This window comes from Gavia stellata, unplaced genomic scaffold (assembly GCF_030936135.1).
Source record: "Gavia stellata isolate bGavSte3 unplaced genomic scaffold, bGavSte3.hap2 HAP2_SCAFFOLD_83, whole genome shotgun sequence".
Classification (NCBI taxonomy): domain Eukaryota; kingdom Metazoa; phylum Chordata; class Aves; order Gaviiformes; family Gaviidae; genus Gavia; species Gavia stellata.
In genome coordinates this window covers 78,998-151,086 of record NW_026777314.1, presented here as the reverse complement: position 1 = coordinate 151,086, position 72,089 = coordinate 78,998, and the positions used below count along the sequence as shown (strand labels likewise).

The 72,089-nt window shown below is 40.1% G+C and overlaps 1 protein-coding gene and 1 pseudogene across 1 annotated transcript in view; both read right to left on the bottom strand.

Annotated features, from left to right (window-relative positions):
• The window catches only part of LOC132321898 (exportin-2-like), a 24,257-nt gene extending 10,468 nt beyond the window's left edge, over positions 1-13,789 (bottom strand). The window contains exons 1-12 of the mRNA XM_059835276.1: positions 13,785-13,789; positions 10,811-10,906; positions 10,334-10,476; positions 7,646-7,747; positions 7,045-7,190; positions 6,637-6,727; positions 6,258-6,365; positions 5,244-5,336; positions 3,757-3,924; positions 3,362-3,491; positions 2,578-2,643; positions 520-722 (exon numbers count right to left, since the gene is read on the bottom strand). Coding sequence (XP_059691259.1) covers positions 520-722; positions 2,578-2,643; positions 3,362-3,491; positions 3,757-3,924; positions 5,244-5,336; positions 6,258-6,365; positions 6,637-6,727; positions 7,045-7,190; positions 7,646-7,747; positions 10,334-10,476; positions 10,811-10,895 — 1,335 coding nt within the window. The 5' untranslated portion in view covers positions 10,896-10,906; positions 13,785-13,789. The remainder of the gene's footprint in view (positions 1-519; positions 723-2,577; positions 2,644-3,361; positions 3,492-3,756; positions 3,925-5,243; positions 5,337-6,257; positions 6,366-6,636; positions 6,728-7,044; positions 7,191-7,645; positions 7,748-10,333; positions 10,477-10,810; positions 10,907-13,784) is intronic.
• A 3,384-nt stretch (positions 13,790-17,173) lies between these two features.
• LOC132321902 (brefeldin A-inhibited guanine nucleotide-exchange protein 2-like) lies at positions 17,174-54,031 on the bottom strand (annotated as a pseudogene).
• Between the last annotated feature and the right edge of the window lie 18,058 nt (positions 54,032-72,089).

Here is a 72,089-nt window from a genome sequence, read left to right as displayed (position 1 = left end):
AAACAAGTAATGAGATCCATGTCCAGCCATCTTTAGCATTCACATGCTATTTCCAAATCATAAACACTCAGGTAACAGGAAACATTGGGAAATACAATGACAAGAACGGTAAGAGTCACTTAGATTCCTTCTAGTCTGCTTAACGCTTCTGATTGTCTTCTGTAAAGCCAAATTTGGCCTTCCATGGCTTACAAACTCTGGCTCAGTACCATTTAAAAGCTCAGAGGTTCTAGACCCACTTTTATTTCTTTGTATGGCTGCTTCACACATGCTACTAAGGCCTGCCAAATGGTCACACGTGGCTGTTGACTTTGCCCAATCTATTTGAAGATCAGATACCACCAAATTACCAACCGTGATAGGGTTATGTAATGGACAACTTTTAACCTCATCAACGCTAAACTACTACAAATACAGTTACTCCCATTCTGAAGCAGCATGAAATGAACTGCATCGATCTTTATATAAACTATAATATTAGAATGCGTATGGATTAAAATGAATAGAATGTAAAAGTACCTTCTGTGTTTGAGCTTTGGATGCCAAAGACGTAACAAGGTAAATAGCTGCATCTTTGTGCTTCCAGTTAACAGATGGATTCTTTGCATATTCTTGCAGCACAGAATTAACATATCCAGAAAAAATCCCTGTCACAGGCCCTTCAAAAAATTTGCACAAGCCTCTGACTAGATCACAAGCTGCTCTGCGCCTGGTGTCAATATCTGCATGAGAACCAAAGATTCTTTGGATATGAGAAAGTATACAGCTTTTCATATTAATAAACATAGTAATAAACGTACTAATGAATACAGCTTCTCAAGTTGCAGCCACACCTTATGTTAATTATTGCAATCCTCCACACCGATGTGCAAGAACACATTTAAGTCTTTTACTTACTCTCATAATATCGACTATTTGTACAACCAAAAGAGGAATAGACACCTAGCAATACTGCATACATACTCACAGATTTTTTTGCCCTCTAAAGAAAGTTTCAGTAAGCATGGAGGGGGAGGCTTTTTACTATGTTGACAATTATGCACCCAAATCTGGCTGGGATGGAGTTAATTTTCTTCATAGCAGCCCATATGGTGCTGTGTTTTGTACTGGCGACTAAAACTGTTGGTAACACCCCAGTGTTTTGGCTGTTGCTGAAGAGTGCTTGCACAGTGTCAAGGCTTTCTCTTTTTTCTTCCCAGCAAGTAGGCTGGGGGTGGGGGAGAAGTTGGGAGGGGACACAACCTGGATAGCTGATCCAAACTGACCAAAGGGATATTCCATGCCATGTAATGTCATGCTTGGCAATAAAAACAGAGGGGAGAGGGTTTTTTGGGAAGGTAGCCATTGCTCAGGGACAGGCTGGGCATCAGTGTACTTGTGGGAGGTGGTGAGTCATTGATGACTTCCCCCCCCCCCCCCCCTTTTTTTTTCCTTCCTCTTTCTTTCACTTAAACTGTCTTTATCCCTATCCATGAGTCTTCTCACTTTTACTCTTCCTCATCCCATTGCAGCAGGGTAGGGAGCAACCAAGCTGCTGTGTGGTGTTTAGCTGCTGGCCCACCACACCGAATCAGTACGAAAAAAAAATTCTGTAAAAATTCCTTGTTACAAGAAAGGGAAAAAAAAAGTCAGCTGGCCTTTAATACAATATACTAACAGAAGTGACAGAAGGAAAATAAAGCAAGTCAATTTAAATGCAATAGAGTACATTTCTAAAGTAATCTCTGAAGAACACAAATACTTCTTGCCTCAATTCTCTTAAAAGAGAAGTAGCTAACAAATAAAAGCTTCACAAATACCTAAAATGCAGCCATGGATAAGAATGATAAAAAGTTTGCTTGAAAAATGTTCAAAAACATTTTCCTCCAATTTTTGTCCTCCACTGCAAGCATACTGTAATTTCTTAAATCTATTATGAAGTGTCATTAATCTGAAAGTGTCAGTCAATAAACTGCTAACAGCACAGAACAGCATATACAGAATTGTCATACAGATCTAGATTTGGTTCATTTGTGCTCTGAGCTGGCTGAAGACCAGACAGCTACAATCAGAAAATCAAGCAGCTCTGTTAGCACAGCACTGTGTTTTCAGGATGGTTACTGTATTGGTTTGAACACAGTGCCAGCATACAAGGGCTGGCTGGTGTCCAGCTGGCTTGATCACAGATTTGTATGCAACGCCGGTCAGAATTTCAGTTTAAACATGATAGACTACTAAATACAGGCACAGTCTCTCCATGTTATTTAAAACTCTACACATAGGAACTAAATACACAAGTGTGGCCACTATTCAGCATTGACTTACAGGCTATATTTGCTGAAATGAGAATGTGTGCAGTGCAGGAGACATACCAATCCAATTAAGGAAAAAACCCTACAAAAACATTGTTCAAAACAAAAAGAGACTGTGATGGGCACATCATGACAGTAAACTTGATCAAAAACCAGATAAAATCTCTTGGGGGAGGAAAAACCTTCCCAATTTAAAAAATAAGTTATAAAAGCTTCAGTAAATTGCTTCAGCTCTTTAGAGCTATATTTAGAGACCAAGTATTCTTAGCATAAATCTGTGGATTACCAGATCCTTCCAAATCCCTTCTTATATATTCTTCCGAATTATCTTCAAATGCTTCTTCATCAGCCGCTGAAAATATAAAATCCATAGAAGTTTAAATACTGAGGTCTCTGGTTTTTATGGTTAAAAAGTTGTATTATTATCAACTTGCTATTTTTTCCAAGTACTTTTCTATAACATTAATAAAAATTAATCAGAAATATCCAGCCAGACTAGCCTGTTTAGCTTGCTGCTGCCCCACAAATTAGTCTTTCATATTCATGAGCTGATGTATTCCTGATTTTAAAAAAAGAAAGAAAAAAAAGATAGGACATGTTCCACTCTAAGTGTATTTAAAGAGGCTTCCAGAGTCATAGACTTAAGAGAGAGAAGCTTATTATCACTGCAATACATCTTCACTGCATTTTAGATACTAGGATCAATATGAGCCCATGAAAGCTCGGAGAAATAGACATTACAGTTTAGTAGGCCTGATATCCATGCGTATTTAGACTCCTTGAATTATTCCGATATTCACTTTAAGCATGGGAAGTTATTGGTAGCACATGAACTAGACTTCCTATACTTCTCAATTTGAGATCCCAGTAAGACAGAAAAATTATTAGATATATTAATACAATTCTACAAAGCCCACAGGACAGCAATCTCTTCCGGGAACTTGGTTTTGAATCTAGTACTAAAGTACACAAGAGGTAATCCTCAATTCTCAGTCCTGCAAAGCCACATATCATTATAATTACAGTTAGATTTTATTGTGTCTTTGAAAACTTAAGTCTCAAAAAGTTACCTCTAAACTCCATATTGGGAACAATAACCTTTTCACAAATGCTTGTCAATGTATTCTGGTCTTCAAACAGATGCTTGTAATGTGGTCTCTCACAAACTGAGGCCAGAAACTGGACTGCACTACTAACCAGCTAGAACAACATAAACAGAACACATACAGTTTTAGCATGACTGTCCAATTTATAATTCATTATTAAACTTGACAAGATCAGTTTATAACAACTTACCAAGTCATATTTCACTTCCTGGCCTGTTGTGACTAACAGATTCCAGATTGCTGTTACAAAGCGTGGCAGGTAGGGCTGGAATTCTTCATCATATTTTTGAGCATATAAAGCAGCATTATCGCAAATTTGTGATTTCAAGACTTGACAAGATCAGTTTATAACAACTTACCAAGTCATATTTCACTTCCTGGCCTGTTGTGACTAACAGATTCCAGATTGCTGTTACAAAGCGTGGCAGGTAGGGCTGGAATTCTTCATCATATTTTTGAGCATATAAAGCAGCATTATCGCAAATTTGTGATTTCAAGAGCTCCAGTAATCCGGCTTCCTCTTCATCCTCACATAAAACAAAACTAAGAACTTAAACATCCAAACTTCAACACTACTTAAATATTAAAAGTATCAGCATATTTGAAGGAAATAGTTACACTATTAATTTACCATGTTCTAAACAGAAAGAAATCCCTCTCACGTCCCTAGAATTACTGTATTTTGCTGATTTGTACTGGAACTGCACTGCAAGTTATAAATCATACCTACATTTCAAATTAAAGCACCATGCACTTTAAATCATTTCGATCTGACAAAGTTTGACATGAAGTTAATTTACAAATGTCATAGGAAAAAGACAAGACAAGGTGTTGAAAAAAATATGCTTAGAAGACCTCATATCTTGCTACTTTAAATCGGGATAGTTGTAAAAGTAGTTCCCTCCCCTTCCCCATACCAGCACAGATGCTTGGGAAGCCACAAAGCAAAGTGAATTGGGAAATTAAGCTGGAATTAAAAACAAAACAGAAAAACAACAACCAAAAACCACCACCCAGTTCCATCTCCGCCACCCCCCCCCAGTCCCCACCTTTCAGTTTTAACGCATATCACTTCCTGACTCAGTTCAGCACACAGCTGCATGAATGTCTGTGCTGGGCTACGGCCCACAGACACAAGAGAAGAGAAAAGAACAGCAAAGCTTCTTTTAGCAGCAGCGTTAGCCTAAAACAACTGTGAAACTATAGCACAGGATACAGTTCATATGCCTCCCTATGTATTGTAAAGAAATTTATATAGTTGCTTTGGCTCCATCATGCGGCAAACTATTGTACTGTATCCGGAAGACAGCATTTAAAACGCAGAAAGCATGCACAAAATTGATTTGAGCTTTGATGACTTGGTGTTATTTTTCACCTGTGAAACTACGAATTCTTATAATTAGACAAAGACAGCAAATGCTAAACTAAAGCACTTAGGGATGTCATGCCTTCTATGTTCAACTGGTTTAAGTTCTTTAAGATACCCTGTTTTCTAAAACATAGTGCGTGAACTAGCTGAAAGGTATAGAAAACCCGAGCACTGTGATTCTAATGATCAGGTTACTTCAGCAGATGTCCTCGAAAGAATCTACTCATTGGTGATTATCTGTAATTTGTTTTCTGTGCACAGCTGGGTATACCCGTATCTGAGATACAACTTCAAGAACCGGACATCAAATTTCTTAGACCATGGGGCAACTTCTCTTAAACCCCATTTCCTTACAGTCATTCTATTCCTTTGTTTACCCAACAAAGGAAACATTGCATTGTTCAGAGTTAGACCTAAGTTCTCAATCAACTCTCTCCACTACACAGAGGCAAACCAGGAGATTTACACAGTACTCACATCAGTCTGCAAAAGTTTATTATCTAAAGTTAAAAGACTATGAAAATTTGTCATCCACGTTTCCATGTTATCTTCAAAAAACTCGGGAAGATCCTGTGAAGGAAAAGCATAAATCTACATTTTAATTTCTGACTGCACTGTTTAGATAACATACCTACATCGTAAGTAGTATGTATCCACCTTATAATCTACTGAGGGACAACAAAGTATGGAAAACAATCTTCAAAATGAAACACTACCCCCTCTTCCTCCCCAGTGAAAACCCTCCAGACAGAGGCTTTGGAATACACTATTTCCAAATAAACTAGTTACTTACACTCTATACAGCCTACAGTTTTATAAAGAAGGAATCTTATTGCTTCTTACCCTCAGAGCAAGAGAGCACATGCCTCCCTTTTAACTCCAGCTTGCTCTTTTGCCCAATATGGAGTAACAGCCCAAGCAATCAAGGCATGATCATCACACTTCACAGACTTCTGTTCATGTTGAGACACTAAATACATGTCGCCTCAGTATCTTTTTACCATTTTTCATATAGTGCATTAATTTAATCATGTTAGAAATCTAGATCTGATTTCAAAACTAAAAACCCCACACTGCTACCAGAATAACTTGCTACCATAGTGCTATAGAACTACTAGTTTTGACTGACTTTTATCTACATGACTGAGTTAATGTCAGCACAGACATATTTATAAAGGAGCACGGTGAGTACAAACTCAGGCATTTGACTCGTGTCTTTCACAGCTCATACTCAGACAGCTACCCATACAATACCTCCTTGCTATGACAAGAGCTTAGACTCCCTTGAACTGTTGCTTAGATAGGGCCAAGCTAACATGTTAATTAACCCCATCCTTACTGTGCCTTTACTCCAGCATTGATGCAGACTGTCAACTTTTATTTTTGCAATAAAGCATGGCCTTAAAGGCTGCCTCAAATGAATCCTATAAATAAAAGCATAATAGCTTTGTGAGATCAAAGTGAAACTATTAGAAGAACAAGGAGATTCACCTGAAAATTTAAACTGTAGAACAGCTTCGCAATTAGAATGAGAGAAGAAAAGAGAACCTTCAAAGCACTAGCATCATTTGCATGTGTGCTGCAAAGTTCAATAGTTGCCTAGAAAAAGACAGAAGATTCAGTCAAGTAACACACACACAAACCGCATTAACAAGAGGTATTGAAAAGTGTCATGTAACTTTTTTTTAAACCAGAAAATACAGTTCCTTTTCCTCCCCTTATCGATCCTGTCAGGTCTCACTTCATTACTTTAGTTTGAATCTCATTAACAGTTTCAAAGCAACTATTCTTAAGTTTTTGTTTTGCAGGCATTCACAACAAGCAATTCAGAATGCTAAGCTTGTTTTCGAAATGATTAGAAAAGAAATACCTTAAAGAGATTGGTCAAGGGCAAAGCAAAGGCATCAAGGACAAGTTTGATCTCTGTCCATAATTCATTTGACTTAAATTCATGGCGGTACCTGCCAAGTGAAAGAGAAATACATGAAAAATAGAATACAGTCTTCACATTTATTACCAAATTAACTTGCATACAATTATTTTTTGTGCTGAACCTTGAAACAAATACTGTCAAGTAAACAAGAACTAAACGACCTGGTTCAATACCATGCAAGGTGTACAATTTGACAACCACTTAAATTCTTATTAAAAAGTCAGTAAGCATAAGTAGGAACCACAACTGCAGACTTTGTAAATCTAAAAAATTAAGTCTAACAGTAAAAATTTCGAGTTGAACAGAAATTTACAATCCATATACTAAGTCCCTTATTTCCAATACCTTTTAAATAAAGAGTGAGCAGTGCGAAGGACGCCATTAATGACATGAAAATCTCCACTTTGAAAGCGATTCACCATTTCTGTCAGTAAGTCTGGCCATTTCTGAGGAAAGTCTTCCCGACCAATAATACTAATAGCATCACTTAACTGGAAAGGAAACATAACCATTACATGATATAATAGCAGGCTCCTCATTACAAAAACCACAGTAGTCATGACAGATATTGCAAATATTTAAAGAAAAATGCTTATTATTCTTGTCAGATTAAAAAAAATCCTTGGGTTAAATATCTACTAGTTTTCACCACAAATAAATGAATCTCACTTTAAATCCAACGTATAAATAAGTCTCACTTTCTGGAAGTACTATATTTAACTGCCTAATGCTAGAACTTAGCTATAACATTATACAGTAATTGCCTTTTAAAAAATAGAAATTAAAATTAAAGTAGGCAAAAGTAGCTGTGACAATATATTCCAAGCTACTTGGATTGGGATGGCCTCCTTGGTAAAGAAACTGACTCTGCCAATAACCAGAGCCTCTAGACACACTTAAGATACTCCAGAAATCTCATGGACATAACCAGGAATTGACATATTACCTGCTTTTGAATTTGTTCTGGGCTGCTAAGCATCAAGGGCACTATGTTGGCTTTAATGGCTATCCTGTCTGATTCACATATTTTGTTCGGTTCATCCTCAACCTAAGATTAAAACAATAGTTAAGTCATGGGCATATCAGTATACTCTAGGCAACAAGTGAATATCAGCATTTCAGAAACCAATCGCTTATGCTGGTTTACAGTTAAAGAAACTAAGAAGATCCGTTAAAGATATTGCCTACAATGAATCTGTAACAGTAGTACCTGAAAAAAGCTGAAAGAAATTACATCTTTCTGTAAAACCTTGAACTAGTTTTCTCCTTCTCGAATGGTGAATTTTCAAACCAGCAATTCAGCCATAATAAGGGTGGATGCATATGCCAATAACATATCTAAGTTTAATCAATAGTCTCCTCTTCCACCACACCAAACCACATCTCTGCCCTCACTTCCGCCAACCTCAAAGGTTTACTTTGTGCAAGCTGCCTCAAGCCATACTTTCTAGAAACTACATGAAAATGGGTGCAGGTTACACCAGCAAAACCATAAGACTGAATTTAAGAGTTATCTAATCAGTTCAAAGTATCAATCAGTTCAAGGTCCAGTCAGTCAATAGTGCCAAGTGGTAGTAAATTACAAAATTTCTACTAAACAAATAAAATAATAAAGAGGCTTGTCACCAACCAGTGACAGCAGTGATAGTCACACTATCTGTGATGACAGCACCGAAGTCAGAAACCTAGAAATTATCCAGCAATTAAAAGAGGTAGCCACCTCCAGAGATTCATTCAATGATCTTAAGATGCTTAAACCAGGTGGCACTACCACCCTCCTCTTTACCTCCCTTTCACCATCCTCCCATAAACGTAAAAGAAAGTTTAGTAATTTCAAAATTTCAAGAGTTATGTTTAGCTATGAACAAGCAGTTACAAAAATAAGCACAAAGAACTTGCTTTTCCACTTCTATCACATTGCACTGAATCAGAAGAATGTACAGAATCACTATATATACACATGAAAAACCACAAAAAGGTGGTGACCTTTAAAACCTGAGCTTTATAAGTTTATATGATGTGAAAGGCAGCAATAACTGTACTAGGCAAGCTCCAAGTAGGGAGGCAGGGCTCACTGCTATGCATTTAGATAGATGAGGACAAAGATGGTGGAGAGATCAGCAACAACAAATCCTTCTATGGAGTTATTTTTGAGATTTTTTCAAAGAAACGAGACCTTTTTACAAGATGTGAGAGGCAGCACATAGGTTAGTATTCTGTAGATACTTCAAAAATTAATTAAAAAAAAGCAAACCCTTCCGTCTCTCCAGAAGGGCCCTGTATATCTAGCTCTCCAGGCTCTACCAAATCGAAGTCCTTGAGTAGGCAAAACCCTCTTACTTCCACTGAGCTTTGTATCAGTCAAGTCCAAGGCTGGTAAATTAAACCATGTGATCTAGGTAAGCTAGCCTTAGGGCTGTATTTTCTGTTGATACAGCTGCTCTTGAAATGAAAGCTCCAATTTTGGGCAAAACAATGTGCTTGAAGCCACACAGCAATCGTAACAGTCCTCTGGATGCACTTACTGCATAGCATCTCCACCTACTCCAAAACAAAATCTCATGCTGAATTACCTCCACAATCCATAAAAAGGAAGACACTTACAAATTTTTCCATAACAGAACATTATTTCTACTTACAATATACTATAGATAAAGATGCAATTTGCGAGAAATGACAGAGAATACAATATTACAGAAACAAAGTTCTAGAAATTTCATGCCAGACTGAATGCACTGATCTTACCAAACATAACAGATCTAGAACTGCTATAGCTTCTTAATATTAGTATGGGGGGGAGGGGAGAAATAAAATGCAAATTTGTAAATAGGTACCAGCTAAGATGCAATGATGAAATACTTACCAGTTTCCCTGTAGTAAAGCAACATCATACATTTGATATTTTTCAGATACAAACAGTGCTTTCAGCGAGACAAAAGTGTAAACAGTATCAATTAAAACCTCTCATTGGTGAAGGAGTTGAGCTCTCAAATGTAATACTTTCTACCATAAATTAAAATTTATGAATGCTGAAAGCCCTGAATCAAAAATGTTTCTGACCTCTTCAAAACAAAGGATAAAACACAATTAAACAAGAATATTTCTATCTGATGTCTGCAAATACTTCCAAGTGTTAAACTGGTAAGGCCACTAAAATAAACTGTCCCACACTGTTCTATGCCCCAGAAGCATTTACATGAAAGAGAAGCGAGTATCATCACTTTCAGCTGCAGTGCTGGCTTGAAATGTTTCTAACATGATGACAATAGATGCAGGCCAAATTGGCCAGCTCGTGTGTATAGATACTTCACCATCATTTCAGTTTAAGTAATATTACTGTCAGTTAAATGAGCTTTATATATTTCGCTTCTGCAAAATGTGCATATAATATTAGAGAAAACTATTTGTTCATCATTTTATCACCCAGCTCTAGTGCTTTTTAAGGAAATGGACTCCAATGGTCCAGGTTTTAGTCCCTCACCAGTAAATTATGCCTTGTGTTTGTTCTCCGAATGATCTACTTTCTTTCACAGAGTACAGACATACACACATTCTCCAATATTACTGTAGAATATCTTATTGTACCTTAAAAGGATCATTAACTCTTAGCACAACTACGCACTAGGATACCTACAATTCTCCAGTTCCTTTTAATATAATTCTTGAACGTTACAGATGCACAAACTTTGATGACATTTTCCTGTGATTTCTCCAGCAGTGTTAAGAGTAACAACGGATAATTCTGGCTTCCTTCAACTGACTCAAGAAACTTTTCCGCTGTAAGAGAATATACTAAGGTTAGCAAAAGCTGAACTGATTTTTCTAATGGGAGTCTTATGATTCCTCAAGTATCTATTTTATTGTGAACGGCAGCACTGTTTTAAATAACAACAATTAAAAAAAAATCAGGAATACAGGAAAATAACATTACAAAAAGCAAACAAAATAAATTGATATTTATATCCATCCTTCATTAGGTTTTTGTTTTAAAAGGTCACTGAGAACTTCTGCAAAGAGGTTATTGCATAAACATCCACTGAAGTTTGCTATACACAGACAGAAGAGCCAAAAAGAAACTAAGCTTTTTTGGTCACTCATGAGAATCACTTACCAGGACGCCTTATGGCAGGATCTGGATCTAGTGTTTTCTTTAGATACTCAGTTAAAGTCTGTAAATTGGCATCACTCAGCTCCATTTTGGCAGAACCTAAAACCCACAAGTAGTTTTGTTATAAATACAGATCAGAAAATCTATCCTATAAGCTACACATATATAAAAAGAGATTCCACAGAAGACACACAGCTCTTTTTGACTATACCTCATAAAGCATGGTCCTATCTTATAGGTCTCACACAATAAAACAACAGCTAGTGTGCACCAAGCACAAAACAGAAAACATTCCATTTCTTCAACTACGTGCAACTGTTACTGTCTAGTTTATTGAAACTAAACGCCTAAAACCGGATCACTCATCCAGCAAACCATGAACTAGGTACAGCCAAAAGATGATCTCTTGCCCTTTCAGGACAACAGGAGTTTGTTTTTGCTTTTGAGAACATCTGTCAGCCCCAGAAACATTTTCCTAATTGAAAAAGCTGAATACTCTTGTCCTACATAATTGTAAATAGAACAATTCAAAGTGTATTGGAGAGTCAAGGCTCGTTTAAAAATAAATACTCATTATCAAAGAAAACTCTCAACAGAAAATTAGTTTTTCATAAAGAGACAAAAGACTGTGCAAAGCCAGAGGGTTCGTCCACCCTGTAAAATTAACTTAGATTAGGGTGGGAGTTAATTTAAACTGCAATACTTATTACAGAATAACTCTGTGCAATAAGTCTAAATCACTCCTCTCTAGTAATCCTCCCACATGCATTCTCATGTTTACCACAGTGCTATATTAACTTCATAGCTTTGATTGGAATAATTAAAATTACAGTAACACTAAAACAGCAACAAGACATGCTTTAGTGGACATGTTGTTGCTCAGGGTATCATCATCAATTCTGCCCATCTTTCTTACTACAGAAGTAATGAGGAAGCAAAGACTTCCATTTTTTCTCTGGAGTTTCTAATTAGTAATACATACTGAAATTACTCTGTCCCACTTTGGATTTGTTTTATGTTGAGTATCAGTGCAATATAGTTTCTGTTTAAGCACGCTTGCAAAGGCAGTGAGTTTTAATGTAAGTAAAAAGTAAAATTTTTACTTTAACTATGGCATCTATATCATTAAAAGATTAATTGAGATACCAACATATTTTGCAAGAAATAAAAATCCACTTAAAGAGTCCTGCCTCCCATGTTTCACCCCCCTTCCCTTTTGGGGGTTTACTTGTCTCTAGTCTTGTTCACCAATTCACATCAACCAAGAAAATCCCAATAAAGTGCAGCATAAACAAACAGCACAACTAATAGCTGGCTCATCTGTTCTACAAAATGGCCTCACACATCATTACTATGATGTTGCAACCGATATTTAAATTCTTCATAATTAAAAAAATGTAAGTTATCTGCTCCAGGGAAGTTTGTAAGGCTGAGGTGCAAACCCATGCAGAAATCATTTATGAAGGCTAAACTTGACTCAAGCGGGAAACCAAACTGAAAGAGGAGATTGACAATCCTGAATGGCCTTTTACAAATACCTCACATACGTATGTAATGTAGGGGCCCATAGAGAAAATATATACCTCAAGCTGACTGTGAGTTTACTTCGAAGGCCAAACGTGAAGATTTGAATCCATTACTCAATCCCTTACACAAAAGGATAAATATTTTCACCTGCTCACTGTTTACTCTTATTTCCTTCCCTTCCTCCAGCTGTTTTTTTGTTGTTTTCCACTATAAAAAAAATAGTGGTACTTGCTAGAGTGATATGATGCTTTTTGCTATGTTGCGACATATGCCTCCTGAAAATTAGAATATTTTCAGACCACCTCTCCAGAAGAAAGCCCGTAAAATGTGCTTAACTCATTAACTACTTTAGTTAAATTAATGACAGACCACTTATGGAAAAAAAAAAAATCCCAAAGCATCTGTCCTCCGAGTCTTACACCATGAAGAACTTCAGAGAACTCTGTTCCTGCGTTCACTCACCACAGCACTTACAAACACCATCTACGCGCCTAAGGATGTTTATGGTCTGGACTTTATGGGAAAGATTATCTTCACACCAAACTGCTGCGGAGGATCTTTACACTCACTTTCCACTTCACCAAACCGCGGGGGTCGGGAGACAAGCACCCACCGGCCACGGGAGCAGGAGCGAGGACCCACCACGCCCCCCGACAGCCCACTCACGCCGTTTCCCTGCGGACCAAAAGGCGAGGCCACCCGTGACGCGGGGCGGCCGCCCGGGAGCCCTTCAGCAGGGACGGGGAGAGGAGCCCTCCAGGCCCGGCCACGGCCCGGCCACCAGCGGGGCTGTCTCTGCTCTTGCTACCGCGGCGGTGGCCCAGCCCCCTCCCACCGCCTCGACCCAGCACAGGCCGGCGCTTCCCCGGTCCCATCCCCGCCGCGTGCCCGGCCTGGAGCCGCCGGGCGGTTTATCCGAGGGACGGGGACGCTCCGTCCCGCCCGCCGCCGCCAGACTGCCCTCCCCCGCAGCGGCGCTCTCGCTGCCTCATGCGGCGGCGGCCCGGCTCGGCCGCGGCCCCCGCAAGGCGGGCCCAGCGGCAGGCCTGCTTGCCCGCCCCCGCCGGGCCGGGCCAGGGGCAGCGCGGGCTGGCGGCCGCGGCGGGGGAGCCCCGAACAGCACCGACCGCCCTCAGACTAACTTGCTCCCCTCCCCCTCCCCCTCCCCCTCCCCCTCCCCGCCACCTCCAGACTGGCAGCAGCGGAAGCCAACGAGGGGAGCACACTGCTCAGCCCCAGAGGCCGCGGGCCAATCGCGAGCTACGAGAGGCGGGCCGAAGCACCCCAGCAGGGCGATCTGCGCCTCTCGCTGCGCCGCGGGCCCAGCGCTCGGGCCCAGCGCTCGAGCCCAGCGCGGAGCGCAGCGGCAGCCGGCTACGGGCCATGCGGGCCGCCGGGCTGTGGGGCCGCCCCATCGCCAGCATCGCCGCCCGGCGCGGCCCAGCCTCACCTGGCGACTCCCCCCGGCGGTAGCGCCAGCAACGGCGGCTCCGAGCGCTCCGGCTGCGCTTCACATTCAAACCGCGGTGCGAGGGCGCGGCGGCGGCACCGTGACCGCATCACGCAGGGCGGTGACACCGTTCGGCCGCCAGGCCAATCAGCGGCCTCTCCTTGCCCGACGCGCTCCGCTGCGAGCCAATCCTTGCCGCGCTTCCCAGGGGGGGCGGCCGACCAATGGCTCGGCACTTCCCACAACGCCCTGGGGCGCCTCTCGGAGCCGCTGGGGCGCCGCGGAACCGGCTCGGGCCTGAGGGGACTCGGGCTCTGCGGCCCCGGCTGCCCGCGGGGAGGGTGCGCGGCTCCTGAGGGACACGGCGGGCGGAAGCCGGGCCGCGGGTGCGAGGAGGCGGCCCTGGGCCCGGCGGGACGGGGCTGGGCATGGGCTGCGGAGCCCAGAAAGCAGGGGCGGCCGAAGAGCAGGAGCCCCTTTTATTAATTAAGGGGACGTTCCCACGGAGGAAAAGAGCAGGCAGAAGGAGCGAGGAAGGGGCGGAGTGGTGCATTAATAAAAAAAGAAAGCCTAGCAAAACCAAGTAAAGGCCCCATAATCATCATCAGTGATAGAATAGAGCAGGCTGGAGGTTCACAAGCCTTCTAATAAACTAGATGAAAAAAACTACACAACACTTCTTAAAACTTTATTGATTTACCACTTGATTAAAGCATGGAATATTATAACAGTATTATACATTATATCTTCATGTAGAAAACTTTACATAGTTTTTCATATTATATAATTTTGGTATTCTCTCAAAAATGTATACATCCATTGGGCAAGGAATGCTCTTTTAAATTACTGATATTAAATGCACTTCATATGGAGATACTAAAAAAACTTAGGCATTTTAAATATATGGAAACGTACATTTTACACAAAAATAACATTAAAGGTGCTGAACAAACTGAATTTACATATTAAAGGGAGCTGCACTTGTGACAAAAAAAAAACCTTAGTAACTTAGTCTGAAGTACAACTATTTTTAATCTTTCTCATTCTGAATAGTAAGACGGAGCTAAAATTTGGGGGGTATTTGCTTGTATTAGGGGACATCGTTTTAGATTGTTCTGTTTACAGTTTAGAAAGTGAGATATGAGACATGGATAACAAACCACTGTAAAAATAATATTTTCTTGTACTGTAAGACACAATAGAATCCACATGAAAGGGAATTTTTAGGGTTTTCCTCATTAGCATCCTCCCCCTGCCTACCTATTTCCTAGAGGGTTCCAAAATAACAAGTAGTACCAAATATCATGCAGTCTCCATACTTACACCATTACAGGTAAATCAGTTTATAGTTTAATTTGTTGCCTAACACTACTTTAAAAGTCTAAGAGGTTACTTTTTATTACTCCATGTATTGCACAGATGTCTCGATCTCGACCAGGATATGCTGGCACAGAACCTTGTTCTCATCCATAGTTCCACTAAAGCCAATAAAACCACCAGAGGCAGATAAAAGTCTGTGTCAGCAGAGTCAGAACAAGATCGGAACCAGCAGTGACTACTGCGGGAGTTTTGGCTCAGCATTTTTAGCTTCGTTAAGATGTCTATGGGTTATGATCTTTCTGACTGTATAAGGGAAACCAAAACAGCTGATGTGAATACAACCATTTCAGGTATTACACTTAACATACTATTCTTACTGCTTTAACATGTACAACCAATTCCAGAAAATTGACAGGATTAAGGCTGTTATAATCCAATTGCATTCCAGTCCCCTTTCTCCTTCAAGCACTACAGTCTAGGATGTTTTGACGTCACATACCTAATTTCAGCAGTTTATAAATGTATAAATACAATAAAAGCTTTAGTTAAGTAAAAGAACAGTCTCTCAGAACTAAGGCTGAAGGAAAGAACTGATTGAAGGCCCTTATTCTATATGCAGACAGTACAAATGTTGCGCATTACAGTAAAGAAAGCCCACAATGCAACTGTAAAGTAATTTAAGATCTGAAAATTAAGAGACTTGTTTCAAGACATGAGTTGTAAGGCTTTCAAAACTGTAAAATACAGAAGAAGCATGCAACATTAAAAAGTTTGTGTTTTGACTGGAGATAAGGGTATACATTCAATGAGGCAGTGACACATTCAAAAATCTGAAAAAAAAAGTTTCAAATATTTTCTTTAGCACTATCTAGAACCTGAAGAAAAGGAATAGCCTATTCTTACAGATTTAAATAGAATTAAAATAAATACTTCATTTTTACTGTAACTGATGAAGTGACATTACCAAGGAATGAGCAACTATACTAAATGCAACACAAAAGGACATTTTAAATGCAGCAAGTATCAGCATTGCTTATTTTTCAGTCTTTTCTTATTGTAAAATATAGCCATATATTCCTTTCTACTAAATATTAGTGTATAGATTTAATCTAATGGGCATTTAAAGAGCCACAACCAGCATTTATTTTTCTTTGGTTAAAAATAAAAAGTAAAAATAAAAAAGTCAAAGCCTTACCACTACTATTGACTGCAAAACCATTCCCAAACAATGCTCATGTAGAACAAGCCGATATACTGAAAAGCACCATATGAACCCTTTGGAAATAGCTCACAAGAAAAAGAAAGAATCCCAACAGCTCTGAGAGTGGAATATCCCAAGACAACCTCAACTACAGCCACCCTACCAGGAAACTCAACTTAAAAAGCAAAATAAACAGGTTAAACACTTAATACCATTCAAGTAGGTTGTTGGTTTGGTGCTTTTTTTTTTTTTTAATACTGTTGTATTTTAGGTTTGGCTAATATGGATAGCACAGCAGTTAATACAACACCTTTGTTTACATTATTTTAGGAAGTGGAACCTCTCCTCCCATCCTGCCACACTCTTCCAGTTTAGAGAAGTCTTAAAGCTTGAAATTAAAATTAGTTCAAAGGACAGACCTCAGTCCTGCAGTACTTCAGCTGTAAACTGGTATTCTATCATGGAAACAGCTGTCTTTGAAACGCATCAGTTTTGTGAAAGAAAGAAAAAGCTCTAGGGCAAGCAAAGCTGCAGTGTTAAGTCACATTTGCTTCACAGATACCTTCAAAGCACAGAAATGTATTGGTAACTGTTACAGGACATGAATGAACTTAAGTTCAATTTTCTTTTAGATCACAATAGGAACTAATAGTTGGGAACAAAAATCATTTGCACACAAAGACAAATCAGAAGTTGCAGATCTGCAGTAAAAAGAGACAGAACCTGGTATATATTAAGGACAAGAGTTCTTGCTGAACAGACACAATTACTACTAAATACATTATAGTCAAGGGTAAAAAAAGGTGGTTTTATTTGTTGTGAACCTTGCTTTTAACATTACTCTATATGCTCTGTCCATGATCTGGCAATGTATGAAAGTAAATGGAAAGTTTAAAAGTCTTTCTTTTTTTTTTTTAAATGCCTTTAACTCAAGACTAACAAGCTAAATAGAGTAACAGCTATTGCGTGCTCCTGATGTAAAACCTAAAACCTTCCATAAAACCAAAAATAAGTCTCAGAAGATGAAGCACTGGTATTAAAAAAGGCTTTAAAATTTACTTGCTAAACAGGAGGAAAACCCTTTCCCCAAATATTCCGCAGGCTGTCCACTTCAAAAACCATAACACGCTGCCTGGCTTAGTCATGTACACACAAAGAAAAACCCAGAATGATCTTAGGTGGTCATTAGCCACTGCAGTATAGTTTATTATGAACACATGTGCTAACATCACAAGGCTATACAACTATATTCATTATTCCCAAGGGGCATAACTTCTATGGAGGAATCCAGCTGATTTATCAGATTTAGCTGGGATGCAAGACTGAACAATTGATCAAAGGCTAGAAGAGAGACTTGATCATAAGGATGACTAGCATTGAAACAAAGAGACTTTACATCTACTGTATTAACTCTGTAAGCAATAATTTAAATAAAACTGCTGATAGTTTTGTAGGATGGACAGAACAGGATTTTTTTTCCTCCTCCCCAAATGCCATTGTGGTAAGAGTAACTTGCTGCTGTGTTGATACACCAGGGTCCCATTTTTTCCCATCCAATTTAATCCATCTCTGGAACATAGCTTTATGTACAAGCAGGAGTAACCAACCCTACTTAGGGCTACCACGAAGGCAAGTTCATCCCAGTTGTCCGTATCTGCTCCTCTGTTAGGCAGATTTTGAACACAACACCTATACGCAGGAAGAACTTCCGTAGCACAGCTCGAAGCTCAGGAATCAGGTCAAATTGCATTATTTCACACAAATATGGATAATATGTTGAAGCATGTGCCCTAAACTATCAAAGATACAAAAAGAGAATGTTATTCTCTATTACTACAGGAAAGTGCAGAGTTTTTCACATTCATGAGTACACCAACTTGTTAAAACACAAGGTCTCACCTGATCAAAGGCCCCCTTGGATGGCCAAAGGGCCATCAAGCCCAGTGTCTGTTTTCCACAGCAGCCTTAGCAGATGCTCTCAGGAAACCGTACACAGAGCATGCATTTGGCATTACTTCTCTAAAATAGAGTCAGACTATTTTGTGGCTCAGGGATTTCTCAGGCTAGAGGTGGGTATTGGGGCTACCTGTAGAAACACCCGCCTCTAATGTGAATTTGTCCAGTTGCTTCTCCAGTCTCTTTAAAATATCATCCACAATACATAACAAAGCCTTCCACAGCTGAACCAGTGTGTGAAGAAGTACCTCCATTATATGTCTGTTGGGGTTTTCTTCCCCTCCAGTGACTTGCCATCTCCAAAACTCTCATTCACCATCTCTTCCAGTATAAGAATTATCAGTCCTTTCCCTATGTTCATGCTAATAATGACTTTATGCACCCCTCCTTTTTATTTCTTTTCTGGATAAAAGATAACTGAGTAAAAGTCTAACCTACATACAGTTCCATGTATGGGAGCCAGTCTATATCCCTTATCCCTGTTACACTCTCTCAACCCTTTTGCAGCTCCATTACACCCCTTTCGATATGGGGGATCAGAACTGCAAACAGTATTCAAGATGCAAATCTGACACGAATTTACACAACAAGAAACATGTTTTGCTCTCTCTTCCTTTCCTAATAATGCTCAGTATTAGAGGGAACACTTTCACCACAGAACTTTTTTATTATAAAAGATATTGGGATTGTGTACTAAGGAATGGCCAAGTCACCATTTTATCTACAAAGAGTTAAGACTATTCTCACAACACCATAACCCCAGGGACATCACTGAATTGCTGCTACATGGAGAAGCCAAGCCACCACTACTACCAATTTCTTAAAATGTTGGTAAATTGCAATAAAACATCCCAAACTACACAAGAGTGAAGTGAAATTACACACTTTGCAATACAGAAAAAAACCAAACATATACCAGGAAAAAAAATAATACAGTCCTAAACAAGATGAAGCTCAACAGTACTGGAAAGCTTAAAAAAAAGTAAGCAAATTCCAGAAGTTTCTCTGCATGTTCTGATGTAGTGAATATTTGCATTCACCTTTTCCTCTAAAGGGCCGAGATCCTGAGAATTATTTTTTGCCACTCTCAAGGAACCAGAATTCCAATTTTACAGTGGTGAAATTTACCTCTACCATTCTTGTGCAGCTATAATACAGTACAAGCCCATGCTTTATTGCACACTCATTGTGCTTTTATATGAAAGCTCTGCAGCAATTCTATCAGTATTTCTATAGAACTGTGAATTTCATGGATGCAGTCTGATTTTTTACAGTGTGGAATACTTGCAAAAAATGGAGCTGTAATGATTACTGTATTTCAAGCAGAGTACGTGCTATGTGAGTAAGTGAGCCACCTTGCAATACGGATGATAATAAAGACTGAATCCAACAGAAGCAGAAATGAAAAAATACCTGAAAGCAAAGGGACATAACTTCCAGCCTATTCTTACCTTTTCATCACTGATTTTTAGTGTTTTTGTTAAAAGCAAGAGCAGGAGATTAGTCCAAGCTTCTCTGTGGCTTTCTGAGTTCACAGTAATAAAATATGCCAGGGCTTCACTGCATACACTAAAGAGATGACACAGTTCAGACAAATCATAAAGAAAACCCACAAAATATTTTTATAACATGCACTATTTGTCCTCTCATAGTGTATTTTGTTTTCAAGTAAGATGCATTTCCACGGGAAAGTTTTCAATCACATGCAACAACTTTAATTACACAAATTGGTCTCAATGATTTTTCTGTTACAGTAGTAGTTATTACAGATAACTGAACTGAAATAGTTTTCATGTTGTCAACAAAGAACCATGGAGTCAGAAGGGGAAGAGTCTAATTTTCCTCATAAGCATTCTGTAATTCAAGCGTTGTCACCTTCAACCTGCAAACATAATTTCCTGATCCTTATATTGGGACAGTTTAGGCAACAGCAACATGAAAGAGTTCTCCCTCCAAATCTAGACAGCTTTAATAAAGATCTGCAGAGCTCAGCACCACGGATTGAAGAGGGATTACAATTGTATTAATAAATTTTTGGTCCTTGCTGTACACTGTCAACACATGGTACAAACTGTACTACTTACTAGGGCTCTTTTGGGGACGCTATTTTAATTAAAGAAGGAATAGAACCTCCTCTCTTATACACTAAAAAGATTAGTATGTCTATAGATGCTGATAAATCAGAATGCTACTGAAATCCACTGCATTAGTGCCAACAGCAAGTTTAAGAGTTATTTACATTTAATTAGAGATCAATACTCTGAACTTTTATGTACCAACAACTCACTTTTCAAATAAGGGGAACACAATACCTTTTTGTATTTATTTAGCATGATTATCTCTGTTTATTTAAGTTCCAGGTATACAGCAGCTTATACTGCGCTTTGTTTAGATCCTATTGTACCTCTGAATATCATTATGTACTCAGATATGAAAAGTATTCATGCGCCACCACTTTTGTAAAGAAAAGATTATGTCAGGCAAGAAGGTGCTTCATTTATTCCAAGTAGATTGCTTCCTTGTTGCTAAATTAACTTTTAACATGCTTCCTTGTTGCTAAATTAACTTTTAATAAAGAGTGGTATGTATATATATGTGTATCTTCATATAATTTGCGTGCTTTGCTCAGCAACTTAAAACAGAACATTTGTATCCAGGGATGTACCATACTGTCTGAAAACAGAACATACCAGAACCAAGCTGATACTCTTACCTAAGCAGTCGTTGTTGTATAGCATCCCAGGAGTCTCGGCGGTTTTCATCCACATACATTCGAAAGAGTATTCTCAAGCAACAAGCCAAGCTACTGGTCTCTTGTTTTAAGAGACTGGGTTTTGATTTACCCTTGAACCCTAGAAATAAGTTACACATAGGGAGAAAGGGAACATTCACGTTTGAGGTTACTAGCCAAGAGGTAAAGTTTATCAACAATACCTCCACTAGTGAACAGCAATGATTTCTTGTCCAGATAGTATTTCCTCCTCCTTGATTTTGATTGAGACCTAATCTATTCATAAAGATATTTAACTACAGTAGTACCAACTGTGTAGCTCTACTTTAATCAAAAAAGCAGATATTTTAGCAAAGAGAATTATTCAAGTCATCAGGAAGGAGACAAGTAATAAAAGCATGCAACACTGTCAGATTAACTGTAGAGATTATTGCAATGGTATACTTTTGTATCTCAATAGCTAAAGCTATAAACAGAGCTCACTATTTTTACCAAACTAAAAATAAAAGCCTCACCTGCTCTCCATAACACAGTTCGCTGTTCATAATTTGAATTAAAGGCTTTTGAAAATGAATGAGACTCTTGCAGACAATCTAGTAACTTAAAGAGGTGATGTGAAGACATATATTTATACATTCCTTGGTCTTCTGTGTCAATGTGGATATCTGCATCCAATGCATCTCGCTAAAGGAGGAGAGAGAGGGAGAGTGTCGGTAACATACTCTTTTTAGATATGCTTAAGAAACTTTGAAACTTCACAGACCATATACCACTAACTCTAGATTCCATTTCTAGGTGCAAGTGAAATATTAGTGCAGTACAACACAGTAGAATGGTCCTGTCAAATATCAGAGTTGCAGTCTTTTCAGTAGGATAATTTAAAAGAGAGAAGTTATGATCTCTCCTAGTTATCGATAAGAAAAAAAAATAATCAAGAACAAGGGAAGAACCTCCCTTATCAATGCATAAAAAAAGTCATAGCAATACAATATAGAACATTTCCTCTCTCCTAGGAGTTGAATAGGTCTGCTGAATTCTGGAAAAACATCAAAATGAACCACAAAAATACTGCAAGTTTAAATGTTGCATAGTGTAGAAACTCCTCATTTTCGGCTAATGTCAAGTTTCATTAAAATTGGTCCATATTTTTAGCTAATTTCACTACGAATTTAACTACACCATCCCCCAAACACTACCTGAATACACTAGCCCAAACTTCTAGCCTACGGCTTTATTAACATAGCTAAGCAAGAGCTATCTTGCACTATTCCCTAGAATCAGGATTTTCAGGGACAAGGACCTCTCTGAGGCGGGTAATGAGTTAAATCTTGACCATTAACCTTGCTAAAGTTCAACTTCTGCATCTCCTCCTGTGTAAACACCAGAGGCTGAGCAAAGCCTCAACTGTGGCTAAATGAAGACACTCAGGCTAAACAGGACAGAATGCTCTCCCCGAAACAAACAAAGAAAAAACATTCTTGATGAGTATGTATTCATTATAAAACCAATGATAATATATTATATTGATAATAAAAATAATGAAAGAATTAAAAAAAATAATCACAGCTTAAGAGTAATAACACACACATTCAGGGTAGTGCTGAGAGTTAGAAAAAGGAAGAGACTATATACACTCTATTTTGTAAATGCATGTGAGAGCATTCACTAGTCTTTATACTTTACTGCCACAACAAGGTTATAAATAAGTCTGATGGTACCTGAGCTGCAGCCATGTGCTCAGCATCTTCCTTCTTGCTTGTTGCTGGATAGAACACTATATTATCAATGGTCTGTATCAATTCCAGCTGTACCACACATTTTATAAGGAGCCCAGCAAATAGTTTCTGGTCTGATGAGATGGAGTAACACAAGTTTCAGAAACAACTTAGGACAATTCATTTACAACAGGCTAGCAAAACACTACATGACCACTAGCATTTTGATATTTAGTGATGCTGTGAATTATCTTATAAAGAGAAAATTTCTCTGCATGGCATAAAGACAGGTTGTAAAGATGTACTCCAAGTTTAAGTGCCAAAAAAACTTTCTCTGCAGGACTGCAGAAGTGGACTAAGAGAGGCTGTAAAAGTTCATTTAATAAACTTGCATGTTTTCCTTACTTGTATAAGGAACACCTTTCCAGCTCTCATCTGTTGGATTTGAAAACTGACTTTGTCCTCTTTCTGAAGCATTTTTATCCATGCTGCTTAAAGACTGGTGATCTAGGTCTAAATCCTAGAAAAGAAGGCAGAACAATTCTAGTAATCCAAAATACTAACTACCAACCAGCTATCAGTTTTCAGATGACTTCACTAATCTTAGATTCAAAGGTATCCCGCGTCCATTCTTTATATCTTATTTTACAATGACACCAAATACAAGCTAATGTCAATTCCACTATTTGTTGGTCGAGTGTACTTACTACAATAAAATATTCCGAAAGCTGACCTAACACACAACCCTTCAAGTTAGTTTGCTGCACTGAATTAACTCTTACCAAGTGTTTTTCAGCTGAATCTTCCTCCATTCCTGCAGGCCTCCATGTCAGCAAGCTTCACAAAGTAAACAAACAAATGGTAAATATTGTTGCTCTGGTATCAGGTGTTACTATGAGAATTAAATTTATGAACTTACACATGAGGAATAGTAGTTTTGAAGATTTCTAGCATGCAATTGCGTGTCTGGCCCCAGACTTCAGGGCTGAATTTCTGTCCGTTTAGTATTACCAGGTTTTCTAAGCAGTTTGTACCTGATCGAGCCAGCTGCTCATTATCTATGAAAGAAACGTTTCATATTTATCAACTTGTACAATATCAATGAAAAATTAAGCATTCTGTATTACTGCTCCATTGAACGTTTTTACCAATATTGTGAAATGCATGGTATCTTAGCTCAAAGCCTACTTAAAGTATATTACAATATCAAGCTTAGGAACCTGCTGAACAAAAAAGTGTTTAAAAATAGACTTAACGAGATTGAAATCGAAACAGGGAAGACAAAGGACAGGAGAGAAGCAGAAAGGAAGCATACAGTGAAACAAAGGAAGGAAAAGCACCAGTTAGAAACTTAGTTCTTGCAAGGCAGTCCCCCCACATTCCATGCTAACAATATGCACGATTTCTTTTGGTCTCCAACTCTTATGCCTGAGAACACATTCTTTAGAAAGTTGTATCTGAAAGTACTGGGAGGGGTGGGGAGCAGGGAGAGAGACAAAAATCAGAATGCAGAGAGAGATATATATGTGTGTGTGTGTGTGTATATGATTTTTTTTTATATTTGTGTCTGTGTGTAAATAAATGAGGTATTTTATCCATGCAGCCAAATGGAGAAAGGTTGTTGGCAGAAGATTAACACAACTCTTTAAAAGCTTTTGCTCTGTCACAATAGCACAATAAACACATTATAAACACATTAACAGAAGAGCTGCCTAACTGATAAAATAGAATGATGCTCGAATATTTAAGATACTGCATCCATCTATTACATAACATACTGTCCTAATGGTACTTTTTATTCTTCCAAAACTCAGTTAGCTTTCCTTCTTAAGTAATGAGCATTTAAAAAATACATTAATCAAAAGATACAAGTAAATAAGCTACCTTGTTTTACACACCAGTGTAACTGTGCAAGTATGTCAGGAAGAAGGATCTCATTTAAAGCTTCATAAAATTGCGTAAATACATCACAGATTGCATAAAGTGCATGGTTGCATGTAGTGGTCATCCATTCGGATTTCTATGAGAAAAAAATGAAAAGTCTTTGGTTTTATGTGGGGGGTTCTATGATGATAGCATTTGGCTTATGCATGGCTAGTCAACAAAGGACGTGGCCTCTGAGAGGAATAGAATTTAGATAAAACTAAAAAGCCTCACTACTGCAGATGTCAGAAGCATTTAGTTGGCCACATGAATACTGTTCAGAAAACTATACATTTTCACAATGAAGTGTGAATATTCTCCTTGAAAATATTCAGACGGAACAGACAGATAGGTCACTGGATACTATGACAGATTTCATACATACCACAGAATACAACAACGTACCCTTATATTTGGGGCAGTATGGGGTGGAAATACACTGACAAGACAAACAATACAAACTGCTGCCTTGATTGTTTAAGTTCTTAAAAAATAACTCTAATGTTTGCTTGATTTTTGTTTTTACCTCTGTTTGTTGTTCAGGGAGTTTCATATTATCAAAAATTCGAAACACAATTCTGAACAGATCTTGCCACCAGTGCTTTTCAAAGGTATGGCCGTAACTCTTCATTATTTCAAACATCACTGTTAAGCCTCTATAAACAAGCCCAAACAAATAAAGGAAGAGATGTTAAAATGCATATCTGTGATCTCTTCACTAACTGAATAAAGAAAAGATTTGTTACCTCGTTCGAACATCTAATTTGCAACGATTGATGATACAAGAAAGTTCAAATAAAATGGGAAACCATCCTCTGACCCATACTCTGTCCCCAGGAGCAACATTCATGTCATCACTCGTGTATTCTCTTAATACCTTGGAGATGGGCAGGAAGAAAAAACATTAAAAAAAAAGAATATCTCAAAAATCTTTAATTCTGACAGATTTAGATACTACTAGTGGCACAGGCAGACTTGAAAAGTTAGCTTAGTTTCTACCATAACACTCAAATCCTGTAAAATATAATTATAAACCTGAGACATCTGTTTGTGAAAAGACTGGAAAAAAATATGGAAAATAAATACTTAAATCCGTTTTACTTAAGTCCTGCTAACAGCTTTACAAGTTGCAGAGGTTTGGACTTTAGGAAGCAAGTTTAACAGTGACAGGCAACAATTATATAAATATAGGTAATAAGGAAATCTAAGTTGGGTATAAACCAGTTCTACACTTTCCCAGTGTACTGGATACAGCGTGCACATCTTGCAGTGGTAACATGCAGCTGCAATCTAACTCCAGGCTCTTTTCACCAAAGTGATTATTACATTAAGTATTCACACAATAGACTGATGTAAAGAAATACGCATGTTTGTAACCAATTTAACTAGATATAATTAGGGTGACAGAAGTATTGTTTTCCAGGTCATCCTAACACTATAAAAAGAGACGGGCTATTTCATGCCATTATTTCCAATTTGGACTGATGAGACTTAAAATTTTTTAATTAGTCCTAGTTTACTGCTTACATAATACCAAAAGGACTCCTAATTCTGAATAAGCTTTTCATACAAACACTTGCTGCTGGGAGACTGAAGTTTGAGTCTGAAAGCTCTTTCTTAGTTACAAGATTAGTCTCAGTTTAACAGTAGAAGATAGTAGAAGAATACACAAGGGTAAAAATTAAAAGAAAATACCTGTGGTCTCTCTGAAACATATTTTGCACAATACCGAATAAGTCTAATAGCTTCCATGCTGGTGTCCGGAAATGCAACATTACAGGCAAACTCAGAAAGACATTTTACTGCATCCTGAAATGAGTCAATTGCTGCTGGAAAATGCTGCTGGAAAATATTTGCTGTGAAGAGCAAACAAATACACCTCTTAAAATTTACTGATATTGAAATCCATAGATAAACTAGCATTGATCTACAATGTCAGCCATGGTATACCACTACCAAATGGAAAAACATGAAAGGACCAGATCTTCTGGTTCTCCATCTTCCCTTGCATTCTTCCCCATCCCACCCCATCACCCAAATTTGTCAGCATCACATTTTCTCAGGTTGGATAATTACCAATTTTATAACCTAGGATTATTTCATGGCTTCTTATATGGTTCCGTTTTCTCCCACAGCATATGCAAGCCAAAGCTCTTAAAATATTTTGAGAAATAACAGAAGTAGAGCTTAGTGTTACCTTCCCTGCTGCATATGAAGTTACCTAAATTTACCTAAATTATCTTAAGCCTGTAATTATACATATTCTGTAGCAAGAGAGGAAAAAGCAGTTAGATTTCAGACTGAAGGGACAGACTAAATACAAAACAAATCCAACACGTACAAGCTTTTGAACAAACTACAACTCCCAAGACCTATGCCATTCAAGTTAGCAAAAAAAGTTTTGTTACTATTTGCATTTGTTAAAACTGTCCATAGTTTTGCTTCCCCCATGCTACTTAATGGAAAGAGTGCAGTTTCAGGACATTTAAGAATATTGAAGGTCCATTTCAAGACTATTTGAGTTGGTTGTCTTCCTTTGAAAGTGCCAGCAGTATGTTGTTCAAATATACTTTTAGAGCAGGCAGGCTGTATGAACTAAACTCTACAAGCAGTCACATATCAGTATCACAAGCCTTATGATCCTCACTATACGATACTGAATCAGCATGGAAGTTTGTAAAATGTGTTCCTTAATCCAAAACAACTTATTGTGACAGATGGAGCAACGTACAAACTTATTGAATCTATTCCAAACTTGAGGATTTCTACAGCAGGATATCTATATCTAGTTTTTCCTGTCCATAGCAATCAGGAGACTTAACGGTAAGACCTAGCTGCAGAGTTTAAACAGTCTGGCTGCAAGATCTTGTGTTTATTTACCTGGAAATACAAAAGTCTTATTCAGATGGGCCTTTTCAAGACAATCACAGCAGCTAAGATAATTTGGGTACTCACATCTGTTGAGCATTACTTACTAACTGTGTGTGCTGTAGTTTGAAAGGCCAGCTCCACAATATTCCCATCATGCTCTGACGCTGCTTGATGAAAGACTGCAAAGATATTCTTCCAGCCTGAACGAATATTACCAGCCTGAGAGTTCACCATCTGAGCAATACAGCGTATTACCATGTCCCGAATAGTTGGAGATCTTAAAAAAAAAAAAAAAAATCACCAGTGGCACAATTTTACACTGGCATAAAGTAACTGTGCCACTTCCATGTACATGACAATCTAACCCACACCAAGTAACATCTTTAAGTAGGACTAAAGCAAGCTAACAGAAATTTCAGTGCATCACACCTGTTTTTCTTCATAATATGCTCAAAAGGCCTTAGGAAGTCTTTCTGGAAACGAAAGTTGGCTAACTCTCCCTTTTCAAGAAATTTCATTGACAGCTGCCTTAATGAGTCTACTGCAAAGATGGCAACATCTTCATTAGGGTTACATCCAACCTAGAAGAAAAGCATATTTTCAAACCCTTACTCATATAAGTAATACGTTAGCTGGTAACAAATTCATGGTTCAAGTTTCATGTCAGTCCCTTAAAAATCGCTAGCATGTTCTAGTTTTCAGGTATTTAGAAGATAGGGGGTTACTTGCAGAGAGGGCTTTCTCAGTCATTTGATCCAACCAAACAAACCCATGGATTTTGTATGCAACAAGTGCAGAACTATAATAGCCAGCTAGACACTATAAAAAAAATAATAAAAATCTTAGGTTAAAAGACCCCCACCCAAACATGGTCCAGTCTCATAAGGAAAATAACTTTGTTGTTCCAGGACCATCTGTATATATTTTAGAGGAAAACTAACTTAGCATTTGATCAGAAAGATAAGACAATGGCATGAAGAAAAATTTCAAATACAAAATTATATAATGAAGTTATTAAAGATCATTCCCATAAACATTTCCATTTCTATTTATATACTTTAGATTTTTAAATAGGTTTTTCCTTTAGTCACCTGCTATTCATGCATGTTCTGTAACTTGATTTTACAAAATACCTTATTGAAGTGATCTCCAATCACGTGCCAAATCCTTGACCACTGCAGCCTAATGCGATTCATGTTGTAATACGATATCTCCACTATCTTCTGCAGGCTGAACATGCGTGGATGGTGTGGGGAAGCCAGCTCATCCATGGAAACAGCACACAGCCATCGGACAAAGTCAACTGAACATTAAAACACGCTACTGTAAGTTCAGGATGTTACGTTGCAAGAGTTCCTGTAACCCACCAAATGGTCAGCGTACATACCTATTGCATTTCCATCCAGCCTAGTTGATCCTGTAAATATCCTACAGAACAAAGAAGTAAGTTGCAGTTTTAGCTGCGCATCCACAAGAGTCAATCACATCTTCATGCTGTAGGCAAATGTCAACACATGTCCTGGAGGTACTTTACAGTCCCCACACCATGAACTCTGCAACTGTTTCATTCTTACTCCTTGGCAGCAGTTCATGTGCTTCTCCCAGTCTAAGCATTCTCTTCCCTGCTACAAGTCACAGTCTACTATGCTCCTTCCCTACTGCAGGAAACAGGCACAGGCTCACGTTGTTATCCAGAGCAAGTAGTGCTGGAACACTCATTTGGGTGACAGTGTGTTAAATTTCACAGGGAGAATAAAGAGACATTAAGAAAGCTTTGCTGCAGGACTTTACTGGATGCCAGCCACCTGCTTGATCTTTACACAGTTCAAGAACACTGTAAGTCGTGGCCATCAAAACAGCAGAAGGACTATGGATGCACCATTGTCCCTTCTGCCCCTTCAGTTTTTCAGAGTTTTGAGAGGACTTCAGACCACCAGATGGTGGTTCATACAGAACACTGGTAAGTGGAGAATGTTCCCAAAGCTTTTAGACTTTGACGTGTTAATAGACACATTTATGTTACAATAAATACAAGTCTGAATGTATGATTCTACAGACTTGCCCAATAGTTTCAATAATTATAAAGAACTCCCCTTCCAACACATGGTTTATGATAGAAGCATCTCTTTAGACAACACTTTAGAAGGACAGATGAGAAAGATAATGATTTGGACAAGAATGTAGTGACTAATGAATAAAGAGCTGAAGAACAGCAACTAAAGAAATGCTGAAATACTGAAGTTTACAAGACCAAAAGAAAATCGCATCATTTAACAGAATAAGGGCATTTATTCATTTTGGATACCTGTCCTGTTCAGGCTAAATCAAAAGAAAAAAGAGAAAAAAAAGGAGACCCAAATACACGGAATACACACACATAAGTAAAAGACAATTATCAGACAGATTTGTAAAACAAAAATAGCTAAATACTGTAACACCAACCTAATTCTGGTCTTCACTGGCTTACTCCAAAGAAAAGGCAGAAAAACACATGCATACACACAGTGTCCCTTCTCACAATACACTACATTAGTCATACTGCTATTTAATGACAGTCTTTCTTTTGTGAATATTACATGCCTAAAGAGAGAAACTTATTGGGTCCAGAGAAAGCATCTAAGTATCAGCATCTTTCTCACAAGAGAAATAGGCTTCAAGAACAAAAGTCCCTGTCAGAGTCTGCAAATAAAGTGAGGATGGTCAGTAACTTCAAGTCACATTTTCCCTAGAAAGAGATTATATTCTCAGTACCTGTCTACTGCTACCACTACACTCTGCGAACTGGTCTCTCCCACAGACTCTTGAATGCTTGCCATATGGCGTTTATCAGCTCCGCTTCCAACAAGGTTACCTGCAATAAAAGCCATTTAAAACCAGTATTTAGCATCATGAAATCGTGGCTTTATATTAACCTTAACTTTATACAAGTAGGCAAAGAAAAGTGACTACTGCTTCCAATTAGCTTGTAATTTACATGGAGCAGATGGTGCCTTTGCCAGACTGGTACAAAATTAAACATCCAGTAACAAGTATGTTTTTTTTTTTCCTTAGGGCATTGTGTTTTGACCATCATGTTTATTAAGTTAAGATGATTTAATGCTGTTAATAAAAATTGGAAATGATAAAATATTTTTTTAAAATATTAACTCTAAGTCAGATACAAACAGTTAATGCCGGGCACAGTTCAGTTATATTCAACATGATCATTATGTATAGCATGAACTCCAGAGCATGTTCAAATTAGAAGGTTTCCTTGATGGTTTTCCAAAGATTAAGGCAACTTGTCTTGTCCCTCTAATTTACAGCTTAAAATCTAAGGTTTGGTTTTTTTGCACATAATGCAGGAACAATAGGAACTGGAACGGCAAGCCCAACATGCAGAGATAAGAAATTCCATTGGAAAACCAATTATCAATCATTGAAGCCATTTATCTTTAGGAACTAATATATGTTTATGTTTTTACTATTAAAAACAAAGTGTAAAAAGAAAGAACTAATAATACTGGTAACAAAACCATGACTTAGTAAGTACGGTAAAACAGTTTTGACAACAACACGTTCCAGCAAATAAATCTGGAGGAGTTTTGTTAAATAGCTTAACCCAATTAGTAAGTTAGAACATATTTGTTAATTACTAATACATCTTGAAATATACAATTCAATTTTTTTTAGTTTCATTAATCCAATACAGCTTCCCCTGGAATCAAGTAAATATATTTTAATAATTTATAACATTGTGCTTTCTTAGCCATCATACTTCACTTACATGTGCACCTCTGAAGTCCAAGATTATTAATCTTACCTAATCCCAGGCCCATAAACTCCTCCCCTCCAGATGCATAGCCTTTAATGCTTCCTTCCCTTTCACGCCCAGAGCCAGATAAATACCGAGTTTTCACCCCAGTTCCTATAAGTTGTGCTAGTTCCAGCTGGCTAATACATTTCAAGATCTAAAACCAAAAGATGTTTAAACATTGTGTTACTGGATACCATTACATTTTTATTCTTAACATATAAATATATTTAATATTTATAACGTTCCCACGTTCTCTAACCTTTAAAACAACTTTGACAACAATAACAGTTTTGATGTAGCTGAAACATTACTAATACAACTGGAAATACAGTTCAGTGATTCATTCAAGATCACCAGCTGCCACGAATCATTCTAACATGAGAAAAAATAAACAGTACCCAAAAATCTAACTTGGATCTCTAACTACTAGAGGGAACCTTTTTATTACTTCTCACAGCATCAACCTTCAAAACTACAAACAACTGGAGCAGATCTTTTAGAGAGTTCATTGTCCCAGAGAGATGAAAAGACTGGAATATTGCAGCTACCACTTTGAGTAACAATGTTCCAACATAGACAGTGAAAATGCCAAAATTGTGCCTTGCCATCAGCACAAAATTGACTATCTCTTCTTTCTTACTCCCCCACTGCAACGTCCCTTGGACTGGCACAAGCATTTGTGAGGGTATGCTGTAAGCCAGGTCCAAGTAATTTGTCAGTTAGAGTACCTTTTGGCACATATTATCATGTACCCAAAGACTATTGCCAGAGAGCATAATGCAGCAGGAATGCCCCTTTTAGCAACACCACAGATTTAGATCTGATTAAAGAACTCCTGGAAAATATGCTTTCAGAAAATACCCATGATCCTGACAGCCTACGCTTAACTATCGCCCACCAACTTATTTTAGCCCTAATTTTTCATGTGATCGTGGTATAAATGTTGCCAAACACTGCACAGACAAGTCTGGCCCTGTGAGCTAGAATATTTTTGTTTACATGAACAAGAACGCAACAGTTTCTGTGCAGAATTCTCTGAAGTCAAATGAGATTTCAATATGTTTTTAATTCCGTATCAAAAGCACCTACAAAAATTACAATACTGGTTACACAGTGTCTATAGGGTCTGCCAAAAAATGCAGTGCATTATTTTATATATATACATACATACATACACACAGACATAAAAATCTCCACTTGCATCCACATTTTAAACAGGGTTCTGACACATGCTAGAAGCTAAATGCAGTTACTAAAGACTGAAAGTAGCAGAAGAACAAAATCCTGCAAGTTTTCAGAGGATAATGCAGTTGCACTATTTAAACGAATCAAGTTTTTACCTCATGCCAAGAGTTCCCAAGATAGTTGCCATCTGTGTGAGCAACTGTAATAAGTGTCTTAATGGTATCTATGTTCTTCTGTTTCATTTCTGTAATACTGGAACTGGCAGTCAACAAGGAAAAACGAGCAAGGGCCTGTACATAAGCATCTCGTTCAAGCTACAAGACAGAGAAACAAGCATCGTAATGAAGTCCCTGAAGAGCTAGAGAAAGCTACTTGCCCAGCATGCCTACACTATTTTCCTTCCATGTATAGTTGGCACTATTAGAGCACTTTCCAGCTGAAGGAGAGTAGGAGGCATGTTAGGAAACACTCTTATTAGAAGACTCAGCAATAAAAGGAAACCAGAATTGAAGAAAAGCTTGACAATATCAAGATGTTAAACTGAACTAAAGACAAGATGGCAATATTTTATTTTACCATTTCAAGAAAGTAGATGAGATGCTTCATTTTCTAAGTAGTCTGTAATTCTTCACCTCCCTCCCAGAGCCTACACTGCCCTTAGCAAGCCCCATGCTACGTCTTATACAAACCTGCATTCCAAAGATACAGGCTATTCTAATTGCACATCGTATTCCTTCCAAACAAAGGGATGCAACTTCTGTGTCATCACCGTTCTGCAAGCCAACACTGTAAGCTGCCAGCAATGGAGTCCATACAAGCTAAAGAAAGGAAGAAACTAAGTTCAGAAGTCTGTTACGATTTTAGCCCAAAACACTAGGTAACTGAAACCAAATATATCCAAAGAGTCCACCTGTTGCATTACCTAACTCTTCAGAGTAATTTTCCCTTTTTCCATGCTTAAAACTTTTAACAATGAGGAGACAAAGAGAACTTCACACTTACTTTGAACATGGGTCTGACATGATCCAGGTGAGTGGCACTAGTAAAAGGAGCCTTTGCGTGGCTTACGGCCTCCATGAGGGCTTTAGCTGTTTTAGCCATTTGTTCCATCTCCAAGTTGTACAACAACCTCCGCTGCTTCTCATTAGCTACACCTAAGGGGAACACCACACAGTTGCATTGTTTTCTTTTTTATAGGAACATATTCCACATCTTCGCGTTGAGCATCACAAAATATTAAATAAAGGTACTGCAAATGAAATCTAAAGATAAAAATCTTCCAGAACATTAGAATTCAGGAGGCTATCATAGGTTGCAAGCAAGGAACTCCAGCACTAAGACCCACACCCCAACTTAAGACTTTATTCTATACAAAATAACTAATTTAGCCCTTTACTTATGCCACATGTTATGACCTATTCACTGGAAGTCAAAGCAGCATACTCTATTAAGTCACTTTGCCTGTAAAAATGGATGGAAAATCCTTCATGTTCTCAGGCTGACATCCTCAAAACAAAACTAGCCCTCACCAACTTGATAAATTAATAACTTACTGTTTCTTTATCCTTATACTAAAGGTTGCAACTTCAATTTTCAGGCAAATCAATTTTGTTCCTATTTTGATCTAGGAAACTTGCAAATAGCACGGAAAACGCTGAAAACACCCCCACTGTGCTGAAGATTGAGAATTCACTAATTTAATTCAAATTAATACCAGCTATTCTGAGTAAAAGCAGAGTACAGCTGGGGATACTGGTTTCTAGTGTGCACTACACACAGAAGTCCTCATTTGGTCTAAATGAGGATAGGTGACTATAGATCATGACAAACTCTCTGATCTCTCTCTTTTTCAAACATTATCACAAGGACTGTGGCATTTACCAGCCTCTGAACTATGGCATGCTACTTGATAGGGTGACAAAACATAAACCAACCCAAAACAAAAACCCACCTGTTGTTTAGCACATAAACCCAAGAATTTAACTTGAAAAGTAAGTGCCACCTTCAGTTATTCTACTATTTTCCCCCCACACTTCTGTTTCAAAAAATCCAAAATCTAGTTTCCAGTGCTGCTCTGCAATGGTGCCAGATGCACTTACACAGCTATGTTTCCATCACAGAAGTATCAGTATTAAGTAATAACTGAGCCAGTTTCATTCCAAATATCTATATTAGCGATTCTAAATGTAATTCATGAATTGCACAAAGATGTTTTCAAAAAGGGATCTGAACTCCACTATTCCATCCTGAAAGTTACTGCAATAGTTCAAGAGCACTGTGGTCTTTCCAGTTTCTAGTTCCTTCTTACTTGGTTTACTACACTTGGTTGCAATTGCATATTCTTTTGTCTCCTTCATTGCCATTTTCTTTCCTTCTATTTCTTCATAGATTGTGGATAAATACTCTACTGGCAGGTCTTTACTGTCATTGATTCCTCGATTCATTTTAATGTATTGCTCCTTTGTCATTTTATTCTTTACCTGTAAAAAAGAATGGAAGTTGGGTATCAGATTTTGAATGCAAGTTCCAGGGAACTTTGAACTTCTACAAGTTTGGGTTTTTAATTTATACCTGTGGACTGTGCAAGTCTGTAGTCAGCATTATAATAAGAGTACGCCAAAACATAGGCGGTGTCAGCACTAGCAAATAGTGTTTGCCTAAGGGAGGAAAAAAAAACAAAACAGGCTTTTAGAGCCCTAATTCCTCAATCCGTTAGCTCTATTTCTACATGCAAGAAAAATACCCAGAAGGGCTATGCATTCAACTAAAGAGCTAACAGAGCCTGAAATTATTTAGAAGCGCATGAAGCCCCAAGTGTTTTAAAATGCAAAGAAAAAGGGAAAGAGTATAAAAGCATCTTCTTCTCAATGTTGAAAACTAGCAATGACCGGAACTTTCAAGTACATTCCCAAAAAATTATACGTTATCCTTCTTTGGGTAATCCTACAAAAGCTAAAGAACACCTTATTTTTTACTCCCAGGGTTTCATGAAGAATTATACAAAACCAACCCAGTGATGCACCAACAGGACTAAGGAATGGGAATGAATTAAGCCTTAACACCTAGCTAAACTTCACTGCTAGTTAATTGCATTAGAAACAATAGCAACACTGCCTGCTTGATGTCAACTAACATATACATGTTTTGTTCAACATCTAATGGGCAAGCAAAAACACATGTAACATCTTATTAGCTATTTATGCCATGTATGTTTAATTTTAGCAATTGCTACTGCTTATTACTGTTGTTTACACTTGACTGATCTACATTTGTTTAAAAACAGAACAGCTAATACAGAGACAATTTAACATACATTAGGGGCTTCCCTCTTCCAATAATTCCTTCTAGCAAGTATTTGGGATTTAATGAAATGTCAGCATCAGTATACTTTTCATCCAAAGTTTCCATTTTGCCTAGCTGCTGAAGAGGTTCAGCACCAATATTAGCAACGAGATCTGCTTCTCACACAAGCCTGTAGAAGTTCCTGACCTGATATGAGTGTGAGTTGCACCTTGTCCCTAAGGGCCACAAACTACACTGCCATTCTTCAAGCACTTATCCAATACAAGGTTTTGAATTACCGTTGGTTGCATTCAATATATCTAGCAGCAAACTTCTCCATTAATCTATCAATCTTCTGGGCTTCACCTGGCAGACGAAAACCTTCCAGGAATATACGTAGAGCAGAGACAAAGTCTTTTCCACAGAAATCAAGCTGGTCTACATAGGCATACATCACTTCCTTGTTAAACTTGTTGCTTTCCCCCAAGAAATTCCCCTACTTGAGTCTAAAAACACAAGAGACAGTTATTACTGTGTAATCCAACTGCCAGATTTGCAAGACAGTTTATAGTACAAGAATTGCACAGCTGTCACTTTTGTAAGACTGATATACTTCACTGAGCAGGCAGAGCAACCATTAGAAGGATAAGAAACCAGTCTCATTAGAAAATGCCTTTAGTCTGCATATTCTTGCTTCCCTCACTCCCCAAAGCGAGATCTGCATTACTGTAGAGCCAAAGAAAGCTGAATTGTGCCCAATTTCACATGTAGTGGAGAATGCTTTGCCACTGCAGTAACATGATATTCCTTTGCTGGCAAGATACTGTTAATGCAAATAAAACGCATGTTCCCACTTACGGGAAAATCCCTTCAGCACTTTATTGTAAACACAGCTACTTTACTAAAAAGCCTGGGACAGCAAGTAAATGAAAAGTAGCATTGGTATTAAGTACCTTCATTAGAACCCTTGCACTTTCAGTTATCTATTAATGAAATATGAATTAAAGAGAGCGTGCACACAGACATCAGAAGACAGGGGAGAAGATGATAGAGGCAAGAGTATTAATTATCTTATAATACATGTAGTCTTACAGAACAGAGGCGCTCTTCTTGGTGCAAAAATTGTGCAATGTCCTCTGCTGTAGTGCCAAGCATTCCCTGCTCCTGTAGATACTGTATTCCTCTCTTTGGTTTTTTATTAAACCTACTCAGACAAAAACATGGGGAAACTGAGACATACAACTGGAAAATATCATAGCCTATAGAATTTCAGTTTTACAGAGCCCTTCTAAACCAAAGATTCTGTGCTGTAGCTCTATGTCTTTTTTCCAACTAGAAAAGAGTAGAGTCAAAGAACATGCAAAAAATGTTTTAACTATATCACACCATAGGCTACATCTCAAAAGGTACATTCAGTTGCTGATAAGCTTAAAAGTTATTGCTGGAAAAACTCACTTAAAAACTGACCCTTTTGAAATATTAAAAATTAGAGAGTTTCCATGAAACGTTAAAAATTTTGCTGTTAAAGACCTTTTTATAGCATTTACAGACATAACGATCTTCAAATTAATGAAAAAGTAGTAAATGGACAATGATTTAATTCTCCAAAAACTCTATTTCAACAAAAGACAACAAATGGTTTAAGAGCTGTAAGACAACACTAAGCCTGCCTGCTCAAATCAATTTCTCTCTAGGTGTACACACACTTTCCTCTCTTGTGCAGTTGAACCAACACAAAGGAAAGCTGTGAAACCACCCTCCTCTCCATCCAAGATTTTACTGAATTCCTTTTAACTACTACAGCCTCCAGCATTAGCTCTTGAGAACAGCAGGCAAGAGTCTTCAGCATTAAGATCAATTTGTAAGTGTCCCTGCAGGTTTGACTGTGTAAGACCATAACTAACAATATGGTTGTACTCATAGTTTTTTTTACTAGTGAAATTTTCCTGTCATACTGGACTTACAGTTCTATCCCATGTTCAATCATTTCCTTTTGTTGCTTCATGACTTCAAATTGCTCAGGATCATCTGGGACAGCAGTCTGGGTACCAACACTTCCAACTCCTGATGACACAGTGGAGTCCAAGGAACTGACACTACTCCGTCTCCCTCCACTCTCAAGGCATTTACCTTCAGCCATTTCCTGTTCAGATGGTTTATATGAACCTATTTATAAAGAAGGCAGGACTTAAAGTTATCCTGTTCAGTCAAAAGCTTTTAGTTGTAAAATTTTAGTAGAAATTTATGAGTCAATATTCATGTTTTACCATGTATACTTTTTGACAGTCTACACTACATGAAGATGCTGTATCGATGCAATTCTAAAATAATCATTCAAAAGACAGAAGAGCAGCAGAAGCTATGGAGAAATTATTGCACTTCAACTTAGTAACTGCAAGATTTGCCACGTCTTGTTCTATACAAGCCAGCTTTTATACTGTAGACAATGTCCCGGCTAAAGCTCTTAAAAGAGAACCTGGTTATTTGAACCAGACACCTGGAGAGTAGGTTCCTGCAACAACATTAACAATTGTTTGTAAATACGTCATTTGTATTAAAAAAATTGTTATGTAAAAACCTAGCATCAACACTTCCAAATAGCTTCTAAACACTGAATAAATACAAGGACAAACTTATTAAACGAATTAGTCTCTCCATAAGGAAACAACCTTACCCAAGCTAGCCTGATGATTGGGGTTCACATAAAGGTCTTTGCTCCATTCTACCATACATTTTAAAATAGAAACCAAACATTCAAGTCCTTTTTTCCTCAGGCTTAGTTCCTAAAAAAAAAAAAAAACACCAAACACAAAACCAACCAGAAACAAACACCAAAACCACAAACCAATATATGTATATCTACAAGTTTTTAGAAGGAAGGCATTACATCACACCATTCAAATCTTAAAGTTCGTCAGTTTGGGGAAGTCTATTGGTTATACAAAGTTTCTGCCCCTTGACTACTTAGGTTGGATACATCCAGGCCAAGGGCAACCATAACCAGACAGACAACAGAAGACATTCCAGCTGCTTTAAGCAGATTGTCTATTGACAACTGATGAGTACAACCAAGGGGCAATATACACCAAATCCTAAATGCAGCTTTGTTGTATGAATGATTATGACCATCCAGTAAGCCTCTACAGTGTCAGATCTCTCCACAAGCAAGACAAGTGTCTCGCTACCTCAGGTGTACAGTAAACAGTTCTATTCAAAGTCTGAAACAAAGGTCTCCTGGTTTTCACTTCCATTTTCTGGTCAAAGGACCACAGGGGAAAAAAAGAAAACAAAAAACCAACAATCAAGCAAGCATTGATACAATTCTAATCGAAGGTGTGAGGTGCACTCAGCTCTGACACCAACACTGGCACCAAGTTCACTTCAGCCCTGAAAGCCATTAGGCTGGGCTAGAAAAACAGTGCTATAGGCAAGGCCAAATGTCAGAAATACATGCTCTTACTGAAAGCAGTCTATACTTTACTCTCCCTCTAAGGACTGGGAAAGTACAATTTTAAAAATAAAATACTTGTGGTGGAGATAGGGCATAAAAAATTTGCAAAGCAAACACAAGACAAAGGTACTGCTGGTTCATAAGTCCCAGAAGGAAAGCCACTTGAGTAAGGCAGAGGAAAGCTCATTTGATTCTCTCTTCCATGGCAGCCCAACAGAAGAGCCCAGAGCAAGCCTCGTGTCACAACGCAAAAATGCGGCAAAATCACAAAGTAAATTAATCGTACTGCTTCAGCATCCAACTGCAAATGAGCTAACTAATAAAAAGTAAGTAACATCAGTAGGTTACAAACAATATGAATTATCAATAACTATGCAGAGACAGCACCATTTATGAAAAAATAGTACCTTATCTTCAAGGCTGTTTTTCTTACCTGTAAAGGCGTCATTCCCAACTCATGCCCACTTCCTCCCTGTGCGATTTTGGACAAATCATTTACAAGGCGTTCAAATATATTAGCAGCGTTTAAATCACAGTCATAGTTAACATAAATATCCACTACACACTGGGCATCTTGAAAATAAAAGAAAGTGCAAGTATTAGGATTCAGTGCAACAGCATTTTTAAAAAGAATCAGCCAGTTGAAGGAGGCAATGGGGATGAGTCCAGACATTTAACCTAAGCACTATGGGATCAAATTCAATTTTTCACACTTAAACATTGTACGTGGCATTTGTCTTCAGAATCATTTTCATCTGCTGCCAGAGGAAGTGACTGCTTTTCACAATAATGGAAATACCTGCACAAATTCTTGTTAAAGTCTGAATCACCATCCATTTGTGTTCAAAGGAGCTTGAAGAAGTCTCTAGAATATTCAGGAAGATCTCTTTGAAGAACACCTGTAAAATAAATGAGGTAAAGGACCTGATGATCTGAAACTTACTAGAACCATATCAAACGTACAAATTAATTTCTATTCAATAATTTCTCTTGAAGAATATAATCTCATGCATATTAGCATTTGAACACAGTAGAAATATACTAGTTTAGTAAGCAGACAAAACTAAGACATTAAGTTCCAGCTGTCTTTTTATCATTGCAGTATTTTTATTTGATAAGTACAGCATCATCCAAATGATAGATAAAAAGTCTCTCACCTCAATCTGCATCTTTAAATGGGTCTTAAAATTCGAAAGCAGAGTGAGAAAGATGGCAAGCGAGAGCTCAAATACATCAGGAACAGAAGATACTCCATTTTTAGATAATGCTACACAAAGATATTGCTTGATTGCGTTGATGAACATTTCATGTGTCCTGAAAACTGGCCCAGCATTCTGCAGTACTGAGAGAAGAAGCTGGAGAGACACTATCTTAGAACGCAATTCATGGGATCTAGAAAAAAATTCAACATTATTTATATTTTTATTGTATTTCTGAATACATACTTCTATTCAACATGAGCACTATAGCATTTTTTCCATGTCAGGAAGAAATGACTGCTATTCCAATTCATTTCGACACGGGGAGCAGAAGGGGTAGAAATCAGCCTGGAAGTGATTTTGGACAACATCTACCATCTTAACTTGGATATTTTCCAGGAGTATTAACATCTTCGATTAGGATATTAAATGCAACTCGGTGCTACTAAGAAGCATTTTGCCACTCCCCCATCTAAAGCTTCACAAATACTATAGTCAAGGCCACTTCAACCAATAAGATTAATAAGCCCATTACAGAAAAAAAACCCCAAACCCCTCAAGTATTACATTTTTGATAATTTGAAGTAAGTTTTAACCCTAGATTCATCAAGCTAATGAAACAAGGGCCTGACAGGTGAATTTTGAATACCTGCTTTACTCTACAGCAGCTACTTAACTGTCTCCAAAAGCTACCTGAAGAAGACAGTGTAATAAATACAATCTCATTACTTGGGATCTGGTGGTCCATCACCAAGTGGTTTCATGGACAGCTTGCACAATGACCTGAACACAAGGAAAGCACCCTTTTGTAGAACATGGGAAAATTTGGCAGCAGCTTGATGTCCAGATACATCTGTTTCCTTGAGAGCAAGAAAGGCAACATTAGATCCTTAGTGAGACAAAGGAACAGAGTAATTAGGAAGATTCCACAGCTCCTCTGAGAATTAGCTACAGATTAAAAGAACAGTACATTTGGCAAAGTTCAAACTAAACCTGAACAGGACTACAAGTGATCTGGATCTTTTCACACATGTTGACTGACTCCTCCCTTCCTCCCCTACCCTGTATTAAAATACAACTATCATAATAAATTTTAGAACAGTTGTTTTCAATATCTACTTAAATTGCAGTTGCTGCTTTGTTTTCAAACCTGAGCAGGACACATACATTAAAGCTTCTGTCCCTTCCTTCCCCAAAATCCCACTGTATTAGTTGGCACAGTAAAAACATTTCTCCTTTCCTAAATATACATTAGCATCCAGTGAAGTTATTTACCAGATTATCAGTGGAGGAAACAGATTGCCCATCGTCTGGTATCCCATTTGTTTGTACATTTTCGTTACTAGAGCCAGAAAGAGCAATATCTGCAGTCTCTAATGCAGGTAGAGCCTTAACTGTTTCTGTTATCTGCTTTTCTTCAGCCACTAAAGGGGAAAAAGGAAAACCGATTAAAGTCACCCATTGAGCTTTTTTATCCCATGACTTTGTGAAGCTCTACAGTCAAGTGGGACAGAAGCAGCACTGGTAAACTAGAAAGTTTCTCAGCTACCAGCAAAAGAATAATATTGTGAGACAATAAAAACCTGTTCTTACTGCCTTAGTAGGTGTTCTGGACAGATACTTAGTAACTAAAAATAACTCACTCCTGTGATTATAAAAGCATGGAAAAGTTTGGCAATACACATGCATCTGTTTTACTTTAGAAGATTCTGCTACCTTTCACAGCTGACTTGACCACATCTTCCAAGATGCCTTTAACCATTTCCTTTCCTCCATCAGTTGTTTCCTCTAATGAAACACACAAAGAGATAATTTTGATTTTAGTACTTTTGTTTAGGAAGATGATTAAAAGGAGAAACATGACCGAGGCAGAAGGGTTAAAAATGACAGATTTTCTTCAGTAGGTCTCCTCTAAAGCCATTTCCAAGAAGTCATGCAAAAATACTCACTGATGTTATTTCCATTGTTTAAATCAAAGCATTGGTATTTTTAATGCAGTGATTTTGTCATTTGTACTTATCAACTGTTAAAAACTTTTAGTTTTGGAATCTCCTACGTTCCTAATTTAGATACAGTATATGCTTATGATAAGGTCTTCATAATACACATTATTTTTACCACAGGAATTCAATTACCTCAAAGTGATTCTGTCACTCCCCACGTACCATGATTATTCTCTTCCTTTTCTTCCCCTTTACCAACCTAATCAAGTCAAATTCCATTATAATTCTATATACATAAACTTTATATATAGTTTTACTAGAATTCTAGGGAAAACATGAGCCTTTCTTCAACGGTTATAACGGTGCAGACAGAAGCCAAGGATGGCCTGTATACTCTGAATAACTACTGAGAAAATGCAAGCGTGATTTGAGCCAATAACCCCAGTCACTTCTCCCCAAAACAGCCTAAAAGAGAATTTTCCAACAGAAACTTTGTAACTGAAAGCAATAGACACAACCTATTCTTGTTCACCTGATGCTGAAAGAGTCAGATCCTGCTCCAACTTCACGTGTCCATTTTCTGCCCTCTCAGGCTCACCGTTCGTTAACTCCACACTTACAGGAGCACTGGCTTTGCCTTCCTGATAGCTGTGCTTCAGCTGACCCATTTTTGGAGACCTGGTCACCACTTGAATTGCAGGAGATTGGGATTTTTACTGATTTGTTTTTTCTACTTCTCTGGATTCTTGTATCTTAAAAAACCAATATGAAAAAGTTAATCTAAGGCACAAAACATGATAAGCGAAAACAGATTTCTATGATGACTGATGTTCCTTTGTGAATTCACATGTTAACAAGAAAGAAACAGTGAAAATATAATCACTTGGCCAGTCAAATTAAAAAGATGCGCTTCGAGCTTATTTTAAAAGCATCCCATCATTTGTTTATACAAAGCCATTTGGCAGAAACTACAATGTGAAACCTTGTTATGAGCAATAAGCTTCATATTTTATTTTTAATCAGTCAGTATGCTACACTGCAGGATTTGACAGTTTTTTTAAAAATTACAAATCGATATCCAACTACAATGACAGGCCCATAAAAATAATAAAGTTTTCTGTTCATTTGTCAAGCCTAAACATTTGAGATGAGCAAAAGTAATAGTTACATACAGCTCGATTTTCCATCCGTGTAAAAATGACATTTAACATCTGCGTGAGGGTAGCTTTGGCAGTTGTCTGATTAATAAGATTTTTACTGGCCAGATGGATGTTGTAACAGGTTCTAACAGTCTGAAGAATTGTTCCTTCATGAATTTCTATATACGGACATGTTACTGCAGTGAGGAGAGCCTGAAAAAGTCCATAACACAGTAAAAATGAAATCTGAGTAAGTAGGCAGCAATAAACTTCATGCAGATCTTCCATAATAATCAGTGGGTTTGTTATGAAACACATTAGCTGATTATAAGACATCATAAGGAACTTCTAGTTCTTATCATTTCTTTGACATTTCAAATCAAAGAAAGTTTAACAGAACTTCCATTTCTGTTCTCTCCTGAGCTGTTAAAGTGTTTTATCACAACTAGTTTTCCACTAAAGGAGATATTCCACCTCCAAACAAAACAGTTATCATGATATTCTACAGCTTCATTTCTGTGAAAGGGCCAATTGGTCTATACCACCATCAGATTAGATTACTAGAAGGTTCACCAACTTCTAACATCAGCTATGTTAGCCCACTGGGACTATTATGCCTTGTTGAGAAGATACGCTCCAGATCTCTCTGGAAAAACGGACATAAGAGCAGACAGACTAGAGCAGCAGGCCATGATACTGCATCACAGTTACAATGCCTTCAGTTGAAGGCTGATAGCAATTCATTGGCCTAATGAATATGGGCATTACTAGCCTAGAAGATGAACATCGAGCTGTCTGCAAGATAAAGTATCCAGGCCATGGCTCATCCCAGAAAGAAGGACAAACATTTATAAAGTAGTCCCTTATGTTCTGCTTCGCCAAGAAGAAATACATTTCACACACCAATTCCGACGTGGTGACAGCCTCCCTGAATTCAATGACACATCTAACAGCGTGAGAAATGAAGAAACTGGGCCCTAAGTAGTGCTTTGCATAAAATCTTTTTCAGTTACAAAATCAAAGACAGAGAAAGCAAATTAACATTGCACCAGAATGAACCAAATAAAATACCTTAATTATCTGCAGCTGTACTCCTTCATCTGTTTGAGGACCCTGAAAGCAATTGCAAATGGTTTCAACTATTCGGTCAATCAGTCGTTTTCCAGGAGCTCCACTGTCTGGAGCATTGCCAGTGATATGTCCATATGCAATGAGTTTCTAGGTAGAAAGAATGCAGGTTAGACAATTATATGCTATTAAGTAAAAGACAGTTAAGTACAGCATAAAAAGGGGGTTTTAGTCAGCATACCTCACTTAACCAGTTATAACACAAAAATTTAACACCATCAGTAGTCTGCCTACCAAATACTTGGACTGTTCACACATCAGGACAAAACAGATTCAGTAAGTGATAATACAAGCTTTTTCCACCCAGACCACTTCTTCCTATGGTAAGCAGACGAAGTTTTTTAACATCAATCTTTGTACCTATTCACAACAGAAAGGTTCTGTTCTTAAGATGCATTTGTTTTTTCTGTAAGAATCTAAGGAGGAAGAAGGTAGACAGATTCCAGAGTCTGACCTCCCATCACATCAGCACTACAAGAAACAGCATGGTAAATATTCCTTTTGGAGCACCACAGGTGAAACATGTTTACTGAATAATGGAAGCATTCATGACCTTCAATAAAGGCTTGCTTCACTACAGAACAACAGAGACACACTTCTGACTTTGACAAGATGCACTTTCAGCCAAGCCTGATAATAACCCATTTTGCATGGTTTATGCATCTAAGTAGGCATAGTGGGTATCTGCCCAGCTGTATGTACTCAGGACAGTATTACTTCTTCACTCTAAGAATGCCAACAGCACACAAGATTTTTGCAACTGCATGTTTGTCCACTTCACTCTGTCCAAGTTTAAACAGAACACTTACCTGCAAACAATCCAGGGAAGTACTGACAATGCGTGGAGACTTTGACTGGCAGGCCAGTTCAAATGGAAGGAAATACTTACCTGCTTCAATGAAGTTTGCTTTTGGTGGAGCAGCAGTGCCTTCTCTAGGTCAGATAAGAAGAGTTATTATTTTTTCTAAACATGTATATCACAGCAAACTACACTTCCTCCTTTTCTAAATTTAAAGCTGAACAGTACATAGCAGCATACAAATGTAACGCAAGTTTCTCGCACACATACTTTCTTAAAGTTCCATTTTCTTTAAAAATCACGCAAAAAACACTTTACATTTATTTATATTGCATCTGATCTTTTTCATATATTCTTCAACTTAACTCTTCCCTCACTACACTCTAACGCTGTCCCACTACCTGAAACACTGGGAAACTCCTACACAACTTAATGATAGAGCGATCGAAGTTATTCTGAATTAAACAGGGCCCATATGAGGAATACTAAGCAAAGAGAAACACATTTGGGTTCTCATTTTAAATCATAGCACAGTGCTGGAAAATTGTTTTAAAATTTGGATTTAAGTAATATTTCAATTGATATTCTTGATCTAGGTAGTTAAGAGCATATACTATCAAATAGAGGATACCTACTGCTCTTTATGATTTCCTATCAGGCTATATTAAACCCAGTAAAAGGATCTGAAAAACTAGCACCTTTTAGAAGTTCTGCAATTTTTTCATAGTGAAATTCGGAGGCAGTTATGGCTTGAGTACCCATAGCCACAAACATCGTGTAATTGGAACACATGGGCCATATCTTGTTTTTGGCAGAAAGGTGTGTAACTGGGTATTCACAAACTCATTGCCATGATGTATATACATTCTTACATTTCCACTATTAAATTATTCCACTTGCTGTTTTCTGGCATAGTTTACAACAGTTAATAATTTACCTTTGCTTTTCCAGCTCAGTTTTTATTTCATCTGGAAGAAAGAAAAAAAAAAAAAATCAAAGCATTTAACACCCAACATAAACTATCATTAACACAAATAAGGAAAATGTAACAAAGCAAAACTGTTTCAAACCAGAAGTCTTACACTTCAGTATTTGTTATTCCTTTCCTCTAACATCTTCAGCTTCAGAAATTGTAGACAGTTACACCATTTATTGGAAGGCATATCTCTCAACTTCTACATGAAAAAGCTAATTTTTCCAAATATTTTTAACAAAAGATGTCTTTAGAAAACACAGGTATAGTATGCAATTTTTTTTCAAGAGTAGGTCTACATCATAGAGAGCTCAGGTCTGCAGAAGTCTTTAAGCCACTGCATAAGCCGTAAGCTCAATGCATTAGACCTTCCTGTTAACTACAATGATAGTTAGCCGCTTTTGTTAAATGTCACAATATGACATCAGCTGAACAAACAAACTCTCCGAGAGAGAAGGAATCTTAAATGCATGCTGTCATTTTGCCAGCAGAGCTTTTTTTTTTAATTACAATTTTTAGGGAGCTTTTCATAAAAATCAAATACAGGGAAAAAAGTATTTCTTTCATTTCTATTGTATACAGGAGCAAATCCGAAAGATCCTAGTATGGCTTTTTGAGGATTTCTAACATATCACCATGATGCACAACACAGACCAGAACTGCACTACACCAGACACCGCATAAGCACATACTTTGAACACTGACAAAAAAATATCAAAAATAGCACACATAGTAAGGCTGCACAGCTACAACCATGTGGAATCCTGTCCATGCCACCCCATCTCACATGCCTGCAAATTATCATGCCCACAAAACTTGTTTCAATTGCAAAGCTACCAGAAACAGATCCTTCACTCAGTACTTGTTCTCCACAACTCTGGAGGGGCATCATTGTTTGGTATTAGATGTTCAGAGCTCAGATGATTTCAGCCCTGTCTGTGAACCTCCATAATTTCTTCTCTCTCAGAAGCATCAATACACAAAACATACCAATGAACAAGGACTGCAACAAACACATATTACAGTTTTTTGCACAATCCTGTTATTCAATGAATGTTACAAGAATTAATCCTTGCGGAGTATGCCTATTTTGTAACATTACTACCCCTATTTTATTGAGAAAATGGAAGCAAAATGCAGAGGAAACCTGTATAACTACAAGCTGTGAGTGATATCAACTACATCCAGGATGGGGACTTGCTATTCTGTCTGCCATCTCTCTCATTAATGAAAGCCAACACAGGCAGCAGTCACGAAAAAGGCAGTATGACATCCATTAGCAATAAATGATATAACAAGAACTGAAGGAACATTAGCCACCCTATAGTCAACAAAAGAATAGACAACAGAAAAATTGAAGAGTCACAGGCCCACAATGCATCATGGCTCTGCTCAGAAGCCCACCATTTTCTAATCAAGTCCATCATGCAAACAACCATGCCCAGTAGTTGTAAAGGAGAGACAATTTTCACTTTCCAATATTGCACAAGCCAGTGGCAAGGCAACAAGCTGAGCCAAGCGCAAAGCCCCAGTGCCTGAGATTTCAGAATTAGAAGTAACTGCAGCTCTGCAACACTGCAAACCCAGCATCGTCATCCCCTAATACTTCAGGCTTCAGCTGGTAAGGAGAGTCCACAGAATGGAGACTGTTGATAAGAAATAACCACGGGTCCCCATGCCAAACAGATAGACAATGCGAATCTTAACACAGCACCACTTCTTGGATCGCTGTTTTCTTCATTCCAGTATCCAGGATGGCTAGTGAGAAGTTCAAGTCAGCAAAATTTGAATTCAGTCCTCTTGATTTTATTGATTTCCCATCTTTAACACCATATTATGATCCACAGAGCTACTGAGGATAACATATACGAAAGGACCCACCAATTTATCGTGTCCCTATTTAGATCTGTCTTCCTATTAGAGCAGTGTACTCCTGTCACCTACAGGAGCTGGTTACTTAAAACAGAGTTTTCTGGGTAGCTTTACACATTCAGAATGCTTAGTCCTGCCTCCAGGTCTTGGCAGAGAAAGGCATATTTTAGCTACAGCCAGAATCCCAAGTACAGCAGGATGCCACCAAGGTGGTCAGCTATACCACAGTTAATGCTGTATTTCAGAAACCTTGCAGAACTAGGGTTTACAGTTTTTTCTCTTTTTTTTTTTTTTTAACAATTGCAAAAACTCCACACTTTCTGAACTAAGTTTATTTTTTCCAAAGCAGAAAGACTGCCCAAGTTGGCCAAGTGGACCTCCTTGCACTAAAAATGATAATTTGTCTAGTTTGGAAATAAAAGGCTTGCTTAATTTGATAATGTTTTGGTCAGGTCAGACCAGACACCTTTTGAATACTCACAGGTATTTCTATAGCATATGAAATAGAAAGCTATTTTACCTATTAAAAAGTTGCTGCCAATTTTTTTCACCATTGGCAGATCAATAATGTGAATATCATCAGAGATACAGTAAAAAAATCCATATTTGATACATCTAGCTCAGTGAATGTGAGTTTTCTTTAGGGGTTTTCTTGTTTGGACAGTCACCCACTTCCCACTCCTCCTCAGCAGCTGCCACTTCAGAAGTTGTGGCAAAGCCTAACTTTTGTGATCCTTGAGCGGAAACTGAAACCTGTTCAGTGTCCACTAGTCTGGCCAGCTTATTACTCAAAACTTGTCTCAGTTAATCCAGCTCAGTTTTGGCATCCTTATTCCCACTGCACCCAGCCGATGGCAGAAGGAAAATTGAAGGTCATATACACCATCTTCATTCTATCATACTATTTGTGGGAGGTGGACAGCGAGGACCTGTTGGGTGGGGGGGTCCCTTGGAGGGGGGTCTCTTGGACAATTTGACTCTCAGAAATACTCCATACATTTAAAAAAAAAAAATCTAACCAAGGCCTGACCAAGCTCCCCACAATTTTATTATATAAAGGTTTTTCTAAAGCCATATAAAACCATCTGCACCACAACAGTATTTTAATAAATAATGCTGGCCAAAAAGAATAAATGAAAGGACAAAAGCAAGTTACAGGCATGCCTCTGCTACTGATTGCATCAAAATAGTTTGGAAATCTCCACACTTGAAGCACTCATTTGGTGGTCTGACCACCAAAAGTGAGTGAAACAGAAATTGTTGCCTAATTGAAGTCTGTTGCCAAGCCCTGACCAGGCACAGTTAGCTTCCAGAATCCTACTGCCACTGTCACTCTCCTCTTCCAGTCACAGAATTAAGGGGCACAGCTCAATTCCCTTCCACAGCTACAGAACGCAGCCTGAATTTTGGTCAACGTTTGGTTATCACAGCACAACACTGACGCCTCACTTGGTGCTTTCAGTACTAAAGCTAAGGCCAGAATGTGTCGGCACACATCACATCTACTTCAGTCAGAAACACCTTCAACTCTGGGCACTACGTGTGCTGCCCACTCGACACAAGCCTTTCAGCATTCCTACCAGGCAACACAACTGGAACAACAAGCAAGGCCTTGCAACAATTTCTTCCAGAGCTTCTGGCCATAATAAAAGCAGGATGAAGCTCATGCTGAGAGTAACTACCATTCTGTATTAGATGGGTGGTTTGCTTGTATTCAAAACTATATATTAAAATGGAGGAAATAATTGCCTGCCTGCAATTAGATGCAACCTAATGTACAGTCAAGTTTGTCTCAGTGGAAGAAAACTCTTTCCTGTGCAGAAAAATGGCATAGCTTGTGTTAGCACAAGGGCACAAGCAATGTCTTTCCATAGCTTGTCAGAACACCAGACAGCAGTGCCAATACAAACACATGGAACAGCAGCAAAAGCTTCCCTCCCCCCAACCCGGTAAAGTCTACTGCATTGCCTAATTCCAGGCTGCCTTAAACTTAAATCAAAAAAAAAAAAAACCCAACACCCCGCATTTATTGATTCTATCGATCTATAAAGAACCCTTTAGAAAAGGCTGCCACAATGAAGCCAGATTAGCTCCTCTTTGACCCAGTGTTCTCAAAACATGCTAGCCAAAAGGCTACTGAACTCAGAAACACAGGCTCATTTTAGACGTGACATTTATACTCAGAGACTTCTTAAAACGCACAACTAGCTTCTTAAGTGAAGGCATGGTTTAAGAGATTATTATTTTTAAACTCATTAACAAGCTAACTAAACAAATTATGCTGTTTACAAACTTCAAAGATATGCACGTGGAGGTGCCTAGGCAAGCAAAGAAGGTCACATAACCAGGCAGGCTGCACAGTATATCATTAAAAACAATCCTAATAGTTTATGTGAGAGACCCAGGTGCACAATTAGCATTAGACCAATATGAACTGCTGTGATACACACTGTCTGTGTTCCACTGTAAATTTTTCAGGACAGAGATTATTTCAGTAGATTTACTAAGAACCATGTATACACAGAGCTCAATGCAAATGCTTATTAAGCAACTATTTTTATACAATACACTCGCTGTCTGTTGAAAACAACTTTTCTTAAAAACACAGTTTTCTAAAGCAGAGCAGAACAGCTTCTCTGTTTAAAAACCTCCATTTCTTCCACTCTCTCCTGGGGCTTACTGGCACTAAGAGTACAGGATACAACCGTTACACCTACCGATGAAGCAAGAGACTGAATGAAGGAATCTATTCAAACTGTACTTACTCAACATTAACACTGTATATTTCAAAGGAGGGGGTGGACAGAGAAAAAAAAACACCAAAAAACCACCACTGGGAACTGGTTTTGTTCCTTTTCTTCCACACTTCTCGTGTTTAGGTCCTACATGAGCCTATGTTACTTCTCATTTCTACAAAGTCATGAAGATATTTTGCAGTCCAAAACTGTACAGTATTAGTCCAGTGAAAGGTGTATTACTGGGAAAGGATGAGAAAAAAGGGTAAGAACAGTTTAAAGTTAGAACGATTAAAATTATTAGAACAGATTAAAATTAGAATGAAAGAATACCTTATTTCCTATATAAGAACAACAACAATTTTCAGTAGTAATTTACTTAATTTCTTAGGAGTTGAACACACTCAAAACAATAAAGAACTCGTAAAAGAAAACAAGGGTATCATTCCCACAGTTAGAAATATATTCCTCTGTCTCACTAAACAAAAAATTTAAAGCATATACAGACACACTACTGCAGTAACGCTACAGCAGAAATTGTAGAAATAGCTGCAGGTTAATTTACATTAGGCAGTTGTAGAATACACCAGTTCCTCTCTAGTCAGAAAAAAGATGCATCGCAGACTTCCCTAGTACCAAGAGCAGGTATCACTTACACATGACCTGTGCCTATGTTGACTGGTTTATAAATGGTACAATACCTCGAGGCTCCATTAAAAAGACCGTTGTATAAATAAGATGGCACAGCAAATGGAATTTAGTAAGAGGTAGAAAGGGATTATTCGAAGTGTGACATGGCGAAAAGAAAAACCAGAAGACAACAGCTGACACAATTACCAGTTTCATAAAGTTAACTTCGCATTTCTCTCAAACTGAATTAATTATAGAGTTAACTGGACTTTGTTATGGATGAAAGGATCTTCAGTGTTTTGAAGAATAATAATAATAATAATAATAGTTTGTGTAGATTACGAAGTTCGGTCTGAATTCCTCAGACTGCAGTAATGTTCTTCCCATGTTTCCTAGCACATTTACTGTTGCACAGGTCTTGATAATTAAGTTAACACTTTTGAAACTGAAGTCACAGTCTTAGTTAATATAAAGTATAAGTTCAATTAAACCTAAGTATATGTAAACAAAACTTATTTTTTCATTTGAGTAAAAAAGAGCTTAACCTAAACAGAATGAAATTTGGGAAAAAAAAAAAAATCACACCTAAGTAAAAGAAACCACATTCATATTGGTAGCTTAAAATGGTGCAAAAACATTCACTAAATATAACAGAGATCCTTTAGTACAGTAATCAAGGCCCTGCTAGGGCAGGACAGTTGGGCAACAGGAGGTTATCTATTCATGCTGACCTCTGCTTTAGCCCAGGAAAGCACATGGACTTTTTTTTCCAAGCAAGGCTAGCAAAAAAAAAGTCCATCATCACAAGCATTAGCTACCCTGAAATGTACTGTACCTTAAAATATGCAGACATAGAATAGTTATAACCCAACATGCAAATGCTAATAGGTGGCTATTGCACAATACCCCTCTCCCAAAATCATAGTCTTTGATGTGTTAACAAAGATAAAGACCTTCACTAATCTTTCAAGGAAGTTCCCTTTCTCACCCGCTAAATATAATTACATAGCAGCAAAACAGGTTCCCAGTCCTGTAAATGGGTTGGGTGCATGTTGGGGTTGTTGGGGAAGAAATCAGGAAAAGGAAGCAAGTAGGAAAAGTAGTCTCTAATCGCTGGAGCACACGTGTTAATACTATTGCTCACAATGTCAACTTCAAATAATAATAAAAAAATACCCTTCTATCTGGTTACCTTTCTCTGGATCTACTATCACTACAATTAGCTCCTACAAATTTCTTGAAGATAAGGATTGTGGGAAGGAAGATAGAAATGACAGCTATTTTTCAAGCTAGCTTTCACTGCGCATTGGACAGAATTTGCATCTGCCCAGTCTCCTTACATATCCAAGCTGTCTTTTCTTCTGTTCTGGACACAGCAAATGTTCCCAAATTAAAGGAAAAATATTGGTGCAAAGCAACCAAAACTCTAAGAGACATGTCACTTTTGCAAATTAAGAAAGGCCACTGAGAACTCCAACCGTAAGAGCTATACTGCTTTGCCCAGCTTACTTCTTCCGCTTCATGACACACCATATGTTTTCATAACTTTAACACAGAGACGTATATCATCAATTTGTACTTGCAGAAAATTTCAGGACCAGTCCACCAACTTCACAAAAAGTATTTTCAGTTCTGCAAGACACCACAGACATTGCGTATATTTGGCTATGCTGCTAACAGCTTTTAGCCAGTCCAACCACGAGTTGGAGATAAGATGTCAGATTACTAGCCTTGGGAGATTTGAGACTCCGCAAGTCGAGGGCCTTAAACAGCCTGTTTCCTATAAAAGCTTATAATCAATTTTCTCAAAATTGGTTCTAAAGTGACAAACCCAAGCCCCTTTTGTTTCATATCGAGACCAGAACTTAATTAAAGAGATATTTGGGGGTTCCCCCTCGTATTTGCGGGTCTCGTGTTAGAGAGAGAACTTTCCCCCCACTCCAAAGTCCCGAGCTCAGCCGGGGCCCCGGCCGGCAGCCTCGCAGCTGGGGGCCCGGGACTCGCTCGCACCCCGCCGAGGATCCGACGTGGCAGAGGACACCACCCGGGGCGGTAGCACGGCCTCCTGCCCCCGCCGGACAGGGCGAGCAGGGATTCTTCCCCCCCCCCCCCCGCCGCCAGCGGTGCCCTCTGCCATCCCCCCAGGCCGGGGAGGGGTCGCGGCTCCCAGCCCGGCGCCCGGCAGAGGCGGGGGAGTCCCGCGGGCCGTGCCGTGCCGTGCCGTGCCGTGCCGTGCCGTGCCGTGCCGGGCGGACTCACCCAGCGCCACCTGGCAGGCTCTCCGCAGCTGTCCGTGCGGGGGCCGCTTCGCTTCCTTCTCTGCCAGGATCTTCTCCAGGGCCCGCGACACAAACATGCTCTTGGTGCGGGCGTCCTGCTCGCGGGCCGGGGGCTGCATGGCGGGGCGGCCCCGCCGCGGGGCAGGCAGGGGGTCGCCGGGGCCGGCGCTCAGAGTCTGCGGCCGCGCCGCGGCCCCATCATCCGGAAGAGACGCACCTCCCTCAGCGGCCGCCACCGCGCCACCGCCACGGCGCCGCCATATTGGCACCGTCACGTGACTCGGGCTACCACCCCGCCTTCCCGCGAAGACCTCCGACCCCTTCCGCGGTGCGGATAGTGACAGGCGGCGAGGGATGGGCGGGGCTTGCGCAGGGGGCGGGGCCCGAGGCGGCCTGCTGCCTCCCCGGGGCTGGGCTGCGGCGGCCGCAGCAGTCCCGGCACGGTCAGCGCGTCTCGCTGCTGAACAACGAACCACGGCTGTGATGAACTAAAACTAACGCCGCCTCCCCGCAGCTTCGGGCTTCTGGCGAGCTGCTAACCTCTTAGTGGCGATCAGCGCGCTTCTCTGCGCGGCTGTCTGCAGGCGGGGCCTGCCCGGCATCACCAGCTTCCCCGGGAAACGGGGCTCCCGCACACCACGCGCGGGGCTCCTCCCCGCTTTTTTAAAAAAAATTGGCCCCTTTTCTTGTCCCTGCACTTTCTGGGGGCAAAACCCGACTACCTTCCTTGCTGTAATGCAAAACGCTGAAGTGGAAATTGGTCTGTTGGGTCTTGGGTACGAATTTCAGTATCAGAACTGCAAGTACAGTTACTGCTGCAAATATTTGTGTTGATTAAGTTATAATTCCTGAAAGGGAAGTCACTTTAATATAATACTCATCATACTTCTAATCTAAGCATCTCAACATTTGCATTGTCACCACCAACTTTCACAGAACGAGTCGTGTAAAGAAGCAGTGAGAAAGTACATGTGAAACACACAAAGTCGTACATTAAAGAAGAATCACTAAAAATTAAATTTCAAGTCCCAGAAATTGAGTCTCCTCTTATAACCTTATGCCCAATTGCATCTTCTCCCTTTACCCTTTGGCCTGTGTGGTAGGGTACCTTACACCCAAAATCAAATTGTGGACTCTGAAAGCATTTGCTTTCATCATTGCGCCCAGCCAGAGAGAAGAAAGCAGGATTATTGGACATTTTAATGTTTCACAGCATAATACTGCTATCATAGTGGGAACAGCAAGGCACTGAGGAGATTGCCCTTTTTTTATGGCCTTCAAGCTCAGATGGGAATCAGTCTTGTTATATTCCTCAGACCCAGTAGACAGAGCCCAGGATGAGCAGAGCTTTCCCAAGCTTCCTGGCAATTATGCTATTTCAGTGGCTGAGTGACACGCCACCAAGCACACCACGCATCTCTAAGCTCCACAATCCCTTCATCTATTTATTACTGCTTTTCAGAAAGACCACTGTGAAGCCCAAGTGTATGGGGGAAACCTCTTCATCAACAGTGCTTTCAATGGGCCCTTTGTGGGTGCATGGCTGTCCAGGACACAGCTGGGGAGCTGAGTTCTGCTTTTGGCACGATTTGTTGGGTGTCCTTGGGCAAGTCCCTTTTTCCCTGGGTCACCTGCATAAAGGATCATAATACTAGCTCACATGAAACATTCCGAGACCACTTTTAAGGAGCTAGATCCTATTGTATAAGAAAACACCAGCAGATGTTAAGGATAATGTCCCATCTATTTTTATTTGGAAAAATATAGAATCATTAAAATCCATTAGCCTTTATCCTTCCCTCTGAAAAGCTTTTTTGTATACATAGTTTTGCTGTCCATAGCTGGGGAGATTTAACAAGGCAAGTTTGAACCCAAAAAAAGTCACACTGTACTGAAATGTGCTGTCAACTATCCACAGGTGCACACCATATGGCAAAAATGTGGTTATGAGAAGGTATAGCTCCAAACCGTAAATACATTCATGTCAATATGCTCTGATACACAAGCTGGGTCACTGGGATTTTTTCTAGTCTCGGCTTTTGTCAGATGGGTAAAGCTTGCTTGCCTCAATGCCTGTTAAATCAGAGAAGCTCAGTACGTGCAAACACGGAGGTTCAGACTAGTCTGAGCAAACCAGCAGAGATAGAAAGAACAAGTATCTCTGGAATCAGTCACCCGGCTTAGCAACCACTACTACCCTCCTTGTTTCTTGCCTCTCCACGTTAAAATTCCTTGGAGTGGGAAAGCACTTTGTTGTATTTGCAAATTAATATACTACAGCCATGTTCCTTGTACATATTAAAAAAACCTGCAATTAACTACCAAGCTGGCTAGCCAATTGAAGAATAGATTTGATTCTGTTTTTTCACGTTACCAAGCCTATTTAATTTAAGGTTTGCAAAAAGTAGACTTGATGACTCCTGCTTTGTTCTCTCCAATATTCAAACCATTGCAAACAGTAGTGTAAAATATTACCAAACTATGTGCAAAATAAATATACTATATTCGCTACATAATAAATAGGATGAAAACCAACAGGGAATCAGATAGCCTTTTGATGTGGACTTTGGGACCAGAGTGACATAGACGACTTCAAAACCTGAAGCTCAACCCCATTTTGTGTCAAAAACTTCAAGGAGAAAATTTACGGATTGTTGGCCTCTCATTCCAAAAAGGCTGGGGTTTTTTAGATGTATAGGGCTTTTTTTTTTTTTTTTTTTAAATATTTGCTACAAATGAGTTGTTTCCAGTTTAATGGGGGGGAAAGAAATGAGGGAAAGCTGCACTGAAAATTAGGAGACAAAACTGGGCAGAGTAACTCTTGAGGCACACTGCCAAAAAAAAAAATCCAGGAGAGAGAGTATTTCTGAAATACTAGTCACAGACCAGGCAGAGAGGTGGTTCTCTATTTCCACAGCTTATATGAACAGAAATGACACCTGGATATCACTGGTAAAGAACTGACAGGAAGACGGAATTTCAAAAGCACTGAAAATTGGTCTTATTGCTCCCAATGCCGTCCATTATCGTAAACCAAGCTGGATCAGCACCGGATATTTTGCAACTCTAATAAGCTCCACTGAAAACACAGATTTGATTAAAGTCAATAGTTTGGGAAAAATGAATGCATACTAACACTTTGATGTTATTTTAATAGAATTTTGCTGGCTCTATTCATCCACTCTCCTGGGCTAACTCGCTTTTTTTAAGCAAGTGAAAGGGATTGAATTTTATTCAGGACATGTGTGTCACAAAGAAGAAGCAAGTATCTTTTAGAATCCTGCTTTGAAAATGGTAACAAGGATGGATTAGTTACTGATATTGGTTTCTAAAGTATATATATTAGCATTGTGTTTCTAACAGTTTTACTGCTTTCAAACATTACTCTTCATCTCCCTCACATTTAAAATGTCCCTGACACATGAGTTTTTCTTCTGCTTTGTCAAATTATTTATCTTTTGACATTTTGTTTTTGTATTTCATGAAGGCCCCCAAAGCAGTAGTCTGTGTGAACTAAAAAATTAGCATTATTCTATAGGTGAAAACCTATCTTTTGTTTTGCTATTTCATATCACTCAATAACATGAAATGCCAACTTGTCTTGTTGATTCTTAGCCTTTTTTACTTCAACTATTTAAATGGTTTAAAGACTCGCACAATAAAGTCTCATAAGGTCTCGATTATTCTTCATTCATCTATACTAAACTGTTTTAGTCAACAATTGACCTTGATCTATTACAAGTCTCATTGTATCTGGTTACATTTGCTCTTGGAATTTATTGCTCTTCTTTCATCCATGCTTTTGACCAACACTAATCTACTCTGTTTTTCATTTTCTAAGCATCCCACATAGTTCAGAACCTTATTGATATTCTGGATTCATATGTTCTGATTTATTTGAGTTTCTCCTAACTATCACTGCAGACAAAGGCAGCTTTATTGTAGAACACTAACTGGAAATGGAAAAGTGCTACTTTGTTAGACTGTATTATGAATTCCTCTCCCATCTCCCCAAAGCAAAGTGGTTCTATTATGTGTTTTGGATTACAGACCCCAGACTAAAACCTGCGCATATTCAAGTCTCACCAAGCAACAGCACAAATCCCAAGCAGAGACCAGAAAAGTCACAATTGGCAGCTGTTGAATTTGTATCAGCTGGTAACTGAGGTAAACCACATCATTGCCAAGCATGGTTTATCTTTCAGTGCAGCCACCAAGATCTGAATTAAACAAGACCAATTTTTTTTCTAATTAGAAATGAGGAGGATGCAATGAGCATCCATTCTAGACACTTTTCTGAGGGGGCATCACATGGAAGCAAATATGTAAACACACAAAGCAGGCCAGCTTGCCAGAGACATTGTAGAAGTTCGAGCAATTGAAACATTGATTACAAGATATTAAAAAAGAAAGGGTTTTTTTTTTGTTTTTTTAATCCATTAGGCCCCTGTGTGGGAGAAGATGGGGTCACGGAACCAATCCTCTGCTCTAGCACAAAACCCACATGGCTCAGCAGGGGAGGGACTGCTGGTTTCCACACATCCATCTTCCATCCTGTTAGAAAGCAAGTTGGGATTAAATCCATCCTCCTGCACAAGCACTGCGTGAGGGCAGAGTTTGAACTCTGTCATCTCTGCAGCCTTGGGCGGGATGGGGTAAGGGGGTGGGAGCCTAATTTTTTACCAGCAGACCACAACAGAACAGTAAACTTCTAGGGAAATGTTTCTTTAACAATAAATGTCAGCTCATTACTACAGCTGACATTATTATCAGCATCATTATTAGAAAAGTATAAATTCTGGTGAAATCCTGATTTAGGGAAAAGTCTTTGAAACACTGATTTTTCCTTTTAGAAAAATAATTTAATTTTATACTGTATTTTTAATTCAGAGTTCCACAGCAATCCACATGTACTTACTTTAACCTATATCTCTCTATAGGTTCTTTTTTTCTAAAATAGGCGTTTAGAAAAAATACAAGTTAATTTGCTTTGCTTTTTCCATTACGAGGAAAAATTCCCATCTAGCTCTAATTGATGTTTATCTTCATAGATTTCTTTATCACCATCAACCTCCAGACAAATCATGCTCCAGCTGAAGGTGAAGTGGTTTCTATAGGGTGTTATATCATATCAGTATGCCACATTGAAGATGTGCTGGGTATGTGTAGCATCAATCCAATGTGGTGCTCCTGCTCTATCACATTTCGCTAACATAACAACTAAAAAAGAAAAGGTAAATGTAAATGAAATATCCAGCTAACACAATTTGGAAATCAATGGTCGTTCATAACTTCTCCATTTGTTCTGGGTTTGAATGTGAGGTATTGTGGTTGAAGTTCTTATTTTTAATTAGCTTAAGCAGGAATGTGTTCATTACTTGTAAAACATGCTCTGGAAGCTAGGCAGTATGCAGAGCTGAAAAGTAAACCCTGATCAGAGAATGTTCTGAGGGCCCCACAAGCTGTACCCCGCACTTTTCAGAGTACTAGAAGTTGGGAAACTATTTGTCAAAATCGATGAAATACTGCCCTCTTTGGATTAAATTTGGTCTAGAGGTAGCTGCACTTGCAAGGAAAGAAAAGAGATCTGAAGAAAGAATAAAGGGACAAAAGATGCGGCTTGGCAACTGGGTGAACCTTCTACAGCGGTTGTTCATTGGGGAACCTTCATAATTTCTGAGTGGCAAATACAGTGACCCCCATCAAAGCGAGAGATATGGGTAGCCTGAATAAGAGCAACACGCAATGTACTGGTGTATTTTAGGATAATAGCGTAATGAAAAGAAAGGTGCCATGAAATGCAAGCAGCAGATGGATGCCTGACAGTAAGCAGGCGGTGGTTCTTGGTGTAATTAAGCAATGGAACTTCTTGCTGCTCAGTTTTGTGCATACTAACCTTTTGAACCATTCAAAACCAAGGAATCCAAGCCCCCAAAAGAAAAGCCCATTGGAGAGCTTTCACACACAAAGACACATTCAGGAAGTCTCTGGGCTGCAAACTGCTGGGTGAGCGTGCTGCAAAAGTACCACCATTTGCTTGCCTCTGTCTTATGCCCTTTCCTAGGTATTCTCCCCTGGCAGCTCTCACTGACTCACTTCTAGTACCTTCAGTGCTCACCTTAGTGAAGTATTCCTCCCTTAATGGCAAAACTGACTTGCACACTCGCCACTAGGTAAGGCATTTTGCAGACCTACAAGCAGAAGAGGGTTCAAAAATAACATGAGTAAGATGCGCTCATACAGAAATTTGTACACGCTGAACCATTTGTCTGATTAGTTTGACTGTTTTTATGATAACTTCCTCACGCAGAGTTGCACACAACATTGTTCCAGCTGTAAGTCACCACACACTCTGAAAATCTGACTGCTTTTCAGACCTTTTACGAGAAAGATGGGCACAGCAGGATCTGAACCTTCATTGAGCATCTGCACAGCTGAGGGTCCAGGACATCGCTTTACCCTTTCACAAGATGAGGCCTAATCCTTCTCGCACGTCCTGCAACTTCTGCTGCAGAGATGAAAAGTGCTCTTGTTCATCCCTTCCTTTTTTTGACCCTTTGAGACTCCCGTGGAGAGAACTGAGGAAGTAATCCTTATGCTCCCATCCTGGTAAAACCCACAACTCCATTCAGCTTTCACATGTCTCAAACAAAATGGAAATCACCATCTAAGGAAACTGCTGCTTTCTCTCCACCATGGTGGACTGACGTGGATGCCACTTCCATTTTGACACAGTTTTACAAGTGAAAGAGTTCTTTAAAAGGCTGTAATTCCTTCAAATGCATTGTAAAATACTTCTGGTATAGAACATCTTTAAATACGTTCAGTGTATGAACAACACAAATCTTTTTGTACTGAAATATTTTATTTGTATTTCTTTAATGTTGAATTGTAAAAATACTTTTACGTAACAAAATTTAAAAATGTAGAAATTGTGTCACATTTTAATACCTGTCAATTGCAGTGCGTTTTTGTGCAGAATGCATATAACAAGATGATCTAGTATTAATGTACACAGTTCTTAATTGTATGCTATAAATTTAAGTGTATGCAAAACTCTTCACACTAGAAAGAAAAAAAAAATAAAGGAAGATTTTTTGGCAAGTAACATTGCAAGTTACATGCTGCATTCTGTCCTTAGGTAGGTACCCTGTTGCAAGTGAGAGCAGAATCTACATCCCAGAATTTTTAGAGTAGACTTGGTATAAAAGCGTACTTGCAAAGGAGCCAACCTCAGTGGCATGGTTTGGATCACTTACAGTGACTGCTACACTCATTTATTAATATGACCTACAAGAAAGAAATACTACCTTGCACTTAGCTACATTTCTTCATGAAGTGGGCACTTAAGAAGGTCTTCTATGGCATGTTAGAATGACTAGTTCCAAAAGCATGAACAAGACGTTTTGTGGCCAAATATTGTCAGGCTAAACCAAAACATCAAGCAGTTTGGTTTGCTTTTGTACTGTGGCGTGAGCTGCTATGCTTATAGACTACACTGGAATATTGAGACGTTACATTATGGAACGTATATGTAGATGACATGTGGCTGCCTAAAATGTTCCACAAAATATTCCAGCACTAGCTGCTAGGGGAGATGGGAAGAAGAAAGTGTCCATGTTTCTAAAGGCCATTCCTGAAATATATGCCATGCAATTCAAGTGGCTGTCTTATTCTTTAAGGACGTCAGCTTTGCGATTTTTCATTTGGGAACATCTGCACTTTTGAAGTTCTGACCACTATCGGATATCATAGGAAACTCAGAGGCCAAAATTCACCCTCACCAGAGTTTCATGGGGCCCAGATGAGTTGCTGGCACGTATGGTGCCTTGTGGCAGCTCCCCTGAAACCAGGGAGGAACAGTATTAAAAACCAGTACTTGGTCTCTCAGCATTTCATCGGACGCCATGCTGAGAACAGAATTGCACTGGCTCAGGGCAGGGTCGACAATGAATATAGATCTGGATGCTCTGGGTTGTGGCCACTCAGGTCTTGAAGGCTGATTTGCAGGCTCAGGGATCCAACCTCGTCTCTGGGCAACCCACTCCAGTGCTTCATGATCCTCACAGGGATTTTGGTTTTGATCCCTTACCTCCAGCCTGAACCTCTCTAGTTTCAGGAGGTGCCGCCGTCTCTCACCCTCCCACCAGGCAGTGCCGGGAAGAGCCTGTCCCCATCCCCTTGATACCTTCCCCATAGGCACCGGGGTGTGCTGTGAGGTGCCCCGATGCCTCCTCTGCTCCATGCTGAACCAGCCCCAGCCCCACAGACCCTCCTTGCCTCCCCTGAGCCTCTCTGCTCTGTCAACGTGTCTCCGGGACCCCACGTGGGATGTAGTGCCCTCATGAGGCCTGGTGGGTGCTGAGCAAAGGGGATCACCCTTGTGCCCTCCAGCTAGGGCAGAAAGAGAGGAGAAAACCCTGATGTCACCGAGTCCCCGAGCGATGGGTTCTGTTGTCAGCGACGGATGGGCTGTGTCACCTAGCGATGGTGACCAGGCGACCCTCGCTGCTCCTATGCGGGCACTGAGTCCCACTGAGCTGGCTCATGCCCACACTCCAGCTGAGCAGCTTGTGAGGCTGGAGTGCTGAGCGAGGCCTTGGAGCTGGTGTCCTGACTGGGGAGCTGTTGCTTGCAGCTCTCTGTGCCCGACCCCAGAGCCGTCAGCAGATTATCCCCGGCCCTGCCAGCTTTAGGCAGCCGGGGCACCCAGGAGGCGCGCTCGAAGCAGCAGCGGTGAGCTGGGTGGGGAAACCTCACCCTGGGGAGCTGGGAGGGTTTCCTTCTTGAGGGACCTGGGCATTTCTTCCACCCCTCGCCGGGCCACCCAATGACCGTGGCCTCTCTTCCTTTTCCAGCACAACACCCGCTGCTGCAGCGCCAAAGGGAGGGAGCAGTTCATCACCCCCGGCTCCCCCCGCCCACCGCAGTGAGTGGAGAGCATGGCCATGGAGGTAGGCGACCGCTGTCCAGTATGCCTGGACAGCTGGGATGATGCTGCCTACGTGATGCCGTGCCTCCACCAATTCTGTTACGGGTGCATCCTGCGGTGGGCTCAGAGCAAGCCCGAGTGCCCCCTCTGCAAGAGGAGAGTGCAGTCCATCGTGCACTCGGTGCGGGCGGACGATAACTTTGAAGAGGTCGTCCTGAGACCATCTGGGTCGGCATCAGCGTCGACTGGGACCCGCCAGGCAAGAGGAGCGCCCAGGCAGCCAGCCACCCAGAGCCCCCCGCGCCCTGTCACACCCCAGCCGCGGGCGGTGGAGTCGGGGCCCAGGCCTCCAGTGAGCGGCCTCCAGCCCGACACCTGGGCCTCCCTCTTCGACGAGCACCCAGCTCTCCTCCAGCGCTTTCTGCCCTGGCTGCAACAGCAGCTGGGGCTGATCTTTAAGGAGGAGCCTTCAACGGCAGCTGTGCTGGAGGACCTCATCCTGTCTGTCCTGGGCTTCTTTGGGCTGGACGAAGGGGTCCTGGTCCGGCTGCTGCAGGCCAGCCTCCAGGATCGCGCGGCGACGTTCGTACGGCAGCTGATCAACGTCGCCGTGCAGCGCTGCAGCAGGGAGGCCCACCGCCTGCTGGGCCTCGAGGACGGCCATGCCGTCGAGGAGCGGGAGGGCAGCCCTGCGGCTGCCCCTCGGCCTGCTGCCTCCCGAAGGGGGTCTCCTGCCCCTGGCCCAGGCCCCTCCGGCAGCCCTGCGGGAGCCGGCGAAGAGGAGCGCCCCGGCACCTCAAGCGCTGCTCTTCGTGGGGGTCCCAGCAGCCCCCCCGACGCCCCCGTTCCCACCCATGGGGAGCAGGAAGAGCCGCAGGAGGATGCGGGTGAGGCTGGGGCAGGTCCCTCCACTCCCAGCCGGGGCAGGGACCGCTCCCCTGGAGGGCCTCGGCGAGCCCCGAAGAGGAGGGCCGGCAGCTCCCCGGACTCTTGCCAGCCACCCAAGAGGCCACCCCACCGGCCCAACTAGGACCAGGCCCCAGGAGCTGCCGAAACCAGGGCCGGGCCAGCAGCTGGGGCGCCAGCCGGCCTGCAAGTCCATCAGAAGGCCCCAGATCTATCAATCCAAATAAACTGCCCGCAGGCAAGTGCGGCCCAGCTCCAGGCCTGCATCTCTGCAGCTGGTCCCCGGACAGATGTTTCCAGCCGGGGGGTCTCCAGGGCCAGCCCGTGCCCCATCGCTCATCATCCCAGGCCCGTCCTCCTCCTCACCGCACCCTCTGCCCCACGTCGCGGGGCTCCGCTCTCCTACCAGCCTGCGCTGCCCGGGGCAGCCTCCCTACGGCGGCACCCAAATCCTCCTCCTGCGCCGAGTCACCAATGGTGCTGCTCTCTGCATCAACCTGGGGTCGTACCCTGCCAAGGCATCAGCCCCAAGAACTGCAGCACGGGGAAGCCCAAAGCCCTGCACCTGGGGAGGGACAACCCCCGGCACCAGCACTGCGGCAGGCTGCCTGGCTGGAAAGCAGAAACAGCCCTGGAGGTCCTGGGGGGCACCAACTTTTTTGGAAGTAAAAAGATTTACTTCAAGCTCAAGCTCTGAACACCCAGAGATGCTTAAGAATCTCAGTTTTCATTATGAGGAAATGTTTTTGATCCTTGTGACTGCAGAGGAAAAGCTGAAAAGAAACAAAGAGGAGCAAAGCAGAGAGAGTAAGTAAACAAAACTCCGGGTTTCCCCACTTTCTGACTGTATAGCACCAAGAAACCCCGACAAACCAAAGCCAGGGAGTTTGGTGACCAATTTTCTTGAATTCAATTGCAATTTTGCAAATTTTGCAACTTGCAATTTGCAAATTTTCCAAATTTCAGAGCAGAGGTTATGTAGCACCTGTTCAAAACACTAAGGCTATTAAAAGGCTATTAAAAGGCTAGCTCTGCCCTGAAAATATTTTTTTTTTCCCACAGTAGACATTTGGGCAGCCTGATGGATCACTATTCAAAGTCTGCATGAGAGATCCTTGGTCTTGTACGCACTTCTAGGCTCGTTGTAATACTAACTACATGGGCAATTACCTAAAGGCTATGTACCTCAGGTATCTCAGGGACATCTCAGGTACCTCAGAGAAGTAGGACATGAACTTGACGTCGGGGCCAACACACACAGGGCTGTTTACATTTCCCTGGGACTGCAGAACATTTCTGGAGAGTCTTACCTGCTCTTTTACCCACACAACTTTACCTATGCTTTATGGTACATACAAGACCCTGCCTGCGGCAAAAAAATCCACAAGTTAGTATAGTCACGGAATGTTGTGAAAAATGTAAGCAAGCTTGATGAACATACCAAAAGTCCAGCTTGTCAGTAAAATATTTCTAAACTGCAGAGTGGAGGCCACATCATTTAGAAAAGGCTCCCAGACTGCTCAAGTGTTCCTGAATCCTAGATTGTCACACAAGGTGTTTCAAGTATTTGTAGTAATCATGGCTGAAACTTCAAAAAGGAGACCGGTCGATGTTATGCACGTCAGATTGTAGGGATCTTGTGTGATCTTCACAAGTCCTCCTCGATGACCGTTTCAAAAGATGGCAATTACTGGTTGCCTGAAATACGCTAACAAAGTTAATAACACTGACGCTAGAAAGGTTTTTTTCCAAATCTTAGTACGTGCTTGTGCATGATGTTGTTTGAGACTTCAGGGTGCTGTTCTAAATACTGAAAAGATGATAAATAATGCAAAGTTATGAATCACCATGTATTGCAAATGCCAGAAAATCCTGAGGTGGAACCTGGCTATCTGAGAAGGTACACAGTGTATTGCCTGAAATGTGTGCATGTTCATCAGACTGCTCAAACCTGTGGAGGATTAGATGATGGTCTCAAATTCCATGGGACCACAAAAACAACGCAGGCAGCGAAGAAGAGCATGTTGGGCGCATCTTACAGATGCACAATACTTAGCATACATCCATAATACACATACGATACCATACGAATTAACTGATTGTTTCCAACTTTTTTGGGATTTGCCAGGGTACAAAAAACAATCTAGACAAAATTATGACTCCAAGTTTAAAAAAAAAAAAGTGTCAAATTGCTTCCTGAATTCGTTTTGTTTCATTGGGGTTTTGGATCCTTTTTACATTTCTAAACTTCCAACTTGTTTTTAATTGCCAGTGTCTTTTTCATTCTACTGTCACCCTGGCCACATTCTTTACTCTGGATGAACTCCTCTGTCCTGACAAATTGCACAACCTTTTTCACTCTTTACTGCCTTTTTCTTTTTTATATTGTTCTGGGCCTTTGTATTCTAGTGAACTCCAATATGGTATTTTTAAAAGTTCTCAAATTAAATGGTGGAATTGTAATTAGCTTATTAACTCCCAGTCTCTGTCTTAAAACTCGTTATTAATTATAGTAATGTATTTTATACCTCTGAAATAGCTAATCTATTATTTCCCTCCCCCCCCACCCAGGAAATAATATGGGCTTGCACGGGGCTGTCGCTTTGCACGTGGCTATGCACGTGGCTTTTGACAGTTGCTGGAGGACTAGTGTTGCTGCTTGTGTCTCTGAAGACCTTTTTCCCATCTTTCTGGGAAGATCTGATCTACTTCTTGAGGCGCAAGAGCTTAAAAGCAAGAGCAAAGAAGTGGGCAAGCAGTGGAATTCTCTCCATAATTGACCTTTTCATGCAGAGAGTGGGAAAGATTCCCCGCAAGCTGTTCCTCATCTCCGAAGGGAAGGTGAACACCTACCAGGATGTGGACAGGAGGATCAGCAGGGTAGCGCAGGTCTTCCTACACTCTGGGAATCTGAAAACAGGCGACACAGTGGCCCTGCTGATGGGTAATGGACCTGACTTCAGCTACGTCTGCTTCGGGCTGGCCAAGCTGGGCTGTGTGGTGGCTTTTCTCAGCTTCAGCATCCACCCTAGATCTCTCCTGCACTGCGTTAACACACGTGCAGCAAAAGCAGCGGTGATAGGAGAAGGTAAGTTCTGTACTGTGTTTGACTTACTACTGACTTTCCACTGCTTCATGCTTTTGCTCAAAAACAGGAAATCAGAGCCATTCCAAGCTGCAAGCACTTCCTAGAGACATACACATATGCTGGATAAAAAAGAGGGGAAAGCGATAGTCTTGTTTAAATTTCAAATGCATAAGCACCAAAAATATGTGGAATTAATTAGTGTAATAAAGGACTCAGATCCGAAACTCTCCAATGTACCAGCAGAAACAATCATGCATCAGCAAGAGAACAGCCTGGGCAGATGCTTCAGCATCATCTCATTGCCGTTTCTATTTATTGGCTTAGGTAGCTACAACTCCACTGACTACAGGCAGACTCAGATTCCCTTTGCTAGTGGCGATTTCCTTCAGCTCAATATTTTCACATACAAATTTATGGTTACTTCAGAACTCTTTTAAAGTGGTGGTCCCAAGGTAGCGCTGCTTGGAGCAAAGAGTACAGCATGTTGAGCTGCAATTTTGGCCCTCTTACTGGCGTATTAGGTAATACTGGGCAATTTATTCAACCTTTCTACTCCTCTTTTCCCATCTTTCATACAGGTTGGCAATACTTCCATAACTCCATATGAACCCATGAGGGCTCATTAGTTGGTATGTGTACCAAGACATAAAACAAATGTTCTAACATACCGACGTAATGAAATCCTGTATATTAGCATCACCAAGTAGGAACAGGGAGTTCCTCAGGACACATACCAGGATGTATGACACAGGTGCAGTTTCTGCTACTAAGGAAATGGACTGAAATCTAGGACTGCTAGGAAAGACCCGTAACCATATTACGCGCTAGGATAAATGTTTTCTCTCTCTTCTGCTGATCCTGTTGTTTTTATTTCAGCAGAGACTGTTCAGTCTTCTTGACCTCACTTTGTGCGTACTTCCCAGTGTTGTCCTCGCCTTCAAGGACAGAAAAACCCACCTTTAAAATACATTCTTCACAAGGGAACAGCAACAGCAAAATCGCACATCTCTACTTCCATTATTAGAAATAAACCAAACCGTTCCTCTGCCTGACCCTCCCTCCTAGCCATTTGCTTCCTGTTTTTCTTGCTCTCTGACAGGCCATTCATGGTTTCAGACAACCTACTCCATAGTCATGTGGTCTCCTTTACAGCTTCTTTAATCTTTTCCTCCAGTCAGGGTGAGAGTCCAATCCTTCCATAATGTGCCAATGTACCATACAACCGGCCCAGAATTATGTCCTCCAAACACAGCAAATGAAATGAAATATTTAGTATGTGAACGGAACAAAGTCTCTAAGCCTAATTAATATATTCTAATCAGGTGACATAATGTAATCTGTTAATTATTCAGTAAAATGAATTGTAGGGAAAAAAGTAATGGCCTACAGCTTTTCTAAAATCCGAACACCATCATTATGCCTCAGAGAACATTCATACAGTGATAGAAGATACTTCTTATGAAAAATTAAATAGTACACAAACAGGAATGCAGCACAGCCATGTGTATTTAGCAACCTTTTTCAAAAGCTGTTCAGCTTGTGATTTTGACTTTTAGAAATGAAAGGCTTAGTCCGTGTGATTTAAGTTGTTAGCCAAGAGTGTATATGCCTTCCTGTATTCATGTAGTATTGCCTACTTCTTCAACCCATTAGGCAGCCAGTGGCATATAGTATAGTGTCCTTTTTCAGCATTGACAGTCTGTAACAAGACTGTCCTCCGAGGTTTGTATGACTAAGCTTAAAAAATGTGTTTGTCAGAAAATACTCTTCCACCTAATGAGGCCTTTGTACCTACTGCAGAGAACATACGACAATGTGAGAGAAATGCTATGGAAACATTTGCTGTATACTGAATGTATTGTAGTTAGGAGTACACAGCAACATCACTACACTTCTTCCATTACACTGAAACAGTCGTTTCAACAGAGTAGTCCTTTCCTTTGGTACAACGCCCTGCCTTGCTGCTTATGGTCCTCTTAAGCATATAAACTAACAGAGCATAATTGACTACTTTCGCTTTTAACAATTCACTCTCCATACAGCCAGCAAACACACTGCGTTCTAAGGTGCAACGTCCGATTCCCTTTCAGTCAGATGCTTGAAGATAGCTGCAAAGCTGAGGAACTACAGAACAGGAGACCTGGGACATCCAGGAGACAGAAAGGAGGCTTCAGCTGTATGTGTGGGCATGCAGTCACCAGTGAAACACTACGGGTGTGGAGCTTCAGGAGAGCATCTGCTTGGATAAAATGAGTATGTTCAGAGTACCCACGCAACCTTCCTATGAGTGATGCACAGGGGCAGAAAGGATCTAACCGAATACAGGACACTAATCAAAATACAAAATCAAAAAGTTGGTAAGAAAATATCTGTTTACTTATCATTCAGATGCTGGAAAAAGCACTGGTTATACACTTAGCTAAATTATAATGTTCTCATGTCTTTTATAGGTAATTTCTCAGTACTTACACAGAACAACGTCCACTGTATGTAGCTGAAGTCAGATTAGATTCATTCCTTTCTTTGCTTGCCTTACACTTCTCTGAAGCTGTCTTCTGTGCCTCTCTGCCTCAATCAGATAAACTTCTTAACCTATTCCTATTAACGAGACAGTAGGTTGAGCTCCAAAATGGAACTTTTGCTGCCTGCTGATTAGATTGCTTTTAGCAAGGGTAGCATGTTGTGTAACTGAAAAAGCTGGCAGATGACTTGGAAAACAGAATCTTCACTTGAATTCTTAGTGAATGTTTGGGCTCACTGTGTTTGGAAAGCCTTCCTGTTTGTCATTAGTCCTGTGGTTGCCTAAATACTGGAAGATAGTTAATTGTGCATTTCGATGCCGCTGACTACTGTCTTAGCCTTTTGTGTTTTACTTCAAGCTCAGGCTCTGAACACCCAGAGATGCTTAAGAATCTCAGTTTACATTACGAGGAAATGTTTTTGATCCTTGTGACTGCAGAGGAAAAGCTGAAAAGAAACAAAGAGGAGCAAAGCAGAGAGAGTAAGTAAACAAAACTCTGGGTTTCCCCACTTTCTGACTCTATAGCACCAAAAAACCCCGACAAACCAAAGCCAGGGAGTTTGGTGACCAATTTTCTTGAATTCAATTGCAATTTGCAAATTTTCCAAATTTCAGAGCAGAGGTTATGTAGCACCTGTTCAAAACACTAAGGCTATTAAAAGGTTATTAAAAGGCTAGCTCTGCCCTGAAAATATTTTTTTCCCACAGTGGACATTTGGGCAGCCTGATGGATCACTATTCAAAGTCTGCATGAGAGATCCTTGGTCTTGTACGCACTTCTAGGCTCGTTGTAATACTAACTACATGGGCAATTACCTAAAGGCTATGTACCTCAGGTATCTCAGGGACATCTCAGGTACCTCAGAGAAGTAGGACATGAACTTGACGTCGGGGCCAACACACACAGGGCTGTTTACATTTCCCTGGGACTGCAGAACATTTCTGGAGAGTCTTACCTGCTCTTTAACTGACTGAATGCTTCATGTGTTCTTTCTCTCTCCAGGACTTCCCCTGCCTCCCTGCCTTCAGGGAAAGTACACCAGAGTCTACCGACTCATTGGAACAAGTAAGTTTATTTCTGACCACGCAGAGATACAAATCTGGATACACGTGCAGCAAAATGCCCCTTTGTGAAACCTGGTGAAAAGAACGCAAAGGAGAAGTAACACAGTCACATTGCAAGCAGTTACCTCTTACTTTGACAGAGGGCCTTGGCAAAAAAAAACCAAACCAAACCATGCCAAAACTGGACCGTTAGTCGATACTGTAAGAAGAATACAAAGGCTTTGCTGAGACTGCCAATTAAGCATGCACTGGGTAAGATGGGGAACAACTGAGTTGTATGCATTTACAGCTAAATCCCAAGTTATTCATCAGTATATGAATAATTATTTTCTCCAGCGTGCCTTGAGTTTGTCTAGATTTAAGAAAATGCTTCGCTGTCCTGAGCAGCTCCTTCTTATGGAGTGTGTTATAAATTCCTGGGCACGTAGCCTTTGTGAATGTTTTGGAGAATCCTGAAGTCCAGTAATCAGAAGCAAGCGAGGTGGTACCGCCAGGATACTGCAGCCAAAAGCAGGTATCAAGCTTGTCATTCCAGGCATAGGGGAGGTCATGGCAGTATGGCTTCTGGACTGCAGCTGACTGTGTGCCTGTAGTCTCACTCAGAGAGACGCATACTCTTTCTTAGGAGTCACTCTTTCCTAATATTCCCTCCTTTTCTTCTCCATCTATATATTCTACGTTTTTCCTTTCATCTCCTCTCTTTGGCTTGTATTTAATGTTTCTGCCCCATAGACAGTACCTCGCTCAAACAATTCTGAAACAAGGAATTGGTGGGCCTTCCTGTGCACATTCAAGTGTGAAAAGGGCCAACCTAAATTAATCCTGAAACAACTCTGAAGACCAAAACTCTTTCATGTAGCCTGCTTTAGTCTTTTGTCTGTTTTAGAACAGGGAGTTTTACTTACTACAATTAAATCCACAAGATAAATAGAGGGAGATTAAACCATGATTTTTTTTTCCCCACTGTCGAATAGATGGGTTAGTTCTGCTGTACGCAGGTTCACTGTACGCAGCAGTAGTGTCTATCATTCCAATGCAGCTTATCGGGTCTGTAGTTGTTCTTATTTTAATAATAAGCATATAAATTCTTTAACTTGGCAGATTGTTTGGGATCAACAGAGAAAGACTTTCTTTTTCATCTCTTGGAAAATAATGTTGCTGTCTGGCTGATGAGCACTAGCTCTCCTTTCCAGCATCTTCACACTACGCCAGACAAATTAGACAAGGTGCCAGATCACCCCGTTCCATCTCACCGTAAAGTTTTCAGTAACACAAGAAACACTGCTTCGTGTATCTTCACATCGGGAAGTACAGGTGCGGATGTGTGCTAACAAAGTACAACTGCAGCTCTCTGAAAATTTAGCTGGTATAAATTTAGCAACAAAACAGGCGCACAAAAAGACAGAACTTGAATTTTTAAGCCAAGATAGGGAGAAATTCATTTAGTTAAAAGCATAGTACACTTTAAACCATTTTTGTCTTGGCATAACAAGGGCGTAATTCCAGTTAGTGACCTTTCACATAGCTATTCCATGGCTGAACTTTATTTCTTAAACATAAGGCCAATAAAGTCAGTCTCTAACAGCTGCTCAGATTCCATAGTGACAGAATTTCACAGGTCTATACTAAAAAGAAATATGGGCAGTACAAGTGCTTGGGCCTTGG